Source organism: Globicephala melas, chromosome 14, assembly GCF_963455315.2.
Source record: "Globicephala melas chromosome 14, mGloMel1.2, whole genome shotgun sequence".
Taxonomy (NCBI): domain Eukaryota; kingdom Metazoa; phylum Chordata; class Mammalia; order Artiodactyla; family Delphinidae; genus Globicephala; species Globicephala melas.
Window position 1 is genome coordinate 72,727,231 of NC_083327.1, and position 56,625 is coordinate 72,783,855.

The following is a 56,625-nucleotide window of genomic DNA, read 5'->3' on the forward strand; positions in this document are numbered from 1 at the left end:
TGGTCTTGTTGGGGACGTCCAGCCTGAATGCAAGGAAAGAGTTCAATGATGAGCCGCCAATCACCATTCAGAGCCAGGACGCCGTGGAGCAGACGGGAGACGTCCAGCCCCTGAAAGGACAGCAGGACGCCATCTGAGCAGAAGGTGCTGGGATGGCCGGGCAGGCTTTGTGGAGGAAGCATGAAGGCTGGGGAGGTTTGAGGGCAGGGGTGGGGGGCAGGAGGTCAAGGACAGTGGGAGAGCAAAGGTGTCGTGATCGAGCACAACACGGCGTCCAGAGGACTGCTGAGCAGGTGATTTTGTGTGAAGCAGAGGTTCTGAGCAAATGGGGGCTAAAAACAGTCAGAGAAAGAGAAAAGGGCCTGTTTGGGAGAAATCACTGCTGCAAGGAGAGACGTTCCCATTTTTCCTTTGGAGAAAAAATGCCTCCATAACCTGCCTCATCAAGAATGGCGTGGGTGAATCTGAACTTCGGAGGTTTAATAGGGCTTGTTGAAGTCAAGCATGCCCTTGATTTGAAGACAAGAGTAAGGTGACTTCAGATAGTCAAAACTATTGTGGTTTTCAAATCCTATTTGAGTGATCTCTCCCCACAGCTACAGGTGCTGACCACACTTTCCATCTTATCAGTCAGCCAGTGTCAGTCAGTCAGTCAGCCTGTCAGTGTCTCTCAGTATCAGTCAATCCACCAATCACTGTCTGTCAGTCAGCCAGTCCGCATCTGTCAGTCAGTCAGCTAGTCAGTAAGTACAGCATTCAGCTGGTTTCTGAGCGCCGTGCCCATTTGCCTCTATCTACCCAGCACCTTTCCTGTTTCTGTCATGGGGATAGGTATGTCATTCCTCCACGAGGACACACAGGTGATGTTGTTTCCCCAGGAATTCAGAACGAAGTAATTCCCCAGCTGGGTCAGGCCCTCAGCCCCTCATTTTCAGCCTAGCTGCCAGCTGCTAGGCTGAGCGGCCGTGATCCCAAGGCCTCCTGAGGGCATCAGCTCAGAAGTGACTGAAAGGGACCCAGGTCACCTTAGACTCTGGGGAGGCACTTCCTCCCCTGCAGGGGTTTTGGAGGCTTCCCACCTAAGTGCTCATCTGGCCGCAGTCCCAGGACTGGCAAGATGAACACAATGATACCTCGGGTGCCGGTAGCAGCAGGGCCTCCCAACTTCCTCCCACAGAAAGCTCTGCCGTCTGCTGTCTGTGGATGTGACTAAGGGGGAAGTGAATAAACACAGCAGCTCCTTTCTCGGGTGCAGCCAGTGTTGGGGGTGGAGGAGGGTGGGGACGTCCTAAGTCCTGGTGCACAGGGACCTTCCCCAGTGATAGACCCCCTGTGTTCCCCATTTCTTGCTTGTAGAAAAAGCTTTAGTCTCCTAGGCCTTCCCTGAGTTCCAAAGAACAGGCCCAAGCAGTTAATGATTAGAGAAATAAAAAAGCAGAAACAAAGGAAAAGCAGTGAAGCAAAAAAGTAATAATAACCTAAATAATAGTCCAGCCATAAAAGAATCACAAGACTCCGAGTTTCTCCTTGAGGGAGATAGATAAACTTCTGACTCACATTTTTAGTTGTTTTTACAGAAGCCAGGACCCCACCAAGTGAAGACTGCTGACCACAAACACATAGACCCTAGACTGGTTGGACCAGAAGGTTGATGACTGAGATTACTGAAACATCACACTGTTACCTCACCACTAACCAATCAAAAAACTGTCCATGTACTGTGCAACCCTCAGCCCTGATTTTGCCTTTTAAAACCCTTGCCTGAAAGCCATTGGGGAGTTCAGGTCTTTTGAGCACCAGATGCCCATTCTCCTTGCCTGGCTCCATGCAATAAATGCTGTACTTTCCTTCCCCACAGCCCAGTGTCAGTAGATTGGCTTTGCTGTGCATGGGGCATTTGTTTTGTCTGCCTGGACACTGTACCCGCTTCTTTGAGGGAACCACTCACCATCCCCAACTCCCCACAAAGTACCTGGGTACAGGTGTGAGCTGATAATCAGTGTGCACCTAAGACCCAGTGAACCAATGGTAGAACCTCACAGCAACTGGTTGGGATGGACACGTGATCCAAGCCAGGCCAATCAGAATTCTTCCCAGGATTTTTCTGAGGCTGCCTCCTGAGTCCTTTAGCTAGAAGGCTATGTGCCTGTCTGCCAACAGAATGGCTTTCACAGTGCAGGGAAAATCTTAAGGGAGAGAATGATCGCACATATAGAAGAAAACAGATGAGAGAGTCCTGACAGGGTTCGAGCCCCTAAATTCAGTCAACCCCACAGCTGCCCCCATCCTGGCCTCCCGCCATTTGGTTTGTGAGCCTTGCTTGTAAAAAACCACCTTGCCCGACACAAATGAGCATGCCTGCTGCCCTGTTAGAGCCCCCCCTGCGTACATCTGGTACTCACTTGGAAGTGGCCAATCCAGTGTGCAGTTTGCCAATCCCCCCGACTTCCCCTCTTCAGTCTCTTGCATCAGAGGCGGGCACTTAGAGGGCACTCGTTTCAATGCTCAGTTGCCAATGTCTTGAAATTCTTTATCACTTTTGAATAAGGCGCCCTGCTATTTGACTTTACATAGGGCCCCACGAGTTACCTTTGCACAGGGTCCTGGCTCCACGCGTTCCCTCATGGTGGGATCTGCGATTCCACTTCGTCGCTCCAGTTCCCAGGGCCCCCTCCCCCATCACCCACTCCTTAATAACCCTTCCACTCACCCCCTCCCCTATGCTCTTCTCTCCCACCGGAGGCTTTTTTCCCAGAGGCAGCGAGCCATACCCGTGCCAGCTGGGAGTTGTCTATTTGCTCCCCATCTGAGCTCTGTGTAAAATCCTGAGAGCAGGGATTCACTTGACCTGGAACAATGCCGACAACAGGAGTGGCTTCTCTTGCTTCTAGCCCTCAACCCCCAACATTCTGCAACTGTGTCTCAAACCAGCTTCCAGAGGCCTCTGAGAAAGCTACACCACATAGCAAACAACAGTCCAGCACGGGGAGCCTCAGATCTGAGTGACGGAGGACTCTGCCTGTGTCCTCAGGTACAGCCTGCTGAACGTCCAGCAAAGGCACGTCCTTGCCTCGGGCTTCGCTGCTTCTCCTGGAAAAGGTGAATTCCAGCCCTCTCCCCGCCTCCCCCAAGGGGGGAATAACACTGAATAAAGCAGCTATAACCTCAGCCTTCACACCCACAATATTTAACGTGAGAAAACCGCCCTGGGGGGGGAAAAGCCGACACAAGGGAAACTGACATACAATTTGACAATGGAGAGTCCAGGTGTGGGTAAAAGTGATTTATTTTTGGAGCACAGTAATAGTTATGCAACTAGGAACATTTCATTCACCCCCATCCCATTCATGTTTTGTGTCACAAAGACATACCAAGACTTTGGAAAGAATTCCAAAGGGGATTACATTGAAATGTGCTGTTTCTTCACTTGTTTTTGTGCTCGTCTTAATCACAGTGCACCAAATAAAATAGCTTTACAGCTTACTCAAACTCAGACTTGTCCTCAAAGGAAGCAGTTTAAACATTTCTAACTGTAAATCAGCAATGCAACGATTCCAAGTCAGGACACAGACCCAAGAGACAAAAGCAGCTCTAACGTAAAGCTTGTCTTGTCAAAAGAAAAAAAAAAAACCCACACCACCATGAGGGGAATCCAATTTGCCTAGAAAGAGTGGGTCTTCTTCAGGACTGCAGTCCCAAAATATTAAGATACAATTGTGGGTGTTGTCTTTGGGAAAAAAAGAGGTGAGGAAGAGATCTGACCTAAGCCGCACTAAGAATCCGGTTTAAAAATGTGAAAGGGCTCACAGGGGACACAAGGTCTCTGTATCTCCAAAGGAAATATTTACCCCACTGAAGGGGGCAGGAGCAGATTCTCCGGGGGGCGCACTGGGCTGCGCCAGCCATGCCCATAGGGAGCGCTTGCCAGTCTGCAGGAGGCTTGGGAGCTGGTTTTCCACTGGGAGGTACCTCACACTCTCCTCATGAACACACCAGCCAAGATCTGTGAGCTGGACTCATAACCCTGAGTGAATGGGTGGACGCCACCCAGAGATGCCACGGCCCCGGAGGACTCAGGCCCGCGTCCTGGCAGCACTGTCTCATCTCTTGTCCTTTGCAAATGAGTGGGCCCCTTCCCCCCAAAATTCAAAGCAGTAGTTAGCTAGGAGAAACAGCCATGGTTGAAGGTGGCGAGAAACCTCCATGACTGAGGCTCACCCCAGCTCTGACCAACCCCCCAGAGGTTTCTGAGCAAAAGTCCTGACTCACAGGGCTTGGGCTCAGCTGTGAGGGGTAGCTCAGAAGGCTTGGCCAGTATAGGGCCTGGGCTGGAAACTGCCGTGATGGACGGCTGAAAACAGGGACGCTTAGCCCTGAGTCAAGGGGCGTGTGTGTGTGTGCCGTGTGCCTGTGTGTGTGGTGTGCGTGTGTGAAGGGTGTGAGGGCCCCGGCCAGATGCCCCTGCCACACCCCCACAGACCAGCACAGCCACGTAATCTCAGAGTGACAAGTGGAGCCCACACGTGGAGGCTAGAACTGGGTTCCCCTCAAGTGGTTAGACAGAGCTCATGTGAAAACCTCCTGATGCCAACATCTGCACCAGCCAACTGACTACCTATTTCAAGCGTGATCTGATGTAATGAAATTCAAGGCCATTTACCAGTTTTCCACCTTTTGGTCATGGCTGCCAAGGGCATACAGGCACACCCGGAGCTAACAAAGGAGAGTTTCCCACTTAGCCTGATTACGTGGGGTGTGTCTCTCTTCCACTCTATTTCGGGTGTCACCCACTAAATTGATCTTGGGACCCACTTGTGGCTCCCAGTTGCAGCTGGACCAAAACAGCCCTGGAGTGTTCTGGACAAACCCTTGGAGCCCTAGTGGGCCTTTGCAGTCTTCAGGCACGAGAAACCACTCCCTCTATGGAAGGCAACCTTATTCTGCAGAACACAGACCTCCAGCAGCAGCCCCTGTGTGGTCAGGGAAGGTCACCAAGTGCCACCGTGGGCACCGCAGAGAGTGAGGAAGCTGGCCTCCTCCAGGGACAGACCATCTTTAAAGGAAAGGGGGCTCCACAGGGTGGGCCAGCCCAGATGCAGGCTGACCACGGCCACCAGCCCGGTGGGGTCGCAAGGCAAGACTGGGACAGCACATGTGGTGGCCTCGATGAGCTCTCAGGGCTTCCCCACGGGCGCACCGGACCTCTGGAATCTCTGGATAAGGAGGATGAGCCTGGCGATGTCGGAGAGCTCGGGGAACAGGGCCATGACGCTGTCCACCTGGTGGGGCGGGAAGGTGCTGCAGAGCACGGTGCGTGCCCTGGCACGCGAGTCCACCTCGGGGGCGGCAGCCTGGGGCACGGACCCCGAAGCCCCCCCGAGGGCGTCTTCATCCCAGCGCGATCCCGCCCAGGCCGAGCGGCCCGGGAGCCAGCCGGCCCCTGGAGGAAGGGCCCACGGGTCGGCGGGCTGCCGGCGCGGGGGGCGCTGGTCACTCTGCGGGGCGCTGGGGCGGTATCCGCCCCGTAGGCCCGGCGGGCTCCGGGGGCTCTGGAGGCCGGGCGGCACTGGCGGGGACGGCGCGGGCCCGGACGCCCCCCAGTCGGGACAGGGCGGCCTGGGCGCGCGGCCGCTGCCGGGGCCCCGAGGGGGCGCGCAGAGGGGCCCCGGGTCGTCGCTGAGGACGAGCCGCGAGAAAACGCCTCCGAGAGTCGCCACGTCGGCCGCCCGCGCGCTCCCCCGCTGCGCCTCCTCGCCGCCCGCGCCCCGCCAGGCCAGCGTTTGCGCGCGGAGCTCATCGGCCACAGCCAGCTGCGCGTGGTGCGGCCTCTCCGGGTGGTAGAACTTGCACTTGATGCCGTAGGTGCATTTCTTGCCTGGAAGGGGCGGGGCAGGGGGAGAGGGCTCCTGGTGAGAGACCTTGGGTGGGGAGGCCCGGTATGGTCCGGGCAGTGCCCGCCCTGCGCGGCCTTTCTCGTTGGAGATTCCTCCGGGAAGGCCCCCGGGCCTGCTGCAGACTTGTCAGGTTTAGGGCGGGACGAGGTGGGGAGAAGTGCCCTGTGGCGCAGACAGGATGAATGAGGGTGCGGCACCCTACTCCTCGTGGTATTTTCCACTGGACACGGTACCCCAGTGTTACCCACCCAGCGCAGGGGGACTGTTGTCTGGAAGTTCCCATGACCAGGGACTGAGACCAAATCTCTGGATCCAATGACCTTCAGCCTCCACTTCCCCAGAGACACTGGATCCGGCCAACCTAGTGGCGGGGGGGGGGGGGGGGGGCGGGTGTTGGGAGTGGGTGCTCATGACATAGGATTGTGCCTCCAGTGCTGACTCAGTTTACCCCATTGTCCACATCCCTTGTACTAATCATTGCCCTTCCCTTACATACTGTTTTAACAGAGGTGATCAAATAATTTATCATCCAAACCAGGGCCCTTCTGACAGTGGAAGGGAACAGGATGGGCCACCTCAACGTGTGTGTGTGTGTGTGTGTGTGTGTGTGAGATCACCTTAATTCTAACAAGAAATGACTCTGAGTATCACTTACAGCATCTTAAACTTCTATAGGCACAAAAAACGAGACATTAAATAACTTGCCCAAAGCAAGCTAATGAAAGAGCTGGCTAGAAAGCTAGTGTCCCTGGAGGGCTCTGGGAGAGAATCCTTAATTCTTAATGGATCGCACCAACCAGAGTCCCTAAGGGTAGGTAGGGGTTTAGGTGAGACTGTGGGGCAGGATGTGGGCACAAGGTGCCAGGGGAGGGACTGAGAAAGGAGAGCGTGGGGTGCACACAGCATCCCTGCTCCCTGGATATGACTTTGCTCTGTGTGTGGCCCCTTCATCCAGCCCTCACAAACTGCATGCAACAGGGGTCCAGGATGGCAGTTCACCATTACAATAACCCTGTCTGGAACCTGCCGTCCAGAGAGGATAAGTTACCTCCCCAGCGTCACACAGCTGATTAAGGGCAGAAGCCGGGCTAGAACCCAGGCTGCGGACCACCCAGCCAGCGCTTCTGACCTGAACAGGGCCCACAAGGCGTGGGGCGCTACCCACCATAGGGGCAGTGTTGCCAGGACGGCTCTGGGGGCTTTGGCTTCCTGCTCAGGAAGTTGCTCAGGGTGGGTCCCCGACGGCCCAGGGGGTCATCAGGAGGCATGAACCTGGAAGACAAGCACAGGGGAGTGACTGCGAGGCCCACAGAGACCCGCCGCGGGCAGCACCAGGGCTCTTGCCGTCCAGGACTCTTTCTCCCACCCAGGGGTTGTCACAGCGTGTTAGAGCAGCACAGCCTTCCTCAACACTGACCCGCACAGAGCACAGCGCTGACAGATCCCAGGACAGCAGCCCCTGGGCCTTGTCCAAGTTTTTCTCCTGCTGAGTCAGCAATGCCAGAATCACTTAGCAACTCCTGGAAACATGCAGGCTCCGGGCTTCACACCAGACCTGCTTAATCAGAACCTCAAGTTGTTCAGGAATCTGCATTTTAACAACTTCCCAGATCATTTTTATCCACTAAAGTTGAAGCATAACTGCACTAGGGCCTAGTCTGAAAGCGACTCTAAGCTGCATTCCAATGTCCTCAACAGAAGGCTGGAGACCTCCGGGGGGCCCGGGGGACTCTCTGGTCCTGGGAGCTCCATTTCTCCTGTGTTGCCCCCACAGCTCTGGGCCTCTCGGGTTGGGGATGAAAATTAACAGAGTTCAAAACGCCAGCTGGTGGGTCAGCGAAGAAGCGGATCCGGGGGCTGCCTGCACACAGGTGCGGCGGCACACGCAGCCCCAGGGCTCAGCGCAGGCTCCCCCCTCCTCTGCAAACCATGGGCGGGGGTCACTTTGTCACTCTCTGACACCACCCTGCCCCCGCCTGCCCCTTCCCTTCCCTGGCTTTGGTCTGAGGAGGAAGGGAATGCATCCTCGATGCCCGCAGCTCAAAAGGGAAAACAACTTTCCTCAGAAGGGAAACTCCCTGGTTCAGCACGATCCACTTTTCCTACGAACATACTGTCGTTCCCAGGAGGCGCTTCCAGGTCACACAGAGGTTCCACTGGAGAGGGAGTGGATTCTGATCGGGGGCTTGTAGTTACGGGCTGCTTTCCCCCTTAGTGTCAAGGGTCACGCTGGGGTCCCACCGTGCAGACCACATCCCCCAGGCCGGCCCCCAGCTGGGTGATCCCTGGTCCCGGGTAGCCTGCGTGGCTCAGATCCCAGCTACACAGCCGGCTTCTCAGAGTTGGGCCCTGACCAAGAATCCAGGGAGCCACCCAGTGCAGTTATTAAAAGTTCCCAAAGGCGTCACCTCCTGCTCTTTCCCGGGCCTCACAGCCGGGAGCTGGGCCAGGAGGGCCCTATGGACGTGCCCTGGGCACGGGGCGAGCGTCCTTGCCCACAGGCAGGCGGCAGGCTCTGCCCTCTGGCAGTCGGGGGACCTTCGGGCAGGCCCTGAGCAGAGGCCAGTGTGTCAAGAGGACTTGGCCTGGACCCCAGGCTGTCACCAGGTCAGAGGCGGCCATGATCCACCAGAACTCAGTGAGGATTTTCGGGATCCGATGGTGCCAGCCTTGCCAGCTTCCTCCGGGCCTGAGCCAGAGAGAGGAAGCCTCCAGCCTCCTGAACGTGGAAATGACCGTGGGGGATACTGCGGAGCAGCTGCTGTGACCGTCCGCCCTGGGGCGTAGGAGGGTACCTCTGCCTCCTTGGCTGTGGGTACGCCCTGGAGGCACATGTCCTGGCCTGGCCTGAGAATAACCGCTACCACCAGGGGTACATACAGTCCTCTCTGGTCCTCACGACCATCTCAGAGGTAAGTGTGACTAATCCAAGGGCAGATGATTCAAGGTGAAGAACATTCAGCCCAGGGAGGTTGAGAGCTTTCCTCACCACACACAGCCAGTAAGTGGCAGAACCTCAGTTTGAAACCTCATCTGCTGCTTCCAGAGCCCTAGCCCTTTCCACCACACACACAGCCCCGCAGGCTCCAGGTCAGGAGCTGGTCTGCCGTGTGCAGGTGGCCTGATATAGCGGCCACGTGGCCTCTGTCTCCCCATCTTCCCTACCCAAGGGCTGCAGCCATTTACACTCACTCACTCAGTAATCTACAACTAGTCACCGGGTGCCTATGATGCGCCAGGCTGGCTGGAGCTGTGGCACATAAGACACATACAGTCCCTGCCCTCACAGAGTTGGGGAGCTTGTCCCAAACCACATTCCTACAAGCCAGTGAGAGAGCCCAGAATGAGGACCGAGCTACCATGCCTGGAACAGAAATCGGAATGGGAGTGACGTCCCAGCCTGCTGTGCCCTCCCATCTTGTCCTACCCTGTGACCAGGCCCACCTTGCCAGGCTCTTCAGCATGCCCCAGGACACCTGCAGTGGACCAGCCATCACACCCTGCCCACCTCAGCCCGGTCTAGGGGCTCACCCAGCACCTGCTAACTGGTCTGTGCTTTGTGGACCAGCCATCACACCCTGCCCACCTCAGCCCCGTCTAGGGACTCACCCAGCACCTGCTAACTGGTCACCCAGCACCTGCTAACTGGTCTGTGCTTTGTGACCCTGACTTCGTCCTCCCTTCGCTGTAGCTGGTTGGTCCAGGGGGGACCTGACCCAGGAGAAACACCCTAGGGGACAGATGAACCAACCAGATTCTCTTGAAAGTGTCAACCAAGACGTATTAAGACAGAGACGGTTCCAAGATCTTTACAGCCCCGAAGAAAAGGTGATGGTGCCCACTCCCATCCGGAATTCAAAACTTTGAAAAAAACAGAAGCATAAAAGAAGTGAAAGGGAGTGCAACAAAGTTCAGATTCACCCCATGATGACAGTTCCAGTGCTCTTATTTGAAATGTTAAATTCTTCAAAAATAAAAAAAAAAGAACGGTCCCCCCAAGGCCATGCGTCAGGCAACTGGGTGCTGGCTCAGCTGGATGTGGGCGTGGGAACAGAAAGGTCACAGGACAGATGGGACAAGACAGCCCCGTGGGGGAAATCTGGTCACGAAAGAGAGGAGGCAGAGAGGGCCAACAGAGAGATGTGCGGCGGGGAAGGGGCGCGGGCGGCCCGGGGCAGGGGGTTCTGAGCCCGGGACTAAGCCCCGCGGGGGCCCTTGTCACCGCCCCGCCCCCTACCCGCCCCGGGACCCCACGGGCCACACGCACCGGTCGTTGACGAAGGAGAACATGAGCAGCCTCTGCTCGATGAACCACTTCCACTCGGGGTTCTCGCTCTGCAGGTCGCGGTAGTTGTCGTTGGAGACGATGACCCCGTCCTGCTCGTAGGCCACCTTCACGATGTAGCGGTCGTCGTAGCAGACCACGCGCTTGCCGCTCACCTTGCGGGACGGCGTGTACACCAGCACCGCCTGCCTCTCCAGCTCCTCCAGCACGTGCTGCTCTGGGGGCCACAGGGCGGGGACCGCATGAGGCGCTTTCTCGGAGGGGCTCTCCACCCCCAGAGCCGTCCTAAACTCCGGAGCGGCTCCGGCAGCTCAGGGCTCCTCTCTGATCAGCTCGCCCCTCCCACCCGTCCCCGCCTCCCTCCCCCTACTCCCCCTTCCCCTAGACCCCTCCCCCCTCTCCCCCCTCCCCCTCTCCCCTATGGCCCAGCCTAGCAGGCGAAGAGCAGGGAGGTCTCGAGAGGAATTTGCCAGCAGCCTGAGGTCAAGTGGGCTTTTGGCTTCTGTCCTGCCTGCGTCGTGACGGGAGCCCTGAGGATGGTGCCCAGCCAGGGAGACACACTTTGGAAGGAAGAGTGAAGCCACAGCTCTTGTCGTTGTGATGGTTACCTGCCCCGTGCCCCTCCCACAGTAGACACAGAGGCCTTCTTCTGGAGAAAGACATCCCTATTTTAACTAGAATCCCGGCACTTAGGAATTACCAGGAGCCCTGCATCCACCTGGAAGAGTGCTGCCGGGGCCCTTAGCGGAGAACCACTGCCCCCTCTCCCGTGACACAGGAGTCTGCTGGGACACCTTCAGGACGGAGCAGCCCACAACTGACAGCTCTGAGGGACACAAGAATGTCACGCAGAGAGGCCGGGATTAGGAATCTGCAGCCTACATTCCGCTCTTAGCTCCAGCTCTCGGGTTTTTCACCCCTCTCTGAACATCAGGTTTTGCACTTATAAGATGAGGAAGATGACTCCTGCACCTGCCTCACAGCATCTGTGGGGCGACTGGACCAGCGCATGTGGGGCGAGCCCCCAAGAAGCCAGGGAGGAGGGAGTGTGTCCCGGGAGCTGCAGACGTTACAAGGTCTCTTAGCAGGAGCTAAAATCCGCATCTCTGGACGGCCTACTCTTTGATCTTAGTTTTGCCTTCGGAGACAAAAGAAATCCCTTCCACACGAAACAGTTACTCCGCATGTGGAAGATGATTAGCATATTCGTCCCCCATGTCTCAGTCCTTTCCTATATGACATGGTTCCCAGACTTTTCAAAAGTGCATAATGCATGTATGGTACAAAGAATAATTTTTTTTCAATGCCGTGTGTGTGGTGATCTTTTTTTTTTTTTTTTTTTTTTTTTTTTGCGGTACGCGGGCCTCTCACTGTTGTGGCCTCTCCCCTTGCGGAGCACAGGCTCCGGACGCGCAAGCTCAGCGGCCATGGCTCACCGGCCCAGCTGCTCCGCGGCACGTGGGATCCTCCCGGACCGGGTCACGAACCCGCGTCCCCTGCATCGGCAGGCGGACTCTCAACCACTGCGCCACCAGGGAAGCCCTGATCATTTTGTAATGTATAAAAATATCGAATTGAGACAGGAAGGAAGGCGGAAGGACACAACTATTGAAAGAATGACACAACCATTAAGAAGAACAGGATGCAACAAAAACTGGTTAGAACCTACTAGGCGCAACATGGCAGAAGATTAGACTTCCCTAGACCTTGAGCCTCATTATACCCTTATTGTAATGCATTAAGTAAATGACGCTATGACAGGCACCACGACAGTTTCAAGGCTAGCCATAAAAGGCCAAAAAGTAGGGGTGCCCCAATTCCTAGAATCCCCTGCCCCTTCTCCAAGACAGTTAGAATATTCCCCCCACGCGTTAGCCCAGCCCATAAAAACTAACCACTCATATCGCAGGGCCGGCTCTCACCCTCTGAGATGGCCCACACTCTGTCTATGGAGTGTGTAGCTCTCTAAATAAACCTGCTTTCACTTTACTATGGTTCACTCTAGAATTCTTTCCTGCCCAAAGCCAAGGACCCTCACTTGGTCGTCTGTCCCAAGGACTCACTCAAGACCTCAGACATGACTATCCTCTTGTGCCCCATTTTTCCTGCAACAGAATCACTATGTTGTACATCTGAAATTAATACAATACTGTAAGTCAATTATACTTCAATTTAAAACTACAATTCATTAGTTAAATGCCAGGTGTGTGGTACTCCCTTTGAGAAATAGAACACGGCCTGTGCTTTGAAGTCCCCATTGCCCCTCGAAGTTTGCATCTCCCTCCACTCCCTTTAAGATAACCCAGTTTTGAGAACTTTGTGTTTATAATTCCCTTGCTTTTCTTTTTTTAAATGCATATATATGTACCCTTCAGAAGGACAATTTCCAATGTGATTATGAGCCTCCAGACTTTACACAAATGGAATCACCTTGCACATATTCTTGGGCGACTTCTTTCCTCATTGAACATTGTGTGCCTGAGGTCTGGCCATGTCATGACTGTCAGTTTTGCACAGAAGTCTCCTGGTACAGAAGGACAAGGGTTCCTCTAGGGTCTGTCTTAAGGAGTGATATTGCTGAGTTGTAGGGAAAGGCACTTTACAAGGTAACGCTGCGTTATTTTCCAAAGTAGTTATATCAAGTTACTACCCAACACAGCGTCTAAGGCAACCTTGCCAGCACTTGGCATTTGCAGGTTTTTTAAATTTTTCCCAGTCTGGTGGGTGAAACGTGGCCTCTTGCTGTGATTTTATTTTGCATTTCTCTGGTTACTAATACAACTGAGCATCGCTTCATATGTTTATTGGCCGTTTGTGTTTTCTCTTCTGTCAAAGGCCTATTCATGCCTTAGCACATTTTTCTATATATTTGTCCTTTGTCTTGGTCTTATTAGTTTGGATAAGTTCCCTATAGATTCCAACAGGAATCCTTCATCAGGGATATGTGATATATGGCCTCTGCCAGGTTGAGGCTTGTCTTTTCGTTTTCTTGTTTTTGTGGTATTCGCTAATGAACGGAAGCTTTTATTGTAATGTAGGCAAATTTATGACTCTTTCTGCTGTCTCTCTGCATTTGTTGTGGCTTGTTTAAAAATTCTTCCCTACCCCAAAGTGAATTCCCTACTCTTTATCCATTATGTATTGCACAATATATATTGCACAATATTGCACAGCTGTTGAAAGACACCATTCTCCATGTTCAGACCATAAAGAATAATCTGGGACAACTGGTCCATGATGAACACAAGTGTTCATCCCCCCTCCTTTTCATAATCCCATTGAAAGAGAAGGGAAGCAGTACAGAAGGGGTAGGGAATCCATAAGCACATTAAAAATGGGCTTGGGGACAGCAGCAAACCCAGGATTTTGACAAATTTTAGGAAGACAGAAAGCAGGTAGGATCAGAGACTTCCCTGGCGGTTCAGTGGTTAAGACTCCACGCTTCCAATGCAGGGGGTTTGGGTTTGATCCCTGGTCAGTGAAATAAGATCCCACATGCCACGTGGCAAAAAAGAAAAAAGAAAGAAAGAAAGAAAGAAAGAAAGAAAGCAGGTAGGATCATATTGCTCCTACAGTACAAAGGGAACCACAGCCCAGATGTGCATGGAGACTGAAGAGGAGGCAGAGCCCGTTCCCTGCAAAGTCCCAGCGCTCTCCAGCAGGAGTGGCGAGTCAGCAGAAGTCGGATTATTAACTGAAAGGCTACCATGGGGCAGCTGCATCCACCCTTTCTGGTCCCTATCATTGTATGGAAAGTGAAGATATAACTAGGAAGGAGGAGGTTCCCATGTGGCCTTTGACCTCCTAAAGTAAGACCATCATCCTCGTGGCACTGGAATGTGTGGTGGGCAGAGGTGTCCAGTTGCCTGCCTGCTCTGCGCAGGGTGTGCTGCAGTGAACTCTCCTGCTCAGCACATTCAATGGTCAGTCCTACCTTTTAGGGAAAGATCCAAATACCAGGAGAGGAAGCCCATGGCAACTGCACAGGTATGTATTTAACCAATCTGGTTCTTTTTTCACAAGGAAACACTGACAAGCAAAGGATCACCAGACTTTTGAGAAGAAGATTTAACAGCACAAAGAGAGAGAAAGAGAGAGATGAACAAACAGAACTGACCCCAGAAAAAATAAATAAGATTCATGGAACTTCAGAGAACTTTTTTAAAGTCTGTATTAGTATAGAAATAGTCAAGAAGATACCGTATCTGTAAAACAAGAATAGCGTTTTACTTAAAAAACAGAATCCGAAAGAGAAGAAGAAGCAACTGGTAACCACTGACAGAACTGAAAACAAAACCAGCAACTTTTGGTTAAAAGGCTGGAAGAAGAAGTCAATGAAACCTGCCAGGATCACGAAGAGGTCGGTCCCAACATTGCGGACTTGGCTGACATGATACCAGCAGTGGCTCAGCATGTGACTTCTTATAAGAAAGTCAAACAAACAAAAAACCCTGTTTATTTAAACCACCTGTTCTATTATTTGTAGCTGAAAATATTCCTAGCTGATATAAGAATTAAAAATAAAGAATTCCCTGGGTCTCGTTTTCCTTTGTTTTTTTTTTTTTAAATGAAGAGATTGAACTAGATATTCAGTTAATAAATATCACTGGACCAAACGGATGCCTCTTTCAGTTCCTGTATTCTACTAGGGGTGGGATGCAGACCCAATCTTTCTGCAGAGTGTTAAAAGTTATAAGATTCTATTATTTTTGGAACTTAATCTTTCCACTAAAAGAGTAAATACTTTGTTCATTTATCTATCAACAACTATTTATTGGGCACCTGCTATATGCCAGCTGTTACGCTAGGTGACAGGGCTCCGGCAGGGCACACTCATGGTCAGTGCTTTCATGGAGCTTATAGTCCAGTGAGGAAGACAGACATCATCAAACAAGCGGTAAGCAGATAACTGACTGTGATTTTCAGGAGTACTATGGAGGAAAGGTGTATAGTCCCTCTTGAGAATGTACCTGCTCCAGCATACCTCTAATCGGGGTATCAGATCTTGGTGGTTCTTTCCTCCAGGAGGGGACAAAAACTTTGATGTAGGTGTGTCCTCTGTCCCTGAACCAGTCCACAGCCAGCTGGATTCCCCGGCAAGAGAAGGCTTCTTTATTTCCATGACTACAATGAGAAAACAAAGACATCTGCAGAGAAACAGGAAGGGTTCCTCAAGAGTGACTTTTCCTGGGAATAGCCTGGATCATAGTCTCATAATCAAAGGGAATCAGGCAAATCTGCATTTTGAAAATAGGTCATTCTTTGCACAAAATATGTCCCTTAATTGGAACCAATTAGCTTGTGATAATATGTAGAGGGTCTCCGGCTCCAAGGAGAGTGCATTCCAAGGATTAATAGACAAGATCCTCTTATTAACTGAAGCTAATATGGATCAAGAGAGGGTTGTCAGGGCTTCCCTGGTGGCGCAGTGGTTGAGAGTCCACCTGCCGATGCAGGGGACACAGGTTCGTGCCCCGGTCCGGGAGGATCCCACATGCCGCGGAGTGGCTGGGCCCGTGAGCCATGGCCGCTGAGCCTGCGCGTCTGGAGCCTGTGTTCCACAACAGGGGAGGCCACAACAGTGAGAGGCCCACGTACCGCAAAAAAAAAAAAAAAAAGAGAGGGTTGTCCATGTGATATTGGTCTTCCCAAATCCAAGTAAGGATGCCAATGTGCCCCACAAATTCCACTGTAACCATCCATCAGTGGAGACAGGAAGGAGAGAGCAGTGTGAGAGGAGACCCAAGACCAGGCAGGGGGACTTCCCTGGTGGTCCAGTGGCTAAGACTCCGTGCTCCCAATGCAGGGGGCCCAGGTTCGATCCCTAGTCAGGGAACTGGATCCCACATGCTGCAACTAAAGATCCCGCATGTCGCAACGAAGATCTCGCGTGACGCAACTAAGAGCCAGAGCAGCCAAATACATAAATAGAATAAATTTAAAAAGAAAAAGACCAGGCAGGGTCTTAGGAGCTAGAAGATCTGTCTACTCCTAAGAAGCATGAGAAGCTGTAGAAAGATTTTAGGATTTTAAGACTGGGGGTATATGTGATGTGATGTGATGAGATGTGATCTGATGTATGTTTCAAAGAGTTCAACCTGGCAGCACAGAGGACAATAAGTTGGAAGGATCCAGAGTAGGGGGGATACCAGTTAAGAAGCAGCTGTAGTCATCAAAGCAAAACCTGATGGTGACCTGGACCCAGCTGGTGGTGGTGAAGAGTAGGTGAACCTGAGAGATAGTTAGAAGGTAGTATCTCCAGAATGTGGTGATTGACTGGGTACAGGGGTGATAGGGAAAAAGGCACTGAGGAGACCTCTGACTTGTATAAGGGGATGGAGGGCTCCCTGAGACAGATCCTGTTTGGGAGGAAGACAGGATTTAGAGAAAACAATCCTGAGTTTGGTCGTGGACACATGGAGAGTTGGGAGGAGCCTTGGTGACCTCTAAGTGGAAATATTAAATAAACAGCTAGGGTTCAGAAGAGAGGTCTGGGTGATAAAACATGTGAGTCATCGTTTAAGCACCAGTTGGAGCCACCGCGTGGAGAGAATTGCCTGGACAGAGAGTGAGCATCAGGGGCTGGACCTGGAGGAGCCCTGGAGCCGAGCAGCTGGTTGCAGGTAGAGCAGGACAACCAAGGGAAGAAACACAGGCATCTCTCAGAAGAGAAGGGGGGTGCTTCCCTGGTGGCGCAGTGGTTGAGAGTCCGCCTGCCGATGCAGGGGACACGGATTCGTGCCCCGGTCCGGGAAGATCCCACATGCCGCGGAGCGGCTGGGCCCGTGAGCCACGGCCGCTGAGCCTGCGCGTCCGGGGCCTGTGCTCCACAACGGGAGAGGCCACAGCAGTGAGAGGCCCGCGTACCGCAAAAAAAAAAAAAAAAAAAAAAAAAAGAAGAGCAGGGGGTAAAGCAGAAGAGGCTGCATCGTGGAAGCCTCAGGAGGAGGGCAGCCAAATGCTGCTCTGAGGGGCCAGTGAAGCCTGAAAACACCCCTCAGACTTCATGAGTGGAGGTCAGCAGCATTTTGCTGGAGAGGGAGACAGGTACCTAGATTTGAGATACTGAGAATGCAGACTCATTGGGACTCGGCCACGGCCTGGTTTCAAGACTAGCTCACCCCCTGCTCACAACTTCCACCCAGCCACTGGCACCCCCTCAGCCCTTTGTCCGGACCATGCATCTCCCTTCACTCCCATCGCAGGGCCTTTGCACCAACTATTTCCACTCCTCTCAGCCCAGCCCATTCCTCCTTCGGCGTCATCGTCACTTCCTCAGGAAAAGCATCCCCTCGCCTCTAAATTCCGTCAGATTCCCCTGTTAGGAGTCCTCACAGCACCATCCTTGTCCTTCCTGGCACCTGTCGCAGTTGGACATGCACACTCCCCACAGGATGAATTGTGCCTCCCCCTTTCTAGAGCATAGGTTCCTGTTGCTGCCCGTCGTTCCCAGCACCTAGCATGGTGGTGCCTGATAATTGGTAAGGGCGCAACAAAAACATGCTGAAGAAATGAACGACTGAGAAGAAACAGGTCTTATGAGCAGCCCGAAGAGAAGCAGCCCAGGCACAGGGAAGGGCTGGCTGGAAGGACCCTGGTGCAGGAAAGGCTTGCGTGTCTAGGGACTGAAAAGAGGACAGTGCGGCTGCAACCCGTGGAGCAGGCGAAGGGGAGGTGGGAGGGGCAGGGCTGGGTGCTTAGAGAGCCAAGGGTCCCCATGGCCCTCGCATCCTCTCCACGTCCAGGCAAGGCCAACACATCAGATCTTCACATTTGTGCTTTCTCTTGTGCGTGGCTTCTTCCACTACTTTCTCAGAGAGGATTAGGATAGGTCCAGGTTTATAAAGTAAAAAAGGGAGTCTTAGAAATGCTAATCAGGGGCTTCCCTGGTGGCGCAGTGGTTGAGAATCTGCTTGCCGATGCAGGGGACACGGGTTCGAGCCCTGGTCTGGGAGGATCCCACATGCCGCGGAGCAACTGGGCCCATGAGCCACAATTACGGAGTCTGCGCGTCTGGAGCCTGTGCTCTGCAACAGGAGAGGCCGCGACAGTGAGAGGCCCGCGCACTGCGATGAAGAGTGGCCCCCGCTTGCCACAACTAGAGAAAGCCTGTGCACAGAAACGAAGACCAACACAGCCATAAATAAATAAAATTAAAAGAAAACATCATGAAGTCTTAGTATATGACACCATATGGTAAGAAGTCATTAATTCTTTAAAAAAAAAAAAGAAATGCTAATCAATGGTGTTAGAAGTTGGGCTTTGTGGAGATTCAAGAGAACTCTAGATTCCTGTAGCTCCAGTGACGTATCAGGAACCAGGCCTCACCCCCCTAGATCTGTAGGGTCTTCCAGCTTAGAGAAAATAGCCCTTTGGCCGTTGTCGCTGAGCTGTGAGGCTTATGCAAACAGTAAGGAGAAAATATCAACAGGGGGACTTCCCTGGTGGCACAATGGTTAAGAATCCGCCTGCCAGGACAGGAATAAAGACACAGTTGTAGAGAATGGACTTGAGGACATGGGGAGGGGGAAGGGAAGCTGGGACAAAGTGAGAGGGTGGCATGGACATATATACACTACCAAATGTAAAACAGATAGCTAGTGGGAAGCAGCTGCATAGCACAGGGAGATCAGCTCAGTGCTTTGTGACCACCTAGAGGGGTGGGATAGAGGGTGGGAGGGAGACGCAAGAGGGAGGAGATATGGGGATATATGTATATGTATAGCTGATTCACTTTGTTATACAGCAGAACCTAACACACCATTGTAAAGCAATTATACTCCAATAAAGATGTTTAAAAAAAAGAGTTTTTAGTAAATGTAATTTCATCATGTAGAATTACATTATCTACTTAATCCATTATTACTGAACATTTACGTTATTCCCAGTCTTTTGCCATCATAAATAATGACATAGTTAACATCTTTGTGCATAAAACTCTACTTGTATTTCAAAATTATGTCGTGAGGATAGATTCCCTCAAATTAGAATTACTAGGTCAAAGAACATGAGTATTTTTATTAAGGATGTTGATACATATTGCTAAATTATCTTACGGAGAGATTGTACCAATTCACATTCCCACCAGTGGTGTATTAGAGCACTGCGTCATTTCAACAGTTTGGTAATTTTATTGGCAAATAATGAAATCTTGCTTTAATTTGCATTTTTTGATTACTGATGAGATTGAACGTTAAAAAAAATATGTTCATTAGCTATTGTTTTTTCTCTGTGAATTTTCTATTCATGTTCTTTGCTTATTTTTCTATTGCATATATTTGGGGATGTCTGTTTTTTCTTTTACTTGTAAAAACATTTACCTATTAACGATATTAAGCTTTTGTCATATTATTGCCAATGTTTTTTCTAGTTTTGTTGGACATGTAATTTTACAATTCTTGATATATAGAAGTTTCAGATTTTTACATATTTAAGTGTACCAATCTTTTTCTTTGCAGTTTTTTTTTAACTGAGTTTAGAACATTATTACTGATTCAAGGTTATGATAAATAATCAACTTTGTTTTCTTTAGTTTTATGACTCTTTTTCATACTTATCTTTTTAGTATTTTAGAATTTGTTTTGTGGTAGAATGTAACATGCAGCTCTATGCAATTTTTCTCTTTCAAAGTAGATAGTTGGATGCTGTACACAACTGATTGAATAACCCAATTTCTTTCCCATTGACTGGTGGCCCTTTCTTCATCTTATATTACTTTCTTATGTAGTCAAGGGTCTATTTCTCCAATGGTTTGTGGTTTTTGTTCTCAAGTAATACATTAATTATCAGCAATAATACTACTTTTATATCTTCTTTTCCTACAGTTAATACCCCTTATTTCTAATTCAGTATTTTTAGTTAGACTAGGATTTTTTTTAGAAGACTGTCTAATAAAAATGGTAATAGTAAAAAAAACCCACAAAAAATAAAAGAATCCACCTGCCAATGCAGGTGACACAGGTTCGATCCCTGGCTCAGGAAGATCCCACATGCCGCGGAGCAACTAAGCCCATGTACCACAGCTACTGAGCCTGTGCTCTAGAGCCCACAAGCCACAACTACTGAAGCCCACGTGCCACAACTACTGAAGCCCGCGCGCCTATAGCCCATGCTCCACAACAAGAGAAGCCACCGCAATGAGAAGCCCGCACACCGCAACAAAGAGCAGGCCCCACTCTCCGCAACTAGAGAAAGCCCACGTGCAGCAACGAAGACACAACACAGACAAAAACAAACAAATAAATAAATTTATTAAAAAAAAATCAATGGGGCCGTCTGTGGTAAAAAGGAAGAGGAAATGGAAAGCTAGTCCCTTCGGCCCCAGCAGAAGTTGCAAAACAAGGAGAAGGAGGGAGAATGAGGGGCCACTCACAGCGTCCTTACCCTGCCCCCCAGGCCTGCCCCACTCGCTGAGCCATGAGGGGACGGGAGGGCTGGCGACACCGTGATGGATGTGAACAGGAGGCTGAAGGCTTGTCTCTCAGCACAGCCTGGGTCTATTGCAAGCCTCTCAGAGAAATCGTGGTTTCAGTGGGTGCAGCCTCCCGCAGGGCTGCAGAGCTGCCGTGGAGGAAAGTGGCGGATAGGTGAACCGGAAGCGACACCCCTGGATCTCTTGCTTCCCCAGGCCTGGAGGATTTCACGCAGCCTGGGAATGGACAGCACTTTAAGCCAGCATGGTTCCCCAAAAGGACAAATGGGACCGATAACCCTCTCTGTTGACCATTCCGGAAGCCAGGCCAGCCCATTGCTCTGCAGAGGAGCCCGGTGACCGTCCCAGACCCCTCTGCCAGACAACACCAGGTCTCAAAAGCCTCCAGATGCCATTTGGGAGAGGGGCAGGGGAAGGGAGAGGAAACACGAAGCCTGAGTCCTCCAGAAGACAGAAGACACTGAGCTATCACAGACGGGCAAGTGTAAAGTTTGCTCCTTCCCGCTACCTAGAAGGTGGCGAAGAGATTTCATCTATCATAGAAAACAAGGTCTGTGTTCTGTGCACACTGCAGCAGTGATGTGAACATCGGATGATACCCACACTCCCACCCCGCCCCCGAGCATACGTATCTCTTGGCCGCAGCAAAGTGCCCACGGTCCATTCTCAAGAAAACATATCGTTGCCACGATTCTTTTAAAATTTGTTTCTCTGGCATGCCATGTGGCATGCGGGTTGCAGGATCTTAGTTCCCTGACCAGGGATAGAACCCGGGCCCCCTGCATTGCGAGCGTGGAGTCTTAACCACTGGACCACCAGGGAAGTCCCTAAAATTTGTTTCTTGATTGCTCTCTTTTCTGTGACTACCTATCTGTCTTTAACTGTTCAAAAGCCAACTTTCCATCCCTGATGCCTTTGATGGGTGTGTGACTTGGGACGGGGGTTGGGAGGTATAAATCTCACACCCATCAGAGGTATCAGGCACCCCATCCCTGTGAGTGGGCAATGGGGAGCAGGGTGACAAGTTCCAGCGACTCTGGAGGCAGGTGGAGGGGAGGCAGTTGGAGGTGCAGAGATTCAGGAAGAGAAGAGCTGAGGAATGGGGCCACCATCAGCTTCATGCAGCAGAAACTGGCCCCACGGCCTCTCTGATACAGGACTCCAAGATGGCAGACCCCAACCAAGAGGCTCCAAAGGACAGATACGTACCCCCCAGACCAGTGGAAGATGGAGGGAGTGTACATCTTCCCATCAGTGCGGCCAGTATCTTCCCTCTCTCCCTCAGAGGTACCCTGTCTTCCAGCCTGAATTCCAGGCACAAGGAGGTTGGGGACTGGCCCTGAGAACACCTAAGTGTTCTGGAATGGAGGATTTTTCATTCAGGTCCACCGTTTTGCACACACTCTACCCCAGCCTCATGAGCCTTCTGGTCTCTAGAAATGTGAAGATTATCTATGTTCAGTCCTTGCCATGTCTTTTTTTACCAACCTCAAAACCCCATCATGGCTGCCCTAGTCCTGGCCACAGAAAGCTCTGAGCAATGGCAGGGTTGATGCCACAAGCAGGGGTCACCTCCTCACCACGTGGGGCTCTGTTTCTAGGAGACGGCAGAGCTCTCAGTCAGGTAATAAAGCTCAGCGGTCACCCTGGAAGCCCACACCGCACGTACGTTAGCCAGAGGCACCCCTTCCCCTGGGCTTCTCCTCCACTCGCTCAGCATGCAGCTGTGAACATCTCCGTCAGCAGGGCGCTGTGCTGGGGGCCTGGGGAGCAGTGAACGAGGCAGACCTCACGCCAGCTTCTTGGAGCTCATTCTTAACAGAGTCCTGTGTATCTGACCACTTTGCACATGTGCCTAATTTAATCATTGCAAGAAGCCCTTGAGGAAGTGACATTGGTCCCATTTCACCCTTGAGGAAACTAAAGCAAAGCCATGTGCTGGCTCGCTGATCTCAGAGCCTAATCTGTTGGGCTGCAAACTCTTCCTTCCCATCTCGATTTATTCCTGCCCCTCTCCAGTCTCTGCTCCTGGGACCCAGACAGCAGCTCCTTCGGAGCAAAAATTACCACCTGTCCACAACACTGTAAATCAACTGTGCTCCAATCAAAACTTTAAAAAATTACCAGCTGTTAAAATGCTCGAGCTGGGGGAGGGACCTTAGCGCTTATTAAAAGCCACTGAGAACCATTTATCAGGCAGAGAGCTGAGCGCCAATGCAGGGGAAAAGGAAACAGGAGTGGGAGGATTTGAACAAAGGGAGGTGGTAACGGAAGTGGGTAGGTACCTGAGGCAAATCCTGCCTGACGAGTGTGCCTGGGCAGCCACCATCAGCGCGTAGCCGTTTACAGTAACTGACAATCTAAGTGAACGCCCCTGTATCATTAACTGTTGCCCAAGAAGTCTCTGCAGAAACCAGCAGACGGTCTTATGAAGAGCGAGGCGGTGGTTCGGGGGTGGGACGAAAGGAAAGACAAGCGGTGATTCCTTTGGGGTGTGAGATGTAAAGGCCCAACACTGATTGACTCTGTTTCTTACTTGGGGTTAAACTGCAAACACTCTGAACCTGGAGTTTCTAGCCCTTCCACCAAGAGATCTCCCCAGCTCAGGTCAGCAGGGAGACAGGGGGTGACCTCTGAGAGAGGGTGCTCCCTCATCTCATAAAAGGAGACATGGGTGCAGACTTAGGTGGGAACCCAAGGCCAATGTTGGTTGGAGTCCATTCAGGGGCTGAGAGGCAGGTTGGACCCCCAGCCCAGGAGTGTGCCCCCTACACCCACTGAGAGGGGCCTGATGAAAACCTCCCATTGCCAACCTCAGCTCTCTCATCACTGAAGATTTGTTTCTCCAGAATACGCCAGATGCTGTTAAGGTTTTTAAGAGTTTAAAAAGGTAAACAACAAGTCAAACAAAAAACCCTGTACACCCCCAAATGAGGAAACACTCAAATGAAACCCTTGTCAAGGCCAGTAAGAGGATGTGAAATTATCAGGTGTTTTTTCCCCAGGCTGAAAGCCTTCAACTCACTCCTTTCCTAAATTTGCCTACAGAACATACACCACTGGTACTTGTCAGTACGTGTGGGTATTTGTGAGTTTGCCAGGCAAGAACATGTTGGCAAGAGTCGGCAGCGAGAAGCAACATTCTTCCCAAACACCACGGTGCAGCTGGTCACATGCTTTCAACGAAAATCACCTTTTTAAAACCTCTGGCCATTTTTCTTAAGGCCAAGCGTATAGCGACTCCAGTGCTCGGCTCACAGCTTCCTCTTTCCTGCACATGCCCACATGCACATACACGTACGCACACACCCCTGAAGGTGTAGGGACTGAAAATCCGTCTCTGTGCTGCTGGTCAAGCAGAGCCACCATTCAATGCACGTGTGACCTTCTGAGGGTTCCCAACAGGCTGGCAGCTGCAGGAGGGGCATCCTGGCCCCTGGTGAGGGAGAGGGGTCTGGCGTGTCCTGTCTGCAGCGGGCACGTCTGGAGCTCATCGTGCCTGGGGAGGACTTTGGGCAGCACAGGCAGGCTCTGGCCCCAGAATAAAAGTCTATGGGGTCAGGGTCTCCCACTCTGAGACCAAAGATACATGGAATTAGCAGCCCAAAGATACACAGTGCTGGGGAAATGGAAGAGCACTGAAGCCAGAGCCTGCCACTTACTGCTCTGGGACCTGTGGCAAGTTACTTACTCTCTCTGAACCTCTGCAGAAGGAGAGACATTCCTTTATAAGAAAAATGCATCTATTTCTTTCACACATGCATAAAATAATCACCCTGAATCCGAGAATGTTAGAGATGAGAAACTACATAAGATTATTATTATTCAGTCCAACCTCTTACCTGTATAAACAGGGCTCAAAAAAGTCAGGTGACTCTATTTACAATAGCCAGGTCATGGAAGCAACCTAAATGCCCATCGAAAGACGAATGGATAAAGAAGATGTGGTACATATATACAGTGGAATATTACTCAGCCATAAAAAGGAACGAAATTGGGTCATTTGTAGAGACGTGGATGGACCTAGAGACTGTCATACAGAGTGAAGTAAGTCAGGAAGAGAAAAACAAATATCGTATAGTAACGCATATATGTGGAACCTAGAAAAATGGTTCAGATGAACCGGTTTGCAGGGCAGAAGTAGAGACACAGATGCAGAGAACAAACGTATGGACACCAAGGGGGGAAAGCGGGGGGTGGGGTACTGGGATGAACTGGGAGATTGGGATTGACATGTATACACTAATGTGTATAAAACATATAACTAATAAGAACCTGCTGTATAAAAAATTAAATTAAATTAAAAACAATTTTTTAAAAAGGTCAGGTGACGCATGTGGAGGTCACACAGTAGGTAAGCTGAGGAGCTACAGCTGTACCGTCCGTTATGCAGACACTCACCACATGTGGCTATTTATACTTCAAGTTAATTCAAAAGAAATAAAATTGGAAATTCAGCTCGTCTGCCACACCAGCCACATTTCCAGTGCTGGGCGGCCCCGTGTAGCAAGCGGCCACCATATGGACCACCATATGCGGGTAAAGAACTTTCCATCGTCACAGGGAGCTGCGCTATTGGGCAGCCCTAGGCTAGAGGTCACAACTCAGATCTTCGGACTCTTAAGCCCTATGTTCTGTCCCCCGCTCCTGACCTCCCTAGCTTCCTACGTGAAATACAAGGATTTCAGCAAAACTACGGACAAGCACGAGGTCTGCTTCCCAGGTCCCAATCTTACACGCCCGCCACTGCAACTTAGAATTCACATTGAAGTTGACCCACCACTTAGGAAATGATAAGTGAAGCCATTGCTCCTGCTTGTAAGAACCAAATAGACTCCTTTTGTTGTTACAGTGAGGAGATGGGAGGTTTTTGGAATTGGGTGGTATGGTCCTTTCGAAATGACTTGAACAAGATGTGTGCTCTGAACAAATACATTCCCACTTATCTTAAAAAGCACTTGGCCAGTGACCCTCACTGCCGATCTCCAGAGGCAGCCACCCCAGGCCTACTGGGTTCAGCCACTACGAATAGACTTGGGCTACACATTCTGAGGCTCTGGGGACAGGAGCCCATGGAAACTCCTAGAGTGATGGTATGGTCAGAGCACAAGGCTGGAGGCCAGGGTCTGATGGAGCCAGTGTTGATCTTGGCCAAGCCCTTCTAGGCCCATCCTGTGCTTTTTCCTCTTTCGACTCAGATGGTCAGAGGCAAGGACAGATGACCCCCTCTCACATGCTCTGTGCTAATGGAGAGGCTTAGCGCCCTGCCGTAAAGCATGACGTTATCTAGAACTGCTCATTCTACATCAGTGTTTCTTTACATTTTGGGGATCACAGACCTTCTAAGTAGCTATTGGAAGCTGTGGATCTTCTCCCAAGGGAACCAATATATGTATACAGATTCTACTTTTTGTAAATCATTTCAGGCCACTGCTGGCTTTGAAGATGGAAGGGGCTATAAGCCAAGGAATGCAGGTGGCCTCCAGAAGCCGGAAAAGGCAAGAAAACATATCATCCCCTAGAGCTTCCAGAAAGGAACACAGCTCTGCCGACACCTTGATTTCAACCCAGGGAGACCCAGGCCAGACTTCTGACCTCCAGAACTACGAGACGATACCTTTGTGCTGTTTTAAGTCACTACATTTGTGTGGTAATTTTGATATAGCAGCAATAGAAACTAATACAGATTTTTTTGGTCTTTAAAGATCCACTGAAACACAACTTCCCAAAGATAATGAGAAAAAAAAACATGGCTGAAAAGTCAGGCTCTTGTTCTCTGTGAGCAAAGGCAGACACAGTCCCAGGCTCCAGGGGACAAAGCCACAGTCAGCAAGTCGGCAACAGGCACCCTATAGGATGCTGCTGCCAACAGAAGACACGCTTCTCACCTGCTCAGGGCAGAAAGGACATGCATCCCAACCTGTCTTTTAGGCTCCTCCCCACTCCTTCCAGGACCAGACAGCACATGAAGCAGCAGCATCTTCAAAAACAGAGAATGGCAATGCCTGCGATACTACAAAACTTCAGCGAAGGAGAATTTTCAGAAACCATGTGTCTGAGGTTAACTGAGTTTTGAGGTCAGCAGATAACGAGTAGACACCATGCTGGGTTTCAGTAATCTGGCCCCTCTAAAGACGCGCCCCACACTGGGAGCTGTCCTTTACAAACGAGGATCCGGCCGAGCCTGAGGTCAGGGGTCCTCTTGAAACTCTGGTTGGAGGACACGGGAGGTGTTATTGTAGGAGAAGGAGCGGGTGTGGATCTGAACATCGGACCCCAACTCTCTCCCAGACGGGCCTTTGAACAAATTAAGTCCCACCCTCAGGGAGCTGTGAAATTTCTCTTTTTGTTCCTAACTAAGGGGATGAAGGGGGGCAGGGGAGGGGATGTTTGTGTATACGTGCATATACGTACGTACACACCCTGAGAACACACACAAATACATGTGTTCTAGGTATCTGAGGTCGTTTTTAGGCAGCACAAGTCTGAAAGAATTCATGTTCTGACACACACATGTTCATAATAAGCCTGAGAGATGGTTTCCATTTGTAAGCCACAGACTAATTACAATCGTAGGAGGTGAGGGCGGGGTGGGACTAAATGGATTTACCCAGAACACGTCTAGGTCATGTGCAAATAGAGGACGTGGTTTAAATGTGAATTCCAAGCAGCAACAGAGACTTTCATCAAAAGAAAACCCTCCACCATCACCCTATTGTAGCCGTTCCTAAAAAAGTCTGGTCCCTAGGGCCTCCCTGGTGGTCCAGCGGCTAAGACTCTGCGCTCCTAGTGCAGGGGGCCTGCTTTCGATCCCTAGTCGGGGAACTAGATCCCACATGCCACAACTGGGAGTTGGCATGCCGCAACTAAGAAGATCCCACACGCCAGAACACACACGGCAACGAAGATCCTGCATGCTGCAGCTGAGACCTAGTGCAGCCAAATAAATAAATAAATAGTAAAAAAAAAAGAAAAGTCTGGTCCCCAAAGAGAGAATGCTTTCCTGTAGCACCTGAAGTAGTTGTTTTACCCTGCAGCCATTCTGCTCTTTTGAGCTGGAATCGGAGAGCTCATATAATCTTAGGACTGGAAAGGTCTTCAATTTAAGCAATATCATCTTACTTTAAATACAAGCCAGGGACTTCCTTGGCGGTCCAGTGGTTAAGATTTTGCCTTCCAATGCAGGGGGTGCGGGTTCGATCCCTGGTAGGGGAGCTAAGATCTCACATGCCTCACAGCCAAGAAACCAAAACGGAAGCAATATTGTAACAAATTCAATAAAGACTTTAAAAATGGTCCACATCGAAAAAATCTTTACATGTAACCCATGTCTTTCTACTGATGTCTAGAGGAAGAGATGCCTCATCCAGACCAGGCAGAGGCCAGGCCCCTCTCAGAACCCAGCAGACTTTCTTCCTAGGATGCTCAGAACCTACTGGATTCTTAAAAATCCCTTTAACTCCCCCAGAGATCTTGAATTAAGCAGGATTTCAGAGTCTCACCTATCTGGTGCCTCCACAGAGCATGCGTGAGAGACCGAAGGACCAGCTCCTAGGCCCCAGGGAAAAGGCAGGGCTCCATTGCCTATTGACATAATCAAGCCCAGGGAGACTTGGCTGGCTAAAACGTGAATGAACTTGTCCTACACACCAAGCAGGGCATATTGGAACTACCCCCAAGCCTGGGCCATCTTGAGTTAACCTTTCCACACTTCTGTCCTGCAGCGCCCAATCCAAAGTGAGCCCAGGGACTTCCCTGGTGGCGCAGTGATTAAGACACACACACACCCAGTGCGAGGGGGCCAGGTTTGATCCCTGGTCAGGGAACTATAGATCCCACATGCATGCCGCAACTAAGGAGCCTACCTGCTGCAACTAAGACCTGGCGCAACCAAATAATAAATTTTTTTTAATTTAAAAACAAACAAACAAAAAAGCGAGCCCAAATTTTCAGGGAAAACCACTCAGTCCGTCAGCCAGAGAATACCCTGTTGACACGTTCAGTGCCGATAACACTGCTCTTCTCCATCCACGTGGCTCAGCTTTGGGAAAGGGACGAGCGTCTATTTGTAGTTGTGAGTGACCGACTTCCTACGGCTCTGCCCTTTGCGGGGCTGCAGCCCAGCCAAACAGTAAAATAACGCGCTTGTGTGGGCAAAGCCTCCTCCGTGCCCAGCACGGAGTGTGGGTGAGGCCGCAGAGCTTCTCCCTCAGCTGAACTTGGCCTCTCCAGGAAAGATGAGTTGGGGCGCGAAGCTCTCATCACCGAAACACACAGGATGCCAATACACCAGTATAACACTGCCTCTAGAGCTCAGGGGCCACAAGCACACCTCCCGCACCCAGCTAGGGAGCCACTCCACCACCAGGGCCGCCACCAGCACGGCTCACAACCCCCAGCAGAGGGCTTCCAGCACGGTTCAAGTATTACGTTTTCCCATCTGCTTCTCATAATCTTGAGGGGAGTAGAGGAGTTCTCTCTTGACCTGTGTCACAGAGGAGGAAGCTTGAGATACCCCAGCTTTCCCAGAGTCACACAGCTGGTCAGGGACAGACACCAGACAGGGAGCTGTGCTCACCAAGGCCCAGCTCTAGGCTCTTCCCCGATTATTCCTGAGTTAGTACGATAAAAGCTGCCGTTTATTGAACACTTACTTTGTGTCAGCACTGCCCTAGGCATTTCTGTGCAGCTCCAGTTCTTACAATTACCTTCTACGGAGTTCGTAGACCAACGTTACAGGGGGAGGAAGTGAGGCTCAGAGGGGTTAACTGACTTATTGAAGGCCACACAGCTACTGAGGGATGGAATGGGGATCCCAAGCCCCATCCACGGGCTCCAAAGCTCCTCGGACAGACCCACCGAGAAGAAGGGCAGTTCTCCCCGCCCGCAGTTAGGGGACGAAGAAAGCTACCTCATTGCCACGTTGCTGCCGTCGATCACTATGGGTCGCAAGGAACTGGCTGGGCCTCCTCTGTCCTCTTCCGGGTCCGCCCTCAGCCCGCGCTGGGCAGAGTCGGGGTTCCCACAGGAGCCCCTGGGAACGAGCAGGGGCGCGGCGCTGCCCTCGTGGGCACTGGGCCGGCTGCCCGTCTGGATCAGCTCCTGCAGCACGTCGTTGACCAGGGCATCCTCGCCCAGCTTGCCCAGCACCCTGACCACATCCTCCCGGCCGTAGCCCAGCTTCTGGAAGAACTCCATCTTTCTCGAGCGCTCCATGCTGTGCCAGCTGGGCCCCCGTGAGGGTCCTGCCACCGGCCTCCTCCTGGCAGAGCCCTACCGGCATGAGCTAGAGAGAAAAGGCATCCATCAGGTGTTTCCTGGGCAGAGGAGGTGAATTATGGGTGCTCTCTCCCCCCACTTATCTGTCAGGAAGTCACGTCGGGGCCTGGTCCCCTGAGGAGTTTCAGTGGCTCAGCGTGCTTGAAGAGCCACGATGCAACCACGGTGCCTGTACTAGTGGCTCTCCCAGGCCTTCACCCCCCTCCCGGTCCCGCAAGGGGGCCAGAGGGACCCGGAGCCGCTGAGCAGGCCACCCAGCCCTGGGGACATTTGTGCACAGGCCGAAGAAATGTTTTTGAGGCTCTGCTATGGCTGAATGGTTTCCCCCGCCAAATTCATATGTTGAAGCCCAGCCCCCAGCCCCCCAGTATGTGACTATTTGGAGATAGGGTCTTTAAAGAGGTGATTAAGGTAAAAGGAGGTCAGTGGAGTGGGCCCTAATGCAATAAGACTGGTGTCCACATAAGAAGAGGAGATCCGGACACAGTTGGGTACAGAGGGAAGGCCATGCGAAAGCACAGGGGAAAAAGGCCATCTACCAGCTGAGGAGAGAGGCCTCGGAAGAAACCAGCCCCACCGACACTGTGATCTCAGGCTTCTGGCCACCTGAACTGTGAGGAGGTGATGATAATAATAATAGTAATAATAATTATAATAATAAATTAAAATTTTAAAAATAAATCTATAAAGTCATCCCTTGGTAGTGGGGGCAGGGGGTAGGCTCCAGGATCCCTGCAGATACCAAACTCTGTGGATGCTTGAGTCCCTTATATAAAATGCCTTAGTATCTGCATACAACCTAAGCATATGCACCGGTATAGTTTAAAGCCCCTCTAGATTACTTATAATACCTAATACAATGTAATGCCACGTAAAGAGTTGCCAGGGTGTGGGAAATTTAAGTTTTGCTTGAATGGCCCAGGTCTCAGGCTTTGGGAACTCTTTGAGTTTGGTTAGCTGTTCAGGGGGAACGGGGGCTAGCCAAGACAGAGGAAGCAGCAGCAGGTACAGATTCCCCCTTCCTCCGTGGGTCAGTCTTGCCCCTCAGCCAGGCCCCACCAAGCCAGGAAGGAGGACAGGTGGCGGGACAGCTTCTCCAGGGCCAGAGCAGGTGAGAGGCTCAGCCTTCCAGGGCCTGGGTCTGGGAAATTTCTGGGATTCTTTTTCGAATATTTTGAATCCACAATTGGTTGAATTCGAGGATATGGAGGGCCGACTGTATACATATTATACGTGCATAAAATAAATACCAAGTCTGTGGTATTTTGTCATGGCAGGCCTGGCAAACTAATACAGCTCCGCGGCTTAAATAGGGGAAAATGCCCCTTGGTGAATTCTATTCCCAGAAGCACAACGCTCTGACCTAAATTCAGCTCTATGCACTGGTACGCTTTCCCTAGCAATGAACTCAGATCGTACGGAACCTCTACAATAGAAGGGCCTAACCCAAATTTGATCCTTTCCACTCAGCCATCGCTGCCTGGCCTACACCTTTGGGGTAGTGTTGGGCAGTGGGCTGCAGCCTGACAGACGTTTACAAGAAAAAGATGAGTGAGCCAAAGGGGACACTCTGGACAGACTGGATCCCTCTGTCTTTTCTCTCTTTTCTACTCACAGAGACCTACATCTTTCAAAAAGCCTTTTAAAATATAGAAATAATCACGAAAATGTATCGAGTGTGAAAAATTGAAGCAATGTAGAAGCATAGCAAATAAAAAGATATAACTTCATACCTACCCCAAATCCCACTTGCCTCTCCTGTCTCCTTCTAGAGTTTTTTCTATGCATTTACTTGCATATCTAATAGATACACACATATACTGTTTAAAGGAGGTGATTTTCACATAAATAGCATCATTCTGGACTTATTGTTTAGCAACATACTTTTCTTACTAAAAAGGCATTTTGGAAAGCTTTCCCTGCCGGTTTACCTGTTCTGCTGCCCACCATAACCCCAGCATTTAGAACAGTGCCTGGCACAGCTGAATCTCAATGCATATTTGTTGAATGAATGAATGAATGGTGTTTATCCATATGCCAAATGACGGAAATTTAGATGGTCTTCGATCTTTCCCTGTTACACTTCATGCTCAGTGCACATTCACACACGTCTATCATTTCACCTCATCCTCTCCTCAGTATTACAGGTTCTTTACCCTCAGTTCCCAGTCTCTTGTTGGAATCCTCTGCAACATTCCCTCTTCTGGGTTCCCAGCATGGCCGCCCCCTCTCCTGCAGGGTATATCCCGGTAGTGCTGGAACCCAAGCAGGACTCACAATGCCTGGGGCTGGCAGGTCAAGGGCACTTGTAAGCCAGCCTCCTGAATGGAGAGGTCTCTCCTGCAGCCTCCACTTGTCAGCTCCCACCCACCTGGCCCACTGACTGCTGCAACACCACAACCGCCCCCAAGGTCACCATGACATCCTAACTGCCCAATCCAACGGCACCTTCACACGCCTCGCCTTAGGCAAACTCTCTGCGACTTTTGACTCTGTGGACCACTCCCTTCCTTGTGATTTTTAAATCCAAAAATTTTGGACCATCTCCTTCTTGAAACTCTCTTCTCCCTTAGGTTGTACAACTTGGCCTGGGTCTCCTCCTAAGTCTTTCCAGCTCTTTCCTTAGCCTCTGCTCCTTTGTTCAACGTCAGGGCCCTGCCCAGGCCATCTTCCCTCCCCCACGTGCCCTCCACCAGCCCCTAGATCACTGAGCGCACAACTGCGCTTCTGGCTCAGACCTCTTGCTAGCACCGGGCACACGTGGCTGCAGATCTAGGAGATAAACGCCCTGCAGGCTATGCGGTAAAGTGCTGTGGGAACTCACAATGCTGTCACGCACAAGGCATTTGCTGAGCCCACTTCAGTGGTTCTCAAAGTGGGGTCCAGGGGGAGCCCAAGACCCTTTCAGGGAGTCTTTAAGGTAAAAACTATTTCCATAATAATGCTTAGGTGTAATTTGGGTTTTTTCACTCTCATCCTCTCATGAGCGTACCATGAAGTATCCCAGAGGGTACCTGTTGTGATATTGTGACAGCTTGAATGTGGAAGCAGATATGAGAAGCAAGTCGTCTTCTATTAAATTGGCTGTTAAAGAGATTTGCAAAAAATGTAAATCAGTGCCAGTCTTCTTACAAATTTGGGGGGTTTTGGAAAATAGAGTTCTTTTTCATAAAATACATCATTTATATTAATATAATTGGTTTATTCTGATTTTAAAATAAATGAATATTTTTAAACTTCATAGTTTTAGTTTCTAATAAGGTACATATGCATAGATAGCTAGAACCCACATAAGCAAAATTTCTTTGGGGTCCTTAATAGTGGATGTCAAACCCTTCAGCATGAGAGGCAAGGCCCCTCACAACGGCTGCAACCCCTTCTCCAGTCTCAATGGCCACATACCTCTAGTTCAGTCTCACCTTTTCCCTGACCAGTGGCCAGTCCTTTTCTCTGAGGAAGGTTGTTCCCTTGGGCCGGGGTCCAGCTTTGGCCCAATGTCCACAGAGGAAGGGGACACTCACCCGCCCGGCAGGCCAGCCTCACACCAAGGATTGTTCACTGTCCCTGAAAGACCCTGGTCTCTCAGGCCTGGAGGCCTCCCCTCGGGTCCTTCCCACTGCGGAGCGCCTGCCCCTCCTCCACCAGACCGAACCCCACTGTCACCTCCTCTGAGAAACCTTCCCAGTCCTGGCGGCCCCAGTCGCTCCCACCTCCACCCCTCCCTGCTTACGCCTGCTCTGTAGCACTTATTTGGGTTTGGAAGAGAGAGAGAAGGGAGGCTTGAGAGGATGGGTGGAAGAAAGAAAAGAGGGAGGGAACACAAACGAGAGAAAAGGAAAGAGAAGAAAGACAGTACAGGCAACACGAACGTAAAAGTCTGTATTCACGTTGTTCTTCGTTTCCATGTCGCCTTCTTGTAGAGACTCTTACTTGAACTTCCCATCATCCCTGGTGGTTAGACAGGGTAGATAAAAGTACTCCCTTCTCACAGATGAAGAAACTGAGGTTCAGAGTGGTACAGAGTAAAGGCTATACAGCTACTAAATGGCAGAGACTGACCATAAGTAGATGCCCAAAATAATGGGTTGCTTTGAGTTGTGTTCAGGACCTTGCCATCACAGAAATGGAAAAACCAAAATATGACTGTGTCAGGTGACTTCTCTTGGGTCACCAAGTAACAGCTACGAGGAGAGTCCACATTTGTTTTGTGACTTTGCGTTCTGGTATGACAGAAACGTGAATATTTTCAAACTGAAAAAACTTGGCCTCTTCCCCTGGGGCAGGGGAGAGGGAGTGGGACCTGACCTTGGCAGCTCCCCACAGAACCCTCAGGTTTCAACAGGGCTCCTTTTCTGAGCAGACTTCTGAAAGGCTATGTGTGGGACAGGAGGGCTGTTTTTACACAAAATTAACTGAAAGAATTCACCTACTTCAGAGGCTTCCCCCCCCCCTTGAGACTTTAAAATAACTTCATTTCCTCATAAAATTTCCAAATAAGGGAGAACACGGGGGTGGGAGGCCGCTCTCCGCAGCCTCAGGTCACAACCCTCCCCCTTCAGCTGTGTCGGCCCTTGAGCTGCACCATTGCCAGCAGCTACTTTTTCCTTTCTATTTTTAAGACCTGAAAGTATGAACAATTTCATCTTAGTTTTCTTCCTCAATCTTGACTGGAAGTCACAAACAGCACAGATGATTAGTGACACTTTGAAAATCTTCCCAGGTCTCCTGAGCTCTGACAACGGTCAGTGTGGCACGCTGCTCTGTGCTCAGTGTCAAGGCTGTGGAGGTGGGTTCAGGACCTGACAGAACAGCAGGAAAGGAGGGGAGGGACACCTCACAAGTGGAACAACGGGGGTCAGATCAGGTCTTCTAGAATCAGCCAATCCAGAGGGAGGGGCTCTGGGCCAAAAAGGCTGTAACCTCTGGCTGGAAGAGCCCCTAAGGAAAAAAATAAATGAGAAACAGAAGGATGAGAAAATGAGAGGGATAAGAGCTGTAGAGAAACAGCAGCTCACATGGGCACTGTGTTTTCTAGCTACAAGTGCCTGCTGGTATGTCACCTTTGGAAAATCCCAAAGTCCCTGGGACATGGAAAGAGTTCCTCACGTTGCAGGTGACAAGACTGAGGGAAAGAGAAGTTTTGATGCTGTACCCAGGATCCCACAGCTAATGGATGGGAGAGACTAGGCTCCCAAGGGCGTCCCAATTCCTGCCAGAGGGTGCAGTCCAGGGCTGCTCGGCGGCCACAGAGCAGGGCCAGCCCTCATTCAACACACGACACTGACCCCAAGTCCGTTCCTGGGTCGCCTTTGCCAGCTCCAGGGAAACCTACCACAGACACCCATCAGAAGTTACCCACTATGCTGAGGAGAAAGTTCTAAACAGGGTCCACGCCGAAGTTTTCTGGTTCAGCTCAGATCTAGAGGCCCTCAGGGAAGCTGTCAGAGTTTGAAGAATTCACAGAGAGGCAAAGACTTCAGCCCGTGAGATTTGTGGTTTGGGTCTGGTCTTTTTTTTTTTAACGGAATTATAATTTTTTTAAATCGTGGCAAAGTGGTCATAATATAAAATTTACCGTTTTAACGATTTTTAAGAGTGCATTTCAGCGGCATTAAGCAACCATCACCACCATCCATCTCCAGAGCTTTTTCATCTTCCAAAATGGAAAGTTTCTCCCCATTAAACACTAAGTCCCCACCCCCTCCCTTAACCCCTGGTAAGCACGGTTCTACTTTGTGTCTTTATGAATTTGACCTCTCCGGGTACTTCATATAAGTGGAATCATACAGTATTTGTCCTTCTGTGACTGGCTTCTCTCATTTGTCATAATGTCCTCAAGGTTCATCCATGTTGTAGCAGGTGTCAGAATTTCCTTCCTTTCTAAGGCAGGAAATAATAATACTCCATTGTGCGTATATAGCACATTGTGTTTATCCATCCATCCATCCACTCAAGCAACCCAAGTGGCACCTGGGCTGCTGCCACGCTTTGGCTGTTGTGAATAGGGTAGCTGTGAGCCTGGGTGGACTGGCTTGGTCTTTGTTTTCCCCTCAAACTTGTCTCCTGCTCTTGTGTGCTGTCGTAGGTTACTTCAGGCATACACACAAGTATTTACAGTCCTGATCCCAGGGCAACTCTGAAGCAAAGTTTAAAACAAAACCCTCTACTAAATGCCACTCCCAGACGCAAGAGGGAGGGGATATGGGGATATAAGTATACGTATAGCTGATTCACTTTGTGATACAGCAGAAACTAACACAACATTGTAAAGCAATCATAGTCCAATAAAAATGTTAAAAAAAAAAAATTCCACTCTAGGGCTTCCCTGGTGGCGCAGTGGTTGAGAGTCCGCCTGCCGATGCAGGGGACATGGTTCGTGCCCTGGTCCGGGAAGATCCCACATGCCACGGAGCGGCTGGGCCCGTGAGCCATGGCCGCTGAGCCTGCGCGTCTGGAGCCTGTGCTCCGCAACGGGAGAGGCAACAACAGTGAGAGGTCTGCGTACCACAAAAAAAAAAAAAAAAAAAGCCACTCCCAACCTATTCACGTGCCAGGTGTTGGCACTCCCACCTTGGCAACGTCTGGCCCTGGAGAAGAGGTCATATCTTAGGGTTCATGGCCAAGCATTCTAATGGCTCCAGGGAACTGGCCAAAATTACATTCACTGCCATCAGGTGAAGACTTATTTCCATGTCCTCACAGGCCTTCTTGAAGCCCACAGGGTCATCTTCTAGAGGAGACGGCATTTGGGGCCACTGCCAAACGTTCCTGATCTGCCAGGAAACTAGACACCTGCCAAAAAGCATCTAGTCTAGGAGATACTTTCAGGAGCATGGAGACAGGTTTCAGATGTGCTTGAGAGCTCTAGTTCTTCTGAGTTCATAAAATTAAAACATCTTCAAAGACCACAGCAAGAGTTTTTACTTAAACTGAAGAGCTTCCTCTCATTAATCTTTCTCCCACAAAAGCCCTCTTTTTTAAAATAATAACAGAAAGCTTACTGAGAATTTTTTTATGTGCTAGACATGGTGCTCACACTTGACAAATTCTCATTCAGTCCTATGACAACCCTTCAAGGGAGGTACACAAAAGCCCTCTTGACATTAACTACAATTTTGCTAGAATGAGCAAGGTTTCACCCAAAGGAGGTTAAAGATGCTTACCTAATTGTTTTCTGCTGAGCCCTCAAAGTAATTGAAGGAGATGATATTGCTAGGACGCCACGCATCCAAGAACTGCCCCCCCTTCCCCGTGTGCTCTGTCTCTCTCCTCCCACCCCTGGACCCAAGTCTGACAGCATTCTGTCACACTGAAGGATGGCCAGGGGACATGCACTCACCAGCAGGGCGTGTCGAGGGCCCTCACAGTGGATGCTGTGCTCCCCTCAGCAGCGGTCACACACTGTCCTCCCTGCTGGCCAGGTGTCCCCGAGGCCCGGGGAGCCACTTCAGGCCAAAGCTCCACTTCCTTTCACCAGAGTCATGTTCAGCTGCAAAGGTAGTTTTGCTTTGCACTTAAAAAAAAAAAAAAAAAAAAAAGGAAAGGAAGAAAGCAATCAGATGAGGGAGGGAGATAAAGCCTGCGCCTCAGCATGAGTCACTGAATCAAAGTTCAACAACCACATGCAAAACACGCTCTGTGAGGGCAGGGCTGGCCGCAGACAAAAGCATGAGCTCTCTGGCCTCCGACAGTGGACACAGCTGCTCCCACTCGTGCTGCCAGAGGAGAAGAGCATCTGAGCCTAGATGCTCCTTAGGAGGCTGGGTGCTCACAACTTCACAAACAAAACTACAGCATGGGGCTTCCCTGGTGGCGCAGTGGTTGAGAGTCCGCCTGCCGATGCAGGGGACACGGGTTCGTGCCCCGGTCCGGGAGGATCCCACGTGCCGCGGAGTGGCTGGGCCCGTGAGCCATGGCCGCTGAGCCTGCGCGTCCGGAGCCTGTGCTCCACAACAGGAGAGGCCACAGCCGTGAGAGGCCCGCATACCGCAAAACAAAACAAAACAAACAAACAAAAAATACAGAATGCAGGAGCCAAGAGGGGGCAGGGCAGGGAGAGAACAGACATGGCTGTGGAGACTCGGTGCAGGGGGGTGTGGGCAAGTGCCTGCCATCACAGGGGTCCCAGGCAGGTCACAAAGTCCTTCCAGCTCGAGGATCAGGGCACTGGCCTCTGTTGGGGATTATATGACCCTGGGCTCCCCTCTCTGCAGCCCTGTATGGGGTGTGCAGCTGCTTCTCTCTCACTGTGGCAGGAGGAGCCTAACCCTGGACACCGTGACCCCAGCATCCTGCAGCCCAGCTTGCTGCAGCCTCAACAGGTACAGGCAACAGACCCCGAGCTCTGTGGTTATCTCCTGCATTGGAGGATGCCCATCAGGGGTCAGAATAAGAGGAAGGAACACAATCAAATCCCAGAGCAGCCCACCTGCCAGCAAGTGACAACGCCCCTAAAGTGACCTGTCCAGAAATGCACAGTCAGCCAGATGGTCAAGCTGAGTTTAGATCCTGGGAGTTGGTGCCGAGGAAATAAAGTCACAAGTTCCCAGACCTTTGCTGCTTTTCTTTATTTATTCCCCGTCTGTCTCCCACAGAAGATTGGACGCAGTCTGGAATATTAAAGCACCTATAGAATGGATCATCTAAATTAAAAAAAGTACAATCAGAGGAGGGGAGGGATAAATTAGGAGTTTGGGACTAACATCAACGCACCACTATATATAAAATAGATAAGTAACAAGGACCTACTGTATAGCACAGGGAATACACTCAATATTTTGTAATAACCTGTAAGGGAAAAGAATCTGAAATATATATATATATATATATATATATGACCGAATCACTTCATTGAACACCTGAAACTAACACAACATTGTAAATCAACTATACTCCAATTTTTTTAAATGATGAAAATTCATAAAATTAATAAAAAATAAAAGTACAATCAGAAATCATTCAAAGAAAAAAAGAACATGTACTATAACCTGGATGAAAATAGTCACCTCATTTGAACACTAATCATAGCTTTGAAATGTGGGGCACAATGGATTTTCTAAAATAAACTGCCATGTGTCCAGCCCCTGCAGTATATTTGTTAACGTTCCGTCAAAGTTTCCTAATCCCACAATAGCTCTACGCATAGGAATTATTATTCCCATGTTTGAGATGAGGTCATCGGGGTTGAGGAAGGGTAACTAAACTGCCCAAGTTCACTCCGTAAGTGGCTGAGTCAGGATTGAAACCCAGGGCCATCAGGCTTCAAAATACTCTTTTCTTTTCTTTTTTTTTAATTTAGGCTGCGCCAGGTCTTAGTTGCGGAATCTTCATCGCGGCATGTTTAGTTGCCGCATGAGGGATCTTTAGTGGGGGCATGCGGACTCTTAGTTGCCACATGTATGTGGTATCTAGTTCCCAGACGAGGGATCGAACCCTGGCCCCCTGCATTGGGAGCGCAGATTCTTACCCACTGGACCACGAGGGAAATCCCCAAAATACACTCTTTACATGGTCACGTGTAGCGTCTCAGCTCCCACCCCCTAGTAAAGCACGCACAGTTTTCAAGAGAAGTAAATATTTTCCTGGTACTAAATTTTAGGAGCAATCAAAGTCCTTATGTTAAGTAACATATCAGACAATATCTTCAGCTCGAGTCCTGTAGAAGAGGCATGGGCCATCAAATGCCCCTTCTTTACTGGAAGCCTCCGTCAAAGCAGAATTGTCACACCTCAACTCAGGAGAGGGTTTCTGTGGGGAAATGACCTAACGTTGTCCAAGAGCCTTGTTCTCTGTCTAGCCAAATAAAGCTATAGAACTCAGAGCCACACACTGCAAAGGGGCTCCTTGGACCATCTCTCCCAAATACCGGATTCTGAGCCACAATATTTTTACGTACAGGATAGAAACCCGTCAAGGAAGGAATTCTCTGCGGAGATTGTCAAGTGCCACCATGCTATGAACTTAATAAAAGATGAACCTGGGCGGTGAACCTTATGAATCCTGATCTGTGTCAACCCCAGGCGAGGGGCACCTCTGCACAGGACAGGCACCACAGTGGCCAGCAGCTAACAGTTTCACCAAAAAGATGCTTGAATCTGCTCAACTATCAGACAAGTAAGTATTTGGCAGACATCCTAGAATTCTGTGTCTGAAATCTTGGAGATGTTATGTAGACCAGAAAAATTATTACTTAGCTGGCTTCCTGAGAAAAAAGCCACCATCTGGTGACTTTAAATAACATAATCTGATTTAAAGAAATCTCACCTTGATTCCTCTACAGCTAAAATGACTTAGCTGCCACCACTCTGAGAAGCCAAAAGATTTGCACCACTGTTTTAGGTTATTTCTCCCCAGTTGTAACTTGCCAGAGGTTACAATTTTAGGTACTGTATCACTCACCCCAAACTAGACTGTCTACGGTAAACTGAAAAGAGGACAGCAGCTTCCCACTTGCAGAGGTAACTGGGTCAATGTCTACATGTCTCTAAAGCTATTAGACTTGGAGAACAGTGGCACACTTCCTTCTTCTGCTCTGTTTAAGACTGGCACTGAGTCTGACCTGAGGCTATTTTTTCTGCACTCTGGCCCTCGTTGTAAGAGACAGAGGTCTGTACTTTCAGGAAGCAGCCTGGAGGTGTTGAGACAGTGCTCCTAAATGTGGGGTACAGACCCTCCCCAGAGAGGAACACATGAACGCGCGGGCAGACGGCATGGGCTGTTTCAGGACCCTGGGAGCCTGCGGATGGACCCAGGGCAGGAGCCCTGGCTTGGCTACCTCCCGTCTATGTATAGCATCAGTGAGCACCAAGAACAGTCTTATTGTATGATCTGTTTTCTCTGTGAGCTGAAACAGGGCGCAGCTGTTTGTAGCTAGGGCGCGCAAAGGCTCAGCCCTGCTGGAGGCCACCCAGCTTCCTCCCCAGAGACTGCGCTGCTGGCAGCGCGTGGGAGTTCTTGTTTCTCTGTCACCCCACGAACATCTGAGCCTGTGAGACTTTTTGCTTCTTGCCAACCTGATGTGTGAGAAATGGTATGTCACGTCTCATGGTTATTTTAACTTTTATTTCCCCGATTACTAGTGAACTTGAGGATTTTTTCACATGTTCACGGAGAGCACAGTTTTCTTCTTTTTTCCCTCTATTGCCCATTTTCCTACTGCGTAGTCTTTTCTTATTAATTGGTATTAACCTGCATATATTCTTCCTACTAATCCTTTATCTTTTGTATATGTTTTGTATATGTATATCTTTTGTAGCTTTCAGCTCCCAGTCAAATGCTTGTCTTTTTAGCTTTGTTTATGATGTTTTGGGGCCTGCAGATGTTTTTCCTTTCATGTAGTCAAATCTACTGGCTTTTCCTTCATCATTTGTGCTTTTTGAATCTTGTTTAAGAAATCCTTCCCTATCCTGAGATTGTAAAGATATTTTCCTAGATTTTCTCTAAAGTTGTAAGTTTCTATTTTTCATAATCAGATCTTTTATCATGATCTGGATTTTTTTTTTACAAATTGTATGAGAAAAGGCCTAAGCTTATCAGGATAGGCAGTTTGGTGTCATGAACTTGAAGTCGGGCTGCCCTGTCACTTACTAGCTGTGTGACCTTGAGCAAATTATTTAACCTCCCTGTGCCTCCATTTCCTCATGTGTAAAATGGGGATAATAATTACACCTATCTCACAAGGATATCGTGATAATTAAATTAATTAATGCACACAGAGTGCTTAGAACAGTGCTTGGCATAGAGTAAGTGCTTAATAGTTAGATGTTATTATTATGAGCACAAATTTTAATGAAGATAGGATTACCAGAACTTATGATGGCCAAGTCTAGCACCCAGGGAACACTGCAAAACTGTCAGAGGGCTACAGAGACAAGTAGAACAACCTTCTGGGTCATCAACAGGGAAGTGTATGTCCACTAACCACACAGAAGCAAGTGGGGAAGCTGCTGTCATTGTTCTATCACTTAGCCAATAATCTAACCTCAGTTGTTATTGGCTTAGCCCAATAATCTCATTTAAAACAATTGTGCATTTAAAACAATTTTTGTTATTAAATAAAATCTATGTGTCACTTTCTTTGAGTTCTACCTGAGATGTTACCATAAACAAGTGCAGGGATCAAGGCAATAAACACACTGCTTAAAAAAAAAAAATTGCTAAATTCGTTTCACTTTCATTTCACACCACGCACCAGGCTGAGAACATAAACACCAACAAAACAAAGTTTCTGCCCCCTAAGTGACATGATTGTCAACAAAGAATGACAGAGACACTGTAAATGTTAGCGTGAAGCAGCGTTAGACTAAAGCAACCTCGGCACCACTGATGTCATGGGCTGGATAATTCTTTGCGGTGGGTGCTGCCCTGTGCGGGGTAGGACGTTCATCTGGCCTCTACCCACTAGATTCCAGCGGCGCAACCTTCCACATGGTGACAACTAAAAATGGGCCCAGACATTGTCAAGTGTCCCCTGGGGGTAAAATCGCCCCTGATTCAGAACTGCTGGGCAAGAGGTTCCGTCAACGAGGAAGTACTGACTGCACGAGGGGCGGAGGAGGCCTCGTGGAGGAGAGGGTGGCTTGGGTGACTTTGAAGGAGAGGCCAGAGTGTCCCGAGAGAAGGCTGGGTTCTCTGGGATATTCCAGATGGAGGGAAATCTAGGCAGAGGCTCAGAGGGACAGGAAGCATGCCCAGCGCCCTGGGGCTGAGGCTCGGGCCCAAGGGGAAACAACTCAGCTCAGGAAAAACTTACGCTTTTTTTTTTTTTTAGGAAGCATTTTCATTTTTTAAAATACAATTAACTGAATCATTAATATGTTCTTTCACACATGGGTTGTTTTGTCGTGATTTCCATTTCTGGGCCGTCATGAAGCTACCAGGTTGGGAAAACAGAGGGTATCAGAGTACTCGAAGTTATCAAGAGAAGAGCCTGGGGCTTCCCTGGTGGAGCAGTGGTTGAGAGTCCGCCTGCCGATGCAGGGGACACAGGTTCGTGCCCCAGTCCAGGAAGATCCCACACGCCGCGGAGCGGCTGGGTCCGTGAGCCATGGCCGCTGAGCCTGCGCGTCCGGAGCCTGTGCTCCGCAACGGGAGAGGCCACAACAGTGAGAGGCCCGTGTACCGCAAAAAAAAAGAGAACAGCCTGGCCTTTCAAAGGTCATCTAATCTTTGAAGCATCTCAGACCTTCTTACCAACCAGAAGTAAGAAGAGTACCGGTTTTCCAGGGCACTGTCCAACTGACTCTATTCTTTCTCCACCCTTGGCTACCGAATTCGTTGCCCCATTGTTTAGTGTCTGAGTCGCTGACTGAGGGCTCGAATGCCTTTGTGTTTGGTCCTGGAGACAGTCTCTACTTAGATCGTGAGATTGCATCTATGCAATTATAATAAGTTGGCATTTTGGAAAAGCTCCCTAAAGCTGCTGCAACCACACCTACAGTTTCAGTTGACTCTGGGGAACCCACATTTTCTGGAGGCCGTAGTTGTCTCACAAAAAGCCTTGAGGGAAATATGAGATGGTCTAACGCTCTAGCCATCGCAAGGAAGAGAGACCGTGAATCAAAAGGTGTGAGGTCTATGGGAAACAGGTGGAGGGACCCAGGTTAGGGGCGTAGAATGAGTGACAATACTTGTGTTCAGATAAAGCACTACTCTGGGTCTAATGACAGCAGATGTAAGTGGTCACATTTGAACACCTGCAACACATTCTACGTCTAGAAACTTGGGCTCTAAGGCTCAGCTCCATATTCTCTTAACAGCATCTTTTCTGGCCTCTGGCCAAAGTGCTACAGAGGCTTTTCTTGAACTTTGCAACACCTCACTCCTTGCAGTGGGTTGAATTGTGCCCCCCAAAAAGATATGTTCAAGTCCTCACCTCCAACATCTGTGAATGTGACTTTACTTGGACATAGGGTCTTTGCAGATGTAATCAAGCTAAGGAGCTGTTGCACTGGATGCGGGTGGCCACCACATCCAATGACTAGTGTCTTTACAAGAGAAAAGATCTGGATACAGAGACACAGAAGAGCTGCCGGGAGGAAGGCCAGGTGAAGAGAAGCAGAGATTGGAGTGATGCAGCTGTAAGCACCAGAAGCTAGGAAGAGGCGAGTTAAGATTCTTCCCTAGATCTTTCAAAGGGAGCAGGGCCCTGCTGACACTTTGACTTTGGACTTCTAGCCTCCAGAACTGTGAGAATCAACCTCTGTTGTTTTAAGCCACCCAGTTGGTGGTAATATGTAATGGCAGCCCTAGGAAATGAATACACCCCTTAACCTCCAAAACGCCTTCCCTCAGGGCTCTTAGCCGTGGTAACCGCTGACTAAGCTAAGCACACTCCTCCTGTGTAGCGGGAAGAGTTGAGTCCTTGCGCCCAAGGGCTGCTTGGCCGGCCGAGAAGCGGCTGTCTGCACGTGATGCACACGGCCTGTGCCTACACATGCTGGGGTGTGCCGCGAGAAGACATCTAAGACAAGCCCGAAGATCAAGCAGGTTTTACGGGGATGCCTGTCACATTCTTTCCCATAAGCACACGCTAGGGGAAAAGGCCATGAATGTGTGTCTCTGGTTTATTTTCAGAGAATGAATAGTAGATAATTATCAACATAATAATGAAACACCACTTATGATCAAGTTAAAAACACATTACTGGTCTTCCCTGGTGGCGCAGTGGTTGAGAGTCCACCTGCCGATGCAGGGGACACAGGTTCGTGCCCCGGTCCGGGAGGATCCCACATGCCGCAGAGCGGCTGGGCCCGTGAGCCATGGCCGCTGAGCCTGCACGTCCGGAGCCTGTGCTCCGCAACGGGAGAGGTCACAACAGTGAGAGGCCCGCGTACCGCAAAAGAAACCACATTACTGCCATCTGCTGAGATCGCAGAATCTGTGGGCTGGTTTCCCACGAAGGTGAGGCACTCTCTTGCGTGTCAGATGTGCAGAGATGAATCTGACGAGGTGCCTGTTCTCAGGACGGTTCCAGGCTAGCCCTACACACACATCCCACCAACGCAGTACGAAGTGAGCAGCCCTCAGCCAGGGGGTCTCCATTCCGACCCTACACCATATCGAAGTTTTACTAAAAGCATGTCCATCTACCACCATTCCAAAGATATTTGAATTGTTTTCTGTAATGCTCAATGAGTGATTATGTCGCCAAGATTGTATGAGTTTTACAAATTTTATTGGGCGGCCCATTCCACGTTCTGCACCAACTTGGATATCAAACGCAGAAGGTGTCAGCGTATATACATCGTCTCCCCTGGGAAGCCTGCTTTGATGTAAATCTGGATTGGGGGCTATGTGTCAATAGATGACAAATGGATCATACGCGGTGCCATCTGAGGAATCTGGTGCCAACCCTTGAGTAACTATACACGACTCCCAGCGTAACTTTCTCAACTATCCCAGTGCCGCTTCCTTTGTTAGGAATATGTTCTGCTTTTCCACTGCCTGGCAAATCAAGTCCAAGGTGCCCAGTTTTGCATTCAGCTCACTCCCTTCCCTAATCTCCTCCCGCCTTTCCACGCTCTCTGCTTCACAGTCCTCTGCTTTAGTCAGACCAGCAGATTACTCTCCCTCCACTTCTTGCCTTTTGACTTGTTTTCTGACTTGGAATCCCAAGCCCTCTCCACCAGATCACACTGCCTGGAGGAAACAAAATTAAACAAATTTTTTCTCTTTTTCAGGAACCAGAGGTCATTGTGGTCTTTTTCTAGATTCACAACAATAAAGAGGCACTTTTCTAACTTCCCATTTTATGGAAGCTCTCTTGCTCGTAAGTTACCATATTTTTGATTCTTTCTGTATCTTGAGCATCCTAGTGTCCTAGGTAAAATAAATAATAGCAACACAACCTTGTAATTGTACATAAAACATCTCTCATAAACTCTGCCCATCTGCCCATTCAATGCACAAGGAATAGGAGAGGAAGCAAGGATAAAATTAAACCTAATTAGCAGTCCTGGGTGGGTAAGGTAGGGTAAGAGCAAAGAGTGTCCCACTAGAAGGAATAATTGAGGTTACTTGCTTTTTAAAAAGGGCAATTTTAAAAATTAAGGGGATCTCCATATTCTATCATTTAACAACAGGAAGCACAAGCTTCTCTAAAATTTCCCATCAAAACATGGTTTCATAGCAACGGCTACTGAAAGGTAAGTCTTCTGTGATTTCGATTTTACTATCTATAATGCATTCTTTGTGACTCGATCTAGGTGGGTAAGAAATGTCAAATTCAAGATTAAAAATTTTTTATGATGAGTGGAAAACATAGGTATGAAATATATCTTTCAGTAATAAAAAGCAACCAATTTACTAAAAGACGTTTGTGAAAGTATGGACCTATTTAAAGTTTCTCTTCTTTTAGCCTTTAATAGTTCCGATCAAAATCTTTGAAAATTCAACGGGTAAGGGAGATCAAACCTGAAAGTTTACAGCAAAGTTACAAGGAATGAGCAATTTTGTCCCAAAATAACTATTTTTTTCCTCTTAAAGATAAAAATATATACCTACAGCTCACTTTTTTTTTTTTTTTAAGCAAAAGTAAGATATTACTGGAGCCTGGTTTTAAGAGTTCACCTAAAACCTAGAGAAGCAAAACAGAAGAAGCAGGAAACATGGTCACTTTACCCTACTTGTTAGTAATACTAACATAGCACCACAGCTGCCCTGTATCTAGTCAAGGAGACTTGATGGACACTGTAATTAGAGGTCATCACCATTAAAAACACTTTCTGATTAATAGGACTCAGTGTTTCCATACATACAACTTTGTTAAAACTAGAGTCTTTCATACCTAAGATATCAGCTATTGCAATTAAGGATAGTTTTTCCTTGAAACAATAGGTTCAGAAATTTTTACTACTTTTATTCTTCCCACTGAACCTATTGAATTCAAGTTTTAGTTATCAGTAAGTTTTTTCTTCTCATGACTCCTGTCACAGTCAGCAATCATTTCTCTCTTGCTCATTCATCTTTCAAACCACATTTTAGAATCTTCTGCGTGGACAATATTTATTTTTCTATATTCAGGGTGACAGTTTCTTATGTAATGTCATTACAGTTTTCTTCTATTGGTGGCTAAGGGTTATGTATACTAGCGGAGAGACGTCTGCTCTTAGCAGTGTGGTGGGCTGGATATTCTGAACTGTAACCATTCACATTCCCCTCTCCCTACACATGCCAGATAAATCCACATGTAAGATAAATCCAGATAAGTTCCAGCAGTCGTACTTTAAATGCATTGATGAGATTGTAAGACAGTTGGGGAAACTCCTCAAGATCAAAAATATATGAACAAAATGGTAAGCAAACCACCACCAGCCCTCAATGTAGAGCTTTGGGGACTAACAGCCTCAGGCCACAGTGATGAAAGACATTGATGAAGACTAGACTTTTGGCTTGAAAGAAAGTTCAGAAACTGAATCTAAGATTTTCACAGGAAGCCAGGAGATTAGAAGAGAAGGACTAGGCTAGGAAAAAAAAAAATCTTCAGGCATCTTCCCAGCTCTGCAATGATGGAGATGGGGATAGATCCTAATAATAGACTTATCTTCCCTAATATTTTGTAAACTCTCACTAGATTCTGTGGTTCAAAAGTACACTATGTATGCCCATGGAAATAGTAAGCCAAGAAATTAAAATGGCCCCAAGTGATAACATCACCTGGAGCCTAAAAAATAAACAGAAATCTTCTTTGGAGAAAAGCATCCTCAATTTACATACCTTGGGAGTCCCAAATTATGCATCCCCCATTTAAAAAAACATCAGAAACACAAAATAATCCACTATGCACAAGTCAGCAGAAAAAAACTAGATTCAAATTCTCAAAAAATGTAGATATTGGAATTGTCAAAAACACAATATTAAGTAACCATGGAAACAAAACAGAATGGAAATAAATAAGCAAGGAAAATGTAAAATAACCATACAGGCTTTTCTCACCTTCTGAGATGGTCCACGCTCTGTCCGTGGAGTGTTTCTCTCTAAATAAATCCGCTTCTTACCTATCAAAATAAATAAATAAAAATAAGCATACAAATTTGAAAAAGAATTAAATGGGACTTCTAAAAATGAATCACTGAAATCAAAAATTCATTGGATGGATTAAATAGCCGATTATGTTTATAGGAAGAAAGAAAGAATCAGTGACCTGGAATATAGACCTGAAGAAATTATTCAGAAAACACCATATGGAAAATGAGAGTTAAGATTCAAAGAACCGAATGAGAAGGTTTAACAAAAAACTGATTGGAATTGCAAAAGGAAAGAATAGAATGAATAGAGGAGAGGCAATATTATAGAGAAGTTTCCAGAATGGTGAAAAGTATGAAGCCATCAAACATAGAAATTATATACCAAGAATGATAAATAAAATAAATCCACACCTAGACACATCATAGTGAAACTCTAGAATACCAAAGACAAAGAAAAACCTTTAAAAGCTGCCAGAGCCTTTTCAACAAATCATGCTAGAGTGAGTGGATATCCATAAAAGAACCTCAACCTAAGTATTACCTCTTACTCAAAAGTTAACTCAAGGGCTTCCCTGGTGGCGCAGTGGTTGAGAGTCTGCCGATGCAGGGGACACAGGTTCGTGCCCCGGTCCGGGAAGATCCCACATGCTGCGGAGCGGCTGGGCCCGTGAGCCATGGCCGCTGAGCCTGCGCGTCCGGAGCCTGTGCTCCACAATGGGAGAGGCCACAACAGTGAGAGGCCCGCGTACCACAAGAAAAAAAAAAAAAAATTAACTCAAAATGGATCACAGACTTCAATTTTAAAACTACAAAGCTTTTAGAAAAAGAAAGGTAGGAGAAAAACTTCAGGATCCAGGGCTAGACAATTCTTATTCTTGACACCAAAAGCACGGTCCACAAAAGGAAAAACTGATAAACTGAACTTGAATAAAACGAAAATCTTTTGTTCTACAAAGACCCTGTTAACAGGATGAAAAAAACAAGCAATACGCTGTGAGAAAGTATTTGCAAACAACATACCCAACAAAGACCTAGTATCTAGAATATACAAAGAACTCTCAAAAGTAAAATATCCAATTAGAAATTGGCAAAAAACCATGAAGAGACATTGCACCAAAGGGGATATATGAAGATGACAAAATGAGTACATGAAAAGATGTTCAACCTCGTTAGCAATTAGGGTAATGCAAATTTAAACCACAGTGAGATGTCAGTATACATCTACCAGATGGCTAAAATAAAACATAGTGAAAATACCGAATAGGCAATGATGCAGAGAAACTGGATCACCCATACACTGGAAATGTAAAATGGTATGACCACTCTGGCAAACAGTTTAGCAGTCTGTAAACATTTATGCAAGCAATTACTATATGTTCAGCAATTGCACTCCTGGGCATTTACCCCAAAGAAATGAAGATTCCTGTTCACACAAAAATCAATAGCAGCTTTATCCATTATAGCTCCAAACGGTGAATAACCCACTGTCCTTCAGTGGGTGAATGGTTAAACTGTGGTACATCCATACCAGGAAACACTACTGGCCATAAAAACAAATTAACTTTTTTTTTAAACATTTTTATTGGGGTATAATTGCTTTACAATGGTGTGTTAGTTTCTGCTTTATAACAAAGTGAATCAGTTATACATATACATATGTTCCCATATCTCTTCCTTCTTGCATCTCCCTCCCTCCCACCCTCCCTAACCCACCCCTCTAGGTGGTCACAAAGCACTGAGCTGATCTTCCTGTGCCATGCGGCTGCTTCCCACTAGCTATCTACCTTACGTTTGGTAATGTATATATGTCCATGTCTCTCTCTCGCTTTGTCACAGCTCACCCTTCCCCCTCCCCATATCCTCAAGTCCGTTCTCTAGTAGGTCTGTGGCTTTATTCCTGTCTTACCCCTAGGTTCTTCATGACATTTTTTTTCCTTAAATTCCATGCAACAACCTGTAAGAATCTCTGGAGAATTAGGCTGAATGACAAAGAAGCCAATCTCAGACGGATACACACTATGTAATTCCATTTATATAAAATTCTTGACATGACAAAATTACAGAAATTGAAAACAGATTAATTGGTTGCCAGAGGTTAAGGAGGTACTAGGAGAGGCAGGGCAGTGGGTGTGGCTATAAAAGGGCAACTGGAGGGACCCTTGTAGTAATGGGAATATTCTGCGTCTTCACTGTGTCAGTGTCAATATCCTGGTTGTGATATTGTACTACAGTTTTTTTGGTTTGTTTGTTTGTTTGTTGGCTGTGTTGTGCGGCATGTGGGATCTTAGCTCCCCGACCAGGGATCGAACCTGTGCCCCCTGCAGTGGAACCACGGAGTCTTAACGACTGGGCTGTCGGGGAAGTCCATGTACTACAGTTTTACAAGATGTTACCACTGGGAGAAACTGAGTGAAGGGTACAAGCATCTGTTTATTTCTTATAATTGCATGTGAATCTACAACATGAAAAGTTTAATTAATAACAACAAATATAACAATGTTAAAGCATTTCTTTAGAAATGGTTGAATATGCTTCTTAAATGTGATTATAGACCACTATAATTGTTGACATTCTTTTTAGAAGTTGTGAAATGTTACAACTTATGCTTATGTAGATGCAATCTTCTCAGTGCAGTTCAATAAAGACTATTTATACTAAATATAACAACAACAACAGCAACAAAAGCAACCAGAAAGAAAAGACACATTACCTCCAAAGTAATGACATTAGGAATAATAATGGGCGTCTCCACAGCAATAACGAAAGATAGTAGAACGTCTTCAAAGTGGTGAGAAAAAAATAGCTGTCCACTTAAAATTGTGTATGTAGAAAATCAACTTTAAAGAACATAGGTGAACTAAATACATTTTTGATAAGCAGAAACTAAGGGTTCACCATCAACAGACTGTCACTGAAGAATATCAAATGTTGTGTTTCAGAAGGAAGGAAAATTACATCCTATGTGGAAGATCTGAGATGCAAGAATGGTGAGTAAAGAAATGATTAACACATGGGTAAATCTAACAACTACCTATATAAAAAGAGAAATAACAATGTCTAATTGCTAAGGTTAAAAATCACAAGCTTAGACTAAAATACTGGAGGATTATGGCACAAAAGTTGGAAGAGGGGTGATTGAAACTTAAAGATTTCTAAGATCTTCAATTAGAGAGGAAGGTGAAGATATTACCATTACATTTTAAGTATGGATGGTAAATTCAAAAGCAATTTCCCAAAACAAAGATGAGGGGAAGGAGGGTAGATTTTATGTATTTATTTATTTTATTTACTTTTGGCTGCTTTGGGTCTTCGTTGCTGCACGTGGGCTTTCTCTAGTTGCGGCAAGCAGTGTGTACGCTTCATTGTGGTGCGCAGGCTTCTCATTGCAGTGGCTTCTCTTGTTGCGGAGCACAGGCTCTAGACACACGGGCTTCAGTAGTTGTGGCTCGTGGGCTCTAGAGCGCAGCCTCAGTAGTTGTGACGCACGGGCTTAGTTGCTCCGCGGCATGTGGGATCTTTCCGGACCGGGGCTCGAACCCATGTCCCCTGCATTGGCAGGCAGATTCTTAACCCTGCGCCACCAGGAAGTCCCTAGATTTTCTTTTTTTTTAATGTTTTAAATTAATCCAAAGGAAAATGAAGGGAAAGCAAAAACAAACAAAAAAAGCACAAAATAAGGTGATAGGAATAAATCTAAATATATCAGTAAATAATCAGGACTAAACTCATCAGTTAAGGTTAAGATTAGATTAAATATAATCCAATTTGCTATATGCTGTTTCTGGGACACACTAAAACATCAGGACCAAGTAAGACAAAATTAAAAGGGAAGTAAAAAATCTACTAGGTGTACTGTGAGCATCTTTATGTTAATAAATTTAAAACTTCAATGAAAATGACAAATTCACAGAAAGATGTAGTAACAAAAATGACTGAACTCTTTTTTTAATTTAATTTTTTTATACAGCAGGTTATTAGTTATCTATTTTATACACATTAGTGTATATATGTCAATCCCAATCTGACTAAACTCTTGAGAGAAATAGAAAGGCTAACAATTCTATAATCATTGAAATCTAATCATTAGTTAAATTTTCTCACAAAAGAAACACAAATGTCAGACAATTTTATAGGCACCCTCTATCCAATATTCAAGGAAGATATTTAAATCTTTCTCTTCTATTTCAATAGAAAAAAAAAGAGAACAGTCACTAAGTTATTCTATAACATGGACATCAAATCCAGACAAGAGCAACACAAAAATGGAAGATTATAGGCCAATTTTATCACGGTACTAGAAATTTTAGCCAGCAAGCACTATAAGAACACCACTATCATTTATTGTCCACATAAAAGACCCAAGAGGACTTCCCTGGTGGTCCAGTGGTTAAGACTCCATGCTTCCAATGCAGGGGGTGGGTGCAGGTTCCCTCCCTGGTCAGGGAACTAAGATCCCACATGCCACAAAACATGGCCAAAAAAACAAGAAAACCCTATAAATTTTAAATATAAGACTTTTAGCAAAATGACTGGATATAAGAGGAGTAGTCAAAAATATAACTTCTTAGGTCAGGAAAAAGAAAAAAAAATGTTTTAAGGTATCATTTGTAATAGAACATAAAAGATAAAGAAGCTAGGACATACCTGGTGGCACAGTGGTTAAGAATCCGCCTGCCAACGCAGGGGAGATGGGTTCGAGCGCTGGTCCGGGAAGATCCCACATGCTGCAGAGCAACTAAGCCCGTGCGCCACAACTACTGAGCCTGCGCTCTAGAGCCCGTGAGCCACAACTATTGAAGCCCACGCTCCGCAACAAAGAGAAGCCACTGCAATGAGAAGCCCGCGCACCGCATGGAAGAAAAGCCCCCACTCGCTGCAACTAGAGAAAGCCCGCGCGCAGCAACGAAGACCCAACACAGCCAAAAATAAATAGATAAATACATAAAAAAATAAATACATAAATAAACAAGATAAATAACATTACTCTTCTAAAAAAAAAGGATAAAGAGGCTAGGAGTAAATCTAACAAAAGATGCTCAAAAGCTTTAAAAGAAAACTTCTAAGAACTAAATGGAGGGGTATGCTATCTTTATGAATAGGAAGATTATGAAGATGTTGTTTCCACAAACTAATCTACTGTTTGATTGCAAATTCAGCTGAAGTCCCAACAGAATTTTTTCGGAAACCTAACAAGTTTGTTCCAAAATTGCACAGAAAAAAAGAGCCACGGTATTCCTAATGAAACAGATGGTGGGGTGGGGGGGTTACTGAAATATCAAGACTTCCTATAAAGCCACAGAAATGTAGATGTTTAGTATCAGTGCGGAATAAACAATGAACCAATGGAGTAGAGAGCCCATGAAACAAAACCCACATATATATAGAAACTTATATGACAGATCAATGGGGAATAGATGAACCACTCATAACAGATTTTGGACAGTTGGTTACATCCCTAAGTGGAAAAAAAAAAGTGAATTTGAATTCCTATTATCACACCATACACATATACACATACAATTTAATATGGATTAAAGTCAAATGTAAAAAAGAAAGCTTTATAACCTTTAGAATATGGGAGAACATCTTTATTAAGGACTTCTTAAACAAAATACAAAAAAGCACAAAACACACAGGGAAAGGCTAATAAATTTGACATTAAACTTAAAAATTTGTCTAAAATGCATAACCTAATTTCAATCAAACATCAAGACTTAACTTACAGTTTACAGAAAGTAGAGAGGATGGAGGACACCATGAAGATACCGTCGAATAATTCCAGAATGTGGAATATTCTACAAAGCAACTGGCCTGAACTCTTCAAAAAGTCAATGTCATAAAAAAAATTTAAAAAACATGTGGTTGGGGTGGATGGATGGGTAGGAAACTCTTTTAGATTAAGAGAATAAAATGACAAAACAACATGCAGTTCATGAAGCTTGGTTGAGTCTGGGTTTAAAAACAAACCAACATATAAAAATGACATCCTTGGGACAATGGGAGAAATTTGAGTTTATACTATATATTACATATTATGAGATTACTGTTTGTAATAATAATATTGTGGTGATATAGGACACTTGCTTTTTAGAAAATGCATGGTGAAATACTGAAAGGTGAAATATCATGTTTTCAATTTACTTTCAAATTGTTCAACAACAAAATGTTACTGTTTAATTTGGATGGAATATATATGGATGTTCATTATGTTTCTGTGTTGCTACACACGTATGAAACTTTTCATATTAAAAAGTTGAGGGAAAAAAGTTGGGGGGCATTTACAACTTGTGCCCTCCCAAGGGCATCAATCAGTGAAAAAATAACCACAAACTGAGAGAAAATGTTTACAACATATAACAGTAAAAATGGACTAGTATCCACAATCTATTTTTTTTAACTCCTTAAGAAAAAGGCAGCAACGTAATATAAAATGGGCAAAAGACAGGAAATAAGCTTTTCACAGAGAGCAATCAGGAATGAATATAATATACGTGAAAAGCAGCTCAACCTTGTTAGAATTTAGGAAACGCACATTCAAACAATGAGACTCCCAGTCTGGCCAAAATGGAGTAACAGGGGCAGAATTTCCCTTCCCCATATTAAACAACGAAACACCCGTACAAAATATGTACAATAAAGTTTTTCAGACATTGGACAACTGTGCAGGACAGTGACTCTTGAGAGGAGAACAAACAGGGAAAGTCCTACCATTGCCCAAGCTTAATGCAGGGAGAGCCTGGGCGTTTCCCCGGGTAGAGCACTTAGGGGAGCCAAGGTAAAATCTGTAGGGTAGAGTATTGGAGAGAGGAGCTACAGAGGGAGGATTCCAGATCTACAGAGAGTTCCCCTGAGGCTTCGGCTAATCAGTGTATGCACTTCAGAAAACTACCCCAAGGTGGGAAAGAACCAGAAAAGAATAAGTGGTAAAATTCAAGTTCATACAGGGCTCAGAATGGTTCTCGCTCTCAATAGACAGAGTGGAGAAATCTCATAGTAAACCATGTGTAAGGAAGATTATTCAGAAGGGTATTATCTCAGTAGTGAGCCAAATTAGCCTAGATTAAAGGCTGTTCTGGTCCTATCTCATTAAGTATAAAAGCAAGCTATGAAATGATCAAATTATTTCTAAATAACTATGTCCCAGAACAAAACTCAACATATTAAAAGGAATACAAAAAGCTCTAGCACCCAACAGTATAAAATCCAAAAATTATCAGGTGTGCAAAGAAGGAAATTACAACCCAATAATGAGGGGAAAAAAATCAATCAATAGCAACAGACAAGAAATGACAGATGACAGAATGGTCAAGTATATTGAAACAGTAATGTTCAGTCAGATGTTCCAAAAAAGAGAGGAAAGCAGGAGTCTGGAAGGAGAGACATGGAAGATATAAAAAAGACCCAAATGGAACTTCTAAAGATTAAAAATATAATGTATGAGGTAAAAAATACATTGGACGGGATTAACAAGAGATTAGATACTTAAGGAGAAAACATTAATGAACTTGAGGACATAGCAATGGAAACCAACCTGGAACACAGAAAAATAAATAAATAAATAAAAAGACAAAGAAAAATAAAACAAAACAGAGCACCAGAGTGCTAAGAGACAGTTTTCAAGTAGTCTAACATACAATTAGAGTCCCACAGGGAAAGAAATGAAGGACAGAGACAGAAAAAAAAAATGAAAAAGCCTCCAAAATTCCAAATTTGATGAAAACCATAAATCTACAGGTAAAGAGCCCCAGCAGAAGAAACATGAAGGGGGAAAAAAAAACTACACCAAGCACATCATAATCAAAGTGCTTAACAGCAGTGATCAAGAAAAACCTTAAAAGCAACTAAAGAAAAAGAGGGGCTTCCCTGGTGGCGCAGTGGTTGAGAATCTGCCTGCCGATGCAGGGGACACGGGTTCGAGCCCTGGTCTGGGAAGATCCCACAGCCGCGGAGCAACTGGGCCCGTGAGCCACAACTACTGAGCCTGCGCGTCTGGAGCCTGTGCTCTGCAACAAGAGAGGCCACAATAGTGAGAGGCGCGCGCACCGTGATGAAGAGTGGCCCCCGCCTGCCACAACTAGAGAAAGCCCTCGCACAGAAACGAAGACCCAACACAGCCAAAACTAAATTAAAAAAAAAAAAAGTTTCATACAGAAGAACAAATGTAAGAGTAATAGAAGTCTTCTTGCTGGAAACTACAATAATATACCACCTAACAGCCACTGGATTGGCAAAATTAAAAAGTCTGAAATTAAGACGTATTAGAAAGGCTATGAAACAAAGGTAGTTCATATAGTGCTGGTAGGGATATGACTGGTACAGCCACTGCAGAATATAACTTGGCATTATCTTATAAAGATGAAGATATCCAGGGGCTTCCCTGGTGGCGCAGTGGTTGGGAGTCCGCCTGCCGATGCAGGGGACATGGGTTCGTGCCCCGGTCCGGGAGGATCCCACATGCCGCAGAGCGGCTGGGCCCGTGAGCCATGGCCGCTGAGCCTGCGCGTCCGGAGCCTGTGCTCCGCAACGGAAGAGGCCACAGCGGCTGAGCCTGCGCATCCGGAGCCTGTGCTCTGCAACGGGAGAGGCCACAGCAGTGAGAGGCCCACGTACCGCAAAAAAAAAAAAAAAAAAGATTAAGATATCCATATCACGTGACCAAGCAAATCACTCCTAGATAAAGAATGTTCATAGCAGCATTGTTTGCAATAGCAGAAACAAAAACAAACCCCAAACATCCATAAACAGAAGAATGGATAAATTATGGTCTAT

General features: G+C 47.6%; 1 protein-coding gene across 1 annotated transcript; it reads right to left on the minus strand.

The window, feature by feature from the left end:
• Nucleotides 1-3,277: 3,277 nt before the first annotated feature.
• Nucleotides 3,278-47,886, minus strand: ZC3H12D (zinc finger CCCH-type containing 12D). Its single transcript, XM_030853201.2, has 7 exons — nt 47,825-47,886; nt 37,230-37,403; nt 29,523-29,897; nt 15,164-15,303; nt 10,162-10,396; nt 7,060-7,166; nt 3,278-5,875 (listed from the first exon to the last, which is right to left on the minus strand). Exons 3-7 carry the CDS (start codon nt 29,825-29,827, stop codon nt 5,175-5,177), a joined length of 1,488 nt encoding a protein of 495 aa, XP_030709061.1. The 5' UTR covers nt 29,828-29,897; nt 37,230-37,403; nt 47,825-47,886; the 3' UTR covers nt 3,278-5,174.
• Nucleotides 47,887-56,625: the final 8,739 nt, after the last annotated feature.

What these genes read in the sequence shown, in the direction of transcription:
- ZC3H12D (XM_030853201.2), bottom strand. Translation starts at nt 29,827, where the DNA reads ATGGAGCGCTCGAGAAAGATGGAGTTCTTCCAGAAGCTGGGCTACGGC. An exon ending in ATCTGATACCCCGATTAGAG is followed by an intron (nt 10,397 to 15,163) that starts GTATGCTGGAGC and finishes TGTGGCCCCCAG; the next exon opens with AGCAGCACGTGCTGGAGGAG. An exon ending in TTCTCCTTCGTCAACGACCG is followed by an intron (nt 7,167 to 10,161) that starts GTGCGTGTGGCC and finishes CTTGTCTTCCAG; the next exon opens with GTTCATGCCTCCTGATGACC.